Source organism: Henckelia pumila, chromosome 2 (assembly GCF_033568475.1).
Source record: "Henckelia pumila isolate YLH828 chromosome 2, ASM3356847v2, whole genome shotgun sequence".
NCBI lineage: Eukaryota > Viridiplantae > Streptophyta > Magnoliopsida > Lamiales > Gesneriaceae > Henckelia > Henckelia pumila.
The window spans coordinates 14,725,015-14,797,103 of NC_133121.1; the positions used below are offsets into that span (position 1 = coordinate 14,725,015).

At 34.6% G+C, this 72,089-nt stretch overlaps 4 protein-coding genes across 10 annotated transcripts; 2 read left to right on the plus strand and 2 right to left on the minus strand.

Moving 5' to 3' along the window:
• The first annotated feature begins 17,799 nt into the window (after nucleotides 1–17,799).
• Nucleotides 17,800–19,614, plus strand: LOC140883082 (high affinity nitrate transporter 2.4-like). Its single transcript, XM_073289387.1, has one exon. It carries the CDS (start codon nucleotides 17,865–17,867, stop codon nucleotides 19,452–19,454), a length of 1,590 nt encoding a protein of 529 aa, XP_073145488.1. The 5' UTR covers nucleotides 17,800–17,864; the 3' UTR covers nucleotides 19,455–19,614.
• Nucleotides 19,615–20,740: 1,126 nt separating this feature from the next.
• LOC140883378 (OVARIAN TUMOR DOMAIN-containing deubiquitinating enzyme 12-like) lies at nucleotides 20,741–26,157 on the minus strand. 3 transcript variants are annotated; one of them, XM_073289820.1, is made up of 12 exons: nucleotides 25,898–26,157; nucleotides 24,620–24,990; nucleotides 24,323–24,450; nucleotides 23,524–23,597; nucleotides 22,981–23,035; nucleotides 22,813–22,887; nucleotides 22,640–22,713; nucleotides 22,511–22,559; nucleotides 21,610–21,694; nucleotides 21,423–21,479; nucleotides 21,093–21,188; nucleotides 20,741–20,979 (listed from the first exon to the last, which is right to left on the minus strand). In XM_073289820.1, exons 2-11 carry the CDS (start codon nucleotides 24,954–24,956, stop codon nucleotides 21,100–21,102), a joined length of 1,023 nt encoding a protein of 340 aa, XP_073145921.1. In that variant the 5' UTR covers nucleotides 24,957–24,990; nucleotides 25,898–26,157; the 3' UTR covers nucleotides 20,741–20,979; nucleotides 21,093–21,099. The 3 variants fall into 3 exon arrangements, with proteins under 3 accessions (XP_073145921.1, XP_073145919.1, XP_073145918.1); XM_073289818.1 differs by having other exon boundaries at nucleotides 24,323–24,495; XM_073289817.1 differs by having other exon boundaries at nucleotides 24,323–24,498.
• Nucleotides 26,158–46,453: 20,296 nt separating this feature from the next.
• LOC140882059 (uncharacterized) lies at nucleotides 46,454–59,693 on the plus strand. Of its 4 annotated transcripts, none has more exons than XR_012150127.1 (3): nucleotides 46,454–46,673; nucleotides 46,955–47,025; nucleotides 47,111–48,299. XR_012150127.1 is itself a non-coding variant. In XM_073287804.1 (3 exons), exons 2-3 carry the CDS (start codon nucleotides 47,010–47,012, stop codon nucleotides 59,598–59,600), a joined length of 1,044 nt encoding a protein of 347 aa, XP_073143905.1. In that variant the 5' UTR covers nucleotides 46,454–46,673; nucleotides 46,955–47,009; the 3' UTR covers nucleotides 59,601–59,693. The 4 variants fall into 4 exon arrangements, 3 of the variants coding, with proteins under 3 accessions (XP_073143905.1, XP_073143907.1, XP_073143904.1); XM_073287804.1 differs by lacking the exon at nucleotides 47,111–48,299 and adding an exon at nucleotides 58,573–59,693; XM_073287806.1 differs by lacking the exons at nucleotides 46,454–46,673; nucleotides 46,955–47,025; nucleotides 47,111–48,299 and adding exons at nucleotides 54,747–54,861; nucleotides 58,573–58,910; nucleotides 59,040–59,693.
• LOC140882060 (uncharacterized) lies at nucleotides 48,295–55,036 on the minus strand. 2 transcript variants are annotated; one of them, XM_073287807.1, is made up of 3 exons: nucleotides 54,582–55,036; nucleotides 52,207–52,318; nucleotides 48,295–52,132 (listed from the first exon to the last, which is right to left on the minus strand). In XM_073287807.1, the coding sequence occupies exons 1-3, from the start codon at nucleotides 54,762–54,764 to the stop codon at nucleotides 52,080–52,082; spliced, it is 348 nt and encodes a 115-aa protein (XP_073143908.1). In that variant the 5' UTR covers nucleotides 54,765–55,036; the 3' UTR covers nucleotides 48,295–52,079. The 2 variants fall into 2 exon arrangements, 1 of the variants encoding a protein (XP_073143908.1); XR_012150128.1 differs by lacking the exons at nucleotides 48,295–52,132; nucleotides 52,207–52,318 and adding an exon at nucleotides 52,993–54,510.
• Nucleotides 59,694–72,089: the final 12,396 nt, after the last annotated feature.

Here is a 72,089-nt window from a genome sequence, read left to right on the forward strand (position 1 = left end):
TATAGAATTAGAAAATAAGGTATCCCTTGAAGATGTCAAAAAGAGGCTCAAAGAAAGTTACAACGAGCATCCTTTGGCATGGTGGGATAGAAATCAACTCAAAGCCAGTCTTACTCTAAAAGAAGGCAAAAAGTATGAATTCGTCAGATATAAGCCTATTCCGATGAACATAACAGATCAAAGGGATATGAGAATGATTATCAAGGAACATTTGGACCTTGGTCTAATCAAAGAAGGAGTTTCACCATATAGCAACCCAGGATTTCTGGTCAGAAATCATGGTGAAATAAAAAGAGAAAAACCCAGGTTAGTTATTAATTACCAAGGTATTAATAAAATCCTGGAGTTTGATGGGTACTTCATACCTAGTAGAGAACATCTAATTAGCTGTGTACGAAATGATAGAGTGTTCTCAAAATTTGATTGTAAGTCTGGATTCTATCAGATAAGAATGAAAGAAGACAGTAAGAAATTCACAGCCTTCTCTACTCCACAAGGACACTATATTTGAGAAGTTATGCCTATGGGACTGGCTAATGCACCCCAGATATTTCAAAGAAAGATGGATAACATTTTTAAAGATTATTTTAACTTTATGTTTGTTTATATTGATGATATTCTTATAGCATCAAAAAACATAGACGAACACGTTAAACATTTAGAGATTTTCTCTAAAATTTGTAAACAAGAAGGACTGGTTTTATCTGAAAAGAAAGCAGTCATAGCAACAAGGAAAATTGAATTCCTTGGTATTGAGATTGATGAAACTGGAATAATTCTGCAACCCCATATTGTGGAAAAGGTAAAGAATTTTTCAGATAAATTCAAAGATGTAAAACAACTCCAGAGTTTTCTTGGAGTAGTTAATTTTGCAGGGATGTTCATTAACAACTTAGCAATGTACAGAAAGGTGTTCAGTCCTTTGTTAAAAAAGGATGCTAGGTTTATATGGACCGATGACCATACTAAAGGGGTAAACCAATTAAAAGAGATATGTAAGAATCTCCCAAAAATGGCTATACCCGTAGATGAAGATGATTTGATGTTATTCATGGATGCCAGTGACGAATGGTGGGCAGCAGTCCTTACCAAGATCATCCCAGATGGAGAAATACCATGCAGATACTGTAGCGATCTTTTTTCAGAATCAGAGGCCATCAGATGGAATATCAAAGAGAAGGAATTTTATGCAGTTAAAAGGGCTTTTGAAAAATGACCATTATTTTTACTTGCTAAAAAATTCACGCTCAAGGTTGATAACACCCAGGTAAAAGCTTTCCTAAGAAATAAGATTGAATCTAAACCCGAGAAAGCTAGGTTATTAAGATGGCAAGCATTATGTCAAAATTATATTTTTGATATTGTTATTATTAAATCTCATGAAAATATTTTTGCAGATTTATTACCAAGATATGGAAGGCAGTGAAGTGGATTTCATCATGAAAATGCAGAGGCATCTCAGGGAACACCTTGGGTTGCTTTAAAGCGAGTTCAACCAGTTAGCCATTAATGCTGAAATGGCCGGCAGGTTACAACAAGCTGATCGGATCAAAGTATCCAATCGAATTACAAGATGTATGCAGGCTCAAACACAACTTTGGGCTGCTATTCAAGGGCCAATTGTGAAGGCTATAGAGAAATCATTGGTTTCTCATAAACAAGATATGCTAAAACCACTGGTTTTACAAAAACAAGAAATACAACCACCAGTTGTAAAACAAGATGTTGAGGAATCTAAAACTCAAGAAACAAGTGCGAATCTATCATCAGCCTTTGATGATTTGGATGAAGCAACAATTGATGAGGATAACTCATCAAGTCAACCCTCCGCCTCTGGGGTAAAAGAGGAAGAGATCAATCTTAGGCCCAACACAGACAAGAGCAAATCTAAGATCGATACTAACCCAGCTATTATTTCTCCATTTCAGGTTTATCAACAAAGGTGGGAGAAATTAAGTATAAGAAGTAAAATTAACCCTAACACTTGCAGAGTTGATGTAGCAGGGATATATCCAAGGGTCTGGCTAAAAAACAATGTCAATCCTAAGGATGTAAAGCTCTGGTATGAATTTGGGGCTTTGGCCTCAGTTTATACAACATCACCAAGCTTCCCAGAGATATCACAGTTACCAAAATGGATTCATGAAGCAGTCCAAGAAACATGGGCAAATAACGATCATTTGTCCAGAGGAGATGTGCTTGAATTATATTTCTTTAGTGCAGCTCCAGAACCAACCGGGAAAGGATCACACGAGTCCTTTCATTTCATCAAGCTGAGGAGACCTGACATGAATAATCAAAAATTCATTAAGGATCCCCTATCTGAAGAAATACCATTAGTGTCTACTTTTGGAGAAGATGAAATTTCAACCAGAAGGGCATGTGGTATTTGGGTTTGTCTCACCGAGATGGACAAGGTCAAGTTTTCGTTCAAATTTTATCAAAATTCAGTGAACGGATCATTCCTGTTAAACACAATGACAGGAAAAACTACAGCTTTTGCGGAAGAACTCTTCGAAAAGAAGAGAAACTTTTTGTGGAACAACAAGCTTCCGGGGAGTAAAGAGACTCACCGAAAATTTTGTAACATGGCTCATATCGGAAGATGGTCAGAAAACATCTGCCCAGAGTATCCAAACCAGAAGGAGCCAGAATTCGAAAAAACCTTCAGACCCCGAACGGATCGAAAAGAATTTTTCGAGACAAGCAAAGGTGGACAGGGACCACCAAAGATGCATTTTTTCAGGGGCCCACTGCAAAAGCAGAAGATGCCTCGACAACAATAAAGAAGGCATGTGAGGAGGATAGAGCCAAAAGAAAAAGGACATCATGTGACTCCTCCACCAAAAGATGCCATCAATAATGGCATAACAGGACAAGGTGGATAACGGGTGACTCATCCACTAGCTAAAGATGCCATTAATAATGGCATAGAAGGACAAAACAAAATAGATGTAAGATTCCCAGAAGTTTCTCGGTGAAACGAGTGGAACCTCAGCTATAAATACGGGCGTTCAAGAAAGCTGAAGACATCGATCATTCCCTTCAGTTTTCTTACAAATAAATTGTTGTAATATTTCTCTTTCTATTGATATAAGTTTTCGTTTATGTATTTCAAGAACAAGGCTACTATGAGTAGCTAAACAAGTTGTCTTCTCCTCTTCAAAGGAGTTGATTTATGTAATAATATTATGTCTGAATAATTTTTCTAAAGTCTCTTGTTCTTTCATGCTCATATTTTATAATTAAATTTATATACCATATGCCTTAAGGTAGAAAACGAATTAAGGCTGTGTTGGGTGCCGTTGAAGGAGCTTGTGCATAAACCATCTGTTGCGACTACGTGGTTGGAGTGTGAGGAGCACTTTGTAAAACTTGGCAGGTATGACCCGACGACACTATGGTCAAAGAGGTTTTGAATTTGATTCATCTTACGGAAGCATGTTGGACCCTAATCCAGAGTATATCGGCTGGAAACGTTGTGTAACCGATATTTCGGCTTAGCCTGAACTGGTTCGATAGGTAAAACAATGTCATGTACAAAGGATTAAATGCTAAACACTTTATTAAGACAAATTTGGGGACCACTAGGGAGTTGAAACAAAGAAATTAGAGTGTAGGGAGTTAAGAGAAAGAAATGTTTGGGTTTTGGGATTTTAAATAATTTGCCCATAATATAATTCAATGGATATATATATATATATATATATTTAGTAAATATTATATAAATTTACATAAAATCATGATTACGTCACTCTTAATAATTAGTATACATGATATTGGTGTGACAAGTTGTAATTAAGTCAATGGATTAGGGTAAATGAGTTGGCTTGGAGTCGGCATTGGCCCTTCTCCTCTCCTATGGGAGATATGATTGCAACTAAAAAATACTCCAAATTGTAAGGTCAAATGTTTAAAAAGTCGGCTGTGTGTACGACTTTGTGGTACAATGATAGTGACAAATGAGCATAAATCAAATGCTTCTATTAACCTTTCATAACCTTTGAGAGCCTTGCTGTTTGTTCTCATCATTTATGTTTTGTGTAAGAATATATATATTGGATTTTATTTATTTTTTTGAAAGATATATTGGATTTTATTTATTTTTTTGAAAGATATATTGGATTTTATTAAAGTTACTTCAATTCTTAATTTATTTCCTGATGTGGGAATTGGGGGAGTGTATTGTGTATACTTCAATTCTTAATTTTATTTCCTGCAAGAATAACATTCGATGAAAAGTCGTAGATCGATTTTAATATCTTACTTTATATAAGAGCTCCTCGACATGATAAGTATTGATGATGAGATAATTAGCTGGATGAAGATAATTAAGAGATGATTCAATATTCTCTGGGAGGGAATATTCAAGATTGCATTGTTGGTTTCATTATATTATATCATAATTTCTGTGCACAAATTAATTTTTCACGTAATTACATTTGTTTTTTTTGTATCTTTAAGTTTTTTTTTAAAGAAAATCTTTAAGATATTGATTATATATAATTAACAAATCATTTAGTTATTTTTTTTTTGACGTGGGAACCCGCATCCGCTACCTTTCGGCGCGCTCTGGGTAAACCCCCGGACTAAGGCAATAGTCTGCAAACTACGTCATTCAGGCAAAACACACTAGACAAGCGACAAGCTAGTCCAAGAAGGTGTTGACAGGAGGAATCGAACTCCTGACTTATGGCCAAGATTTCACCTACTTCACCAACTTGAACACCCCATGGGGGCATAGTTATTTTTAAATTTACTAAAATAGGTTTGTTGTAACAATTTTTAATGAATTAAATAAATGCTATTTTTGTTTATCCATTAAACCACCAAGGTAGTTAATTTAAGGAGTTGGTGCATTCTTATATGTTATATATATATATATATATATCACAAAAACTAATGTGAAACTTTCTCACAGCCTGAATTATGAAAAAAAAATATATATTTTTATGTCAAAAATATTTTTCACTAAAAAAAATGAATAGGGTTGACTTATCTAGCTCACAACTCACAAGAAACATATTACACTTTGTGTGTGTAATTAGGTGCATAGCAAACATAATGTATAAACAAACAAATTAAAGTAAATAGGTTTGGTCGATCAATTTTTATCGTCTTTATTGTACATATATTTAGGTTAGTCCAATACCAACAATGAAAAATAAGATGAGAAAACTTTTTTCTGTAAAAAAATAATTTGTAAGTAAATTAAAAATAACATGGAGAAAAGTCAAATATAAACCCGAACTGCTACAATTTAGATTATTTTGAAAAAAGATTAAAAAAATTCTATTGATTGGACATCAAATACACAACAAATTAAAGCTTTACTGAGTTATTACTTAATGTGTAATATATATTATTGTAGAAATTAGCCAGATATTTTCAAAAATTAGATCGGTGACATAATAAAAGAGAGAAGAAAATTTAGATTGTAGCGACCCATCCCGGATCCACTACCTAAATAGAGTTAAGAGCATAATTAAGCATGCATTAAATAAATCGTTGCGAAAGTCTTAAATACAAATAGACCGGTGGAATACAACCAGCTAAACAAACTCGATTATACAACCCAATCGAATTAAATAAAAACCTACAGCTAATCCTGCTGTCTTCAAGGTCACGGGCTACTCCAGGCTCCTGGTGCTCAATCCTGCACCTACACATGCCCCGTCGAATAGGGTGTCCAGATATACAGAAAAGACTGGACGTGAGCTCTAAGCTCAATACGAAAGCACGGATAAACATACAAATATGATGCATGCAAATGACAGGATATCCATATCTGGGATAACTGAATACAAACTGCTCAGACTGGCGCCTGAGATATGAGCTCGTCACATCGGGGTAGCTAACCACTGTGTGCGACCACTCATTCCCGAATAACGGACGCGGACCACGGAATCCTCTAGATATCAGTACCTAAGGGTACTCGAATATCAAAACGTCCAACAGGGCTGAGTAACCCTAACTGGCTCATCTCAAAAGATATACAGATGTACATGCACAAGATGATATTCACATGCCGCATAACAATAATAACATGCAAACACATAAATGCAAACATATAAGCATGCATATCCGCTGGCAATCTCAGTCAGTACTTACGTACCTTTCTAAGGCAGTCTTAGTAGTCCCACTCTAGGTTCCAAGCCTATCATCAAGTCTACAATGCAAATACCCATGCATCATTCAATAAGCTCTAAAAGCCTTAACTAAACTATTGCATACTCCTAAATAATTTAAGGAGCTCATAGCTATACCTGCGTCAGTCGTTAGCCCGCTGATGATAATCGCCTCAAAACTAGGCCACAGCTCCGCTACAATTCCTGGATCGCTATGCCACTTCCGGAATCCCGATATGACGCCTAGAACGCCCTAGATCTGAGCTAGAAGGCTAAGAAATCGAGAGATAAGAGAGGAATTGGTGCATTCAAATGTGAGCTCGGCACCCCAATTTATAGACGAAGTTCGGGCCCTCCGAACTGGCTTCTGAGCCTCCGAACACGTTCGGATCGTCCGAACTGGAATTCGGACCGTCCGAACCCAAGAATACGTCATTGCTTACGTCAGCATGATGACGTCATCCATGACGGCTGTCGGCAGCATGATCGGAGCGTCCGAACTACTCTTCGGATCGTCCGAACTCGACGATCGGACCGTCCGAACTCTGGCTTCGGAGCCTCCGAACTTGTTGACCCTCAAACCATTTTCAAGTGTCCTGAATCCAATTCCGGACTCCAATAATCCATTAAGAGTTCCCTTAATCACGTTTACTCTTAATTAATAGGATAAATGAATTGATTAACACCTAATCATTGATTTCGGGTACGGGGTACTACATTCTCCCCCACTTAAGATATTTCGTCCTCGAAAACAGATCTTAAGTACCGAATGTAATACAAAATACAGAAACATTCTTTAATCAAACGTTTACGGAGTTACAACTGAATACAATCAGAAGCTAAAATCAAAATAACTCAGGATGTTCTGAACGCATCCTGCTCTCAAGCTCCCAAGTAGCTTCTTCATTACTTTGATGTTGTCACTGAACTAAAATCAGAGGAATAACTTTATTACGCAAGACCTTATCCTTATGATCCAGGATACGAAGAGGTCTCTCCACGCAAGTCAAATCAGTATTCTCTTAAACCTCAGACGGCTGCAGAATATGAGATTGATCCATCACGTACCGTCGCAACAAAGATACGTGGAGTACGTCATGAATGCTGGGCAGACACAGTGGCAAAGCTAGTTGATAAGCCAAATCGCCCCTGCTCTCCGGATTTCAAACGGACCGATAAATCTGGGAGACAACTTGTCCCTAAGGCAAAATCTGAAAACCCTACGAAAAGTGTGAAACTCTCAAAAACGTTTTCTCCCCAACATCAAACTGCAAAGGCCTACGCTTCGTGTTAACATAGCTGGCATGTCGATCCTGTGCAATCTTAATCCATTTCTTGATCAGATCAACAACATCTGCTGTCTGCTGGATTAACTCCAGTCCTTCAGCCCATCTCTCCCCCACTTCTTCACTAGAAGTGTGGAGTATGACAACGTCGTCCGTACAACGCCTCAAATGGTGTCATCTCAAGTTTACTATGATAGTTGTCGTTGTACGCGAACTCAATAAATGGCAACTGATCCTGCCAGGTTGAACCAAAATCTATAACGCACGCTCGCAGCATATCATCCATAGTAAGGATTTTGCGCTCTGACTGACCATCTATCTTCGGATGATAGGCAGTACTCAAACTGAGAGTAGTACCCATCACACGCTGAACCCTCCCCCAGAATCTAGAAGTAAACCTGGGGTCTCGATAGATGATAAAGCTCACAGGTACTCCATGAAGTCGAACGATCTCCTAAATGTATAACCGAGCCATACGATCCACCTTGTACTCTCGACTATAGGAAATGAAATGAGCTGACTTGGTGAGTCGGTCCACCACAACCCAGATAGCATCACAATTCCTCGAGGATACCGGCAAATGGGTCACAAAGTCCATCATGATAACTCCCATTTCCACTCAGGAATAGGCAGAATGTGAAGCAACCTCCAGGTCGTCGGTGTACTGCTTGACCTGCTGACACACCAAACATCTTGAAACAAACTGATAAACATGACGTTTCATTCCATTTCATCCGAATCGAGTACGTAGATCCTTATACATCATATTGCTCCCCCGGATAATTACTTATCTTAGCGCGATGCGCCTCCAAAGAACAAATCTCAAGAAATCCACTGGAAGCACCCAACTAATCATTCCGATTAACAGTCTTCAAAATTTGTCTACTAAAAATCCTTGGACAATCACTGAATCCTATTTCCGCAAACTGGATAAATCATTGCTAAAACCAAGCAATATTCAAATCAAAATCCGTCAATTGTAATCAAAGTAACATTACCAATAAACTATGATAACAAGAGTCAATTAATGATCACTTTTGTGATCCGCAGAATCCAAAAGTCTCGATTCCCGCATCCCTGGAGATCCCTTAGCGACTAAAGAATTTCTCAAATGCACTTGAATCATTATATCATAGCATACCATATTTATGTACTATTCTCAGCACTTTTTGATTCGCTATATCCCAATCAGTACCGATTGGAATATTTTGATCAATCAAGTTGATCTACTGTAGCTCTCGCTATGCCTGACGATACCAATTCTAATCAGACAATCACAGATCAATGAAACTCCCATGGCCGATCACTATCAATGATCTCATTGCCACACGTCCGCAGTCCCAAATACTTGGAATCAAAAGAATCACGGCTGATTTAATCCCTCATCCTTGACCGAGTCAGACAACAGTTACATGTAGTCACTAGTGCTAAACCTGCACCAGTCTATACATACTATCCACTGTCTATCTTCATCCAAGATGATCATAAGGACTTGTTCAACCCAAGCCGCAATATAAGTACGAAAAATTTCAACTATCGTTGAACATACTCCTGATACTATATCTTTTGCTAAGACTGCAACAAATCGAGACTGAGGTTACTTGCCGCGGTGTCCCACCTAAACCACCACCAAGTGTACACTGACATAAATCACGCTATCCCCACGGCTCAAATAGTCATGTACAATCCTTAGCATCGGATATAATCTCTCATTGAAGAAAACCATCAGCGTTCTTCTTGTATCCGAATCATGCTTTTGAACATGAAGTTTCCCGCATGCCTAACAAAAGCATCTATGCAAGCATACCGGCAAAACCATGTTCTGCATGAGTTTACAGACCTTACGCTAGGAACCTGCCATGCCTTAGGCACTCGAAGCATTCCCTGGTAAAGGTCTATCTGACAATCTCTCCAACTACGAGTAGAGAATCTTCGAGGACTGGAACCACATGGATTATTAAACACCATTCGTTCCAAAAAGCTCTAAGAGGTATCTGACGCGATATACTCGATCTTCTCTTCCAGTCTTCCTTGGCTGGAATCCATATAATCTTCGATCAACATCCCAATGCATCGAATGATGAACCGTCCACAGCAGTCAGTCTATCTATCGATATGCTACTACTGGTGTTCTCATCACTGCTGCATTCCTTATAGTAAAGACTTATGCCGCAAACCTCGGCAATGAAGAACCAAATCTTCTTTCGCTAGACCTCAATCAATCCTACAAGGATAATCAAGAAGTCTTAATATCAATTTTCTAAGTCCCTTGCATGCAGTGCTCTGATACCATAAATGTAGCGACCCATCCCGGATCCACTACCTAAACAGAGTTAAGAGCATAATTAAGCATGCATTAAATAAATCGCCGTGAAAGTCTTAAATACAAATAGACCGGCGGAATACAACCGGCTAAACAAACTCGATTATACAACCCAATCGAATTAAATAAAAACCTACAGCTAATCCTACTGTCTTCAAGGTCACGGGCTACTCCAGGCTCCTGGTGCTCAATCCTACACCTACACCTGCCCCGTCGAATAGGGTGTCCAGATATACAGAAAAGACTGGACGTGAGCTCTAAGCTCAATACAAAAGCACGGATAAAAATACAAATATGATGCATGCAAATGACAGGGTATCCATATCTGGGATAACTGTATACAAACTGCTCAGACTGGCGCCTGAGATATGAGCTCATCACATCGGGGTAGCTAACCACTGTGTGCGACCACTCATTCCCGAATAACGGACGCGGACCACGGAGTCCTCTAGATATCAGTACCTAAGGGTACTCGAATATCAAAACGTCCAACAGGACTGAGTAACCCTAACTGGCTCATCTCAAAAGATATACAGATGTATATGCACAAGATGATATGCACATGCCGCATAACAATAATAACATGCAAACACATAAATGCAAACATATAAGCATGCATATCCGCTGGCAATCTCAGTCAGTACTTACGTACCTTTCTAAGGCAGTCCTAGTAGTCCCACTCTAGGTTCCAAGCCTATCATCAAGTCTACAATGCAAATACTCATGCATCATTCAATAAGCTCTAAAAGCCTTAACTAAGCTATTGCATACTCCTAAATAATTTAAGAAGCTCATAGCTATACCTGCGTCCGTCGTTAGCCCGCTGATGACAATCGCCTCAAAAATAGGCCACAGCTCCGCTACGATGCCTGGATCGCTATGCCACTTTCAGAATCCCGATATGACGCCTAGAACGCCCTAGATCTGAGCTAGAAGGCTAAGGAATCGAGAGAGAAGAGAGGAATTGGTGCATTCAAATGTGAGCTCGGCACCCCCTATTTATAGACGGAGTTCGGGCCCTCCGAACTGGCTTCGGAGCCTCCGAACACGTTCGGATCGTCCGAACTGGACTTCGGACCGTCCGAACCCAAGAATACGTCATTGCTTACGTCAGCATGATGACATCATCCATGACGGCTATCGGCAGCATGATCGGAGCGTCCGAACTACTCTTCGGATCGTCCGAACTCGATGATCGGACCGTCCGAACTCTGGCTTCGGAGCCTCCGAACTTGTTGACTCTCAAACTATTTTCAAGTGTCCTGAATCCAATTCCGGACTCCAATAATCCATTAAAAGTTCTCTTAATCACGTTTATTCTTAATTAATAGGATAAATGAATTGATTAACACCTAATCACTGATTTCGGGTACGGGTACTACATAGATATTGATTGTTTTCCTTGATACATAAAATTAGTGTCTATGCACACGTCTACAGCTCTATCGATCATGTAAACGATCATTATAAACTATATTTTTGTGAGTTAAAGAAAAGCTAAGAATAATTAACTATATATATATATATATATATTATAAAATCCATCCTAAATAATGAAGGTACAGAAACATTGGAAATATACTTCTTTCGTAAAAATAATGCTGAAACTTATCCCTAACGGCCAGATGTCCATAATGTGATCGGTATCATATAATTAAATCCCCCCTTTGACTAATTTTAAAGCAAAATTATTTTGAAATATCATAACTTTTCGAGCATTGACTTTTGGTATGCCAAACAATAACTGTCGTTAGACATTTACGGGTAGATTTCAATCTAACATATGAGTAATACCATAATGATAGATCTAATATTTCATGATTTGTCACGTCAACAATATATAATTAATTACGCGTATGTGTAAAAATACGAATCGTTGGATGCATGTTTTGGGTATTACTCATATGCTAGGATCTCATCTACCGCATTTACGTACGTATATTTAAATTTTATTCTTTTTCTAAAAAAATTTAAATTAAATTTATTCTTAGAATTGGTGGAAATTAATCCAACAAATTACTTATATATTCCATTTAATAACTTTGACATATTAAATAAATGTAAAAACTAATCATAAACATGTTATTCAGATGTATCCGTTTTCTCAACTTCATTATTGGGTCATCTTCAACTCATATACTCTATTTTTCATCATCTATTCTCTAAAATAGAGATTCGCGATCTCTATTTTCAAAAAACTTCTCCAACTCATATCCTCTAAATATTACCAAATACTCCATTTTTTTTTCTTTTACAACTCACATATATATAATTAAATAATTGCATAATATATTTTTCAACTAAATTAATTCGATAAAATTCAAATAAAAATCGTGTAATATATTAATAATTATGTATTATATTATTAAACATATAAAAAAATTAAAATTTATTCGACTCGTTTTTTTTAAAAAAACAATACATTTATTTGGTCATTAAATTGCAAACACATCAAAACAATTACATTGCAAACAAGACAAAACTTAATATAAAGACTGAAAATAATAAAAAATAATTTGAAACAAGGATAAAAAAATAAGTTTATATTTTAAAAAGTCTAATTAATAATTTTGGAGAATGACATTTTCGTAAATAAGTCATCCTCCAAAATCATCCTCTATTGCTACAGTGATCCTTCATATATATATTTGAAGGACCACTTTAACATCCTCCAAAATGGAGGATGAAAATGGAGACACGTTGGAACTCAAACCATCCTCTATTTTGGAGAAATTCTTCAAAATAGAGGATGGTTGGAGATGCCCTTAGACAATACTTCATATGTTAAAGAAGCTTACTAACTAGAAGAGGTATATTGAGAGGAAATATGACTTCGGCTATGTATATATATATATTATTGAAACCAATAACAAATTATATATCTATATATTATTAAAAATATTTTTTGACTTGAAAAAATTACTTCTAAGATACTGTTTAGTGTGATTGATCAGATAAGTATGAATTGTTCAGCCAACACTCAACTGGCATATCAAACATAAAATAATAAGTAATTATACCACAAAAATTTCTTATATCATTAATTGATTGTTAATTTTTATAATTACTCATATTAACCATAATTATATCCTCTTAGCTTGTATCAGAAAATAAGTAAAGTGAGTAATCAAGAGATTATGACTTATTGTTTCTACTACAAGTTTTTTGGCATGCATGACAATAAATCAAAGATATTATGGCTTTCTCTCAAGTACAATAGTTGGAAACTGGAGACATGAATTCTATATAAACTCACTGAGATATAAAGGTGAATAAACTTTTAACAACATATAATTTCGTATATGGTAAATATTTATATTGATATAATTTGGAGTAAAAATTTTCACATATAATTTTATTAGCATCAAACACTAGTCGGTGACATTGCAACAAAAATATTTTGAATAGTACATCAGTCTAAGCATCACGTTTCGATTGTTCTTAATGAAATTTTTTTTGTTCTAGCTCCAATATCATATTTGAGTCTCATTTTTATATTTAGTTCGGGAAAAGTAAGAGCAGTGTGAGAAATTAGGTTTTTGAGAAAATAAAATTGGTATGTTTCTAGTCAAGAGACCAAAGTTATATAGTTACGATCTGTATCACTTAACGAGTAAAATTAAAAGAGATAAAATCAGTACTACATCCCACACATAAAGATGAATTTAGTCCCGATTTCAGTTAGTGTATTTTCAATTTTTCCTCATAGAAAGATCTTGTTCGAATAGAAAATAAATTGAAATGTGACATTTGAATTAATTGCGTACGGTGTAAAATATTGAATTATATTGTTATCATCATTTATAATTTCAGATAAAACGACAAATATACAATCATATAGATTGCTTAATATTAACTCCGAAATTTCATAAAATGTGTTAATTGCCCCTTTCATGCATGTTTTCTTCCCATTATCTACCAAACATAAAAAAAAAAACCTACATATTTTAACCCCCTACATTGTACGTATAAAAATGGGAATCATGTTTATTACCAGATAAAGATACATACGTACTCAGAATCAGATCAAGACAAGCGAATCCAAAAAACTATATTTTTTAATGAAATCATCATTTTTTTCATAATAAATTATCATGGCCGTCATATTACACTGTTTCTAAGTTTAAATAATTACAATTTAAGTTGACATTTTTTCCACTCATTCCTCGCATGTATTTTTTTTCATATGTGAAATGAAGTCAAACTATATATAATTGTAACCCTTTATCTCGAAAATGATGTACGTTGATAATAATGTAAATATATACAATTTCCTTAATTAAATTAAGAACTCTAAGAGCTCTTGAAAGGTTATGCGATTACGTATCAAAATTCTGTTAATTATAATTAGTTGACCAAGTGATTATTAATCATTCATATTAATTAATCTTTACTCCGAGTTTAGTACTAGTGTTGCATACGTAAATGGTTTGAACGACGTACCGTTGTTTTTTCCTCAAATGATAAAGAAAAAAAATTACATTAAAATTATAAAAATATTAATTTTGCTCTCGAGTTGTTTGCAATTTTTTCGCCACCTTCATTTAAATTTTTTTATAATACTATTCATTAAAGTAACATATGCATATGTCGCGTGTATCATTTTTTATTTTACGAACATTGTGTGCTCAAGTGCTAGTTATATTATAAATTATGGAGGATATTGTGTTAATTTTGTGGGGACTGAAATTAACGTTTTAAAAATTTAAGAAACCTAATTGAACTTTTAGTAATTCCAATCAAAGTTATGAAAAACACGAAACGGTGTAAAGCCTCAAGGCTAAGCATCAAGTATATTCATGCTTAAGTACGTAATCAATTGATACTTAAGCGTAAAAACTATATAATTTTTTTTAAAAAAAACGTACACAAGTTCTAATGTGCCAAGTCAAATATATATTAATAGATAAATTAATCTACAAATTAACACTAAGTTATAAATAAAATTTATTCTATTTTCTATTTATTAATTCTTCACGCTAATTATATTGAAACTTAACCCTAGCTAAAAATAAATAAATACCCTAATAGCAGTATGAAACCTAGCTAGCTTGCTGTATTTTATATTTCATAAAATTGAATTATCTTATGCTTCTTTTTTTTGAAAAAAAAAACCCTCAATGGCAGTATGAAACCTTGATGTATTTTATATTTCATAAAATTTAAGACGTGATGTTTGAACAATTGTTATACAATTTAAAAAATTTTAGTTGCATCGTTTTCATTAACTATAATTTTTTTGATACAATATGATTTCGTTAATTATATTGAAACTTAACCCTAGCTAAATATGATTTCGTTATTTGTGTAATTGCATGCAACACAAATATCCATTTACTATATTTTGTATAGCTATTCATGCCCCGTACGTAAGTGATAATTAAGTTAATGCCAGCAAGTATTGTGGTTGCACAAATAAATTTGACCGCAGCTGCAAAAATGTTGCCCAATAATTTAACCAAATTAAATAAAATAATTTCAAGGTTATTTTTTTTATATATAAGTATACGTAAGCACAGTAAGTGCCTCTCTGTATTTTTTATTTTCAGAAAAATTGCAAATTTAGTCATGTATATTTGTCACTTTGCGATTTTGATCCTCTATGTTTTCACATTTCAGTTTTAGTCCGCTATATTTATTTCTTTGGCAATTTTAGTCCTTTTTCCGACGTGGCGCTGACGTGACACCAATTCAGTGCTGATGTGAAGCTGACGTGTACAGTTTCACGTAAGCATTTTTGAAAAAAGACCGAAATTGTCAAAAATCAGAACATGCAGAATTAAAACTGAAATGTAAAAACATAGATGACCAAAATCGCAAAATGACAAACATACAAGACTAAATTTGCAATTTTCCCTTTATTTTCACACACGGCTAGAGACACCAGTCCAGGGATAAATTAATTAATATAGACGCGATCGAATTAAGCAGCTATCAACAACTTGTTGAAAATAAGTCTCCACCAAATGATCGATTAAGAAAAAACCCCTTCGATACATCAAACCGTTAGAAATTTTATATATTATATTTCAATTTTATTGAAAGAGCAAATTAAATTTAAACATCAGTTTTGGAAAATTATGTTTTGTGACGAAATCCTTTATTATAATTGCGTGTATGTGAACACAAATTATTCAAAATTTATATATAGCTCCACGTTAATTCCACCAAAATCAGCTCATAACCAAACTTACACAAACAGTATTTGAGAATAATTCTATGGAATGAGAATAATAAGCATATATATATCGTAAGATAAATATGGTGAGAATATATATATACAATATTTTATTTCTTTAGAAAATAATGAAAGAGATAATTTTCTTTTGAAGTTATAAATACTTATGATGGATCTTGAAACCTAGACCTCGTCCGAAATTTGATATCTTGATTCCATTCTATTTATTCATTTTTATTTAATTAAAATAATTGGTGGGTTGATATTTTGATGAAATGGGCGTGTGATTAATTTTCAATAATTTTATACTCATTAAATTGAGATTTGAGAGCAGATTGTAGTAGGGGTGGGTTTTTCGGCATACCGTATCAAAAATATTGGTATGAAAAAAATTCATACATATACCGATATCGAAATTTCGATATTTTGGTATGAAAAAAATCCATATTAATACCGTATAAATACCCAAAAAAAATTCGATATACCAAAAAAATGTCTATATCGAAACAATTTCGGTACGGTATCCCAAAAAATCGATATTTTGATTCGGTACTATCCCAGCCCTAGATTATAACACACCAAATATTATCCAAGTGTAATGGAATCAAGTGTAACCATAGGTAAACGCATAAAACGTTGTTTATAATATAATGACGACATAAGGTCATTATTAAAAAAATCCTTTTATAATTCAAAAAACATATATATATTTAGGGTTCACAAAAATGAAAGATGAAGCGATGATATATGGGCTACTTGAGATTCAGTCCCTAAGTTCAATAATAACTTAAAATTCAGTTCCTATGTTATAAATTTTTGTTTTGACTCCATGGTCCCACATTTCTTTTCATATATAATAATTGGTATAAAAAGTTAAATATATGGTACTAATATATGATGTTTGAGTACTATCACTTTTAGATCTGGTACAAAAATTAAGATTTTGAGTATAACATTCGAACAAAAATTTTTTAACATCAAAAACATATTGCACATACATGTGTTTATGTACAAAATATTTCTATTAAAGCATTTGTTCATTATTATTCAGTACATACATTAGTATTTCAAGAATCATGAAAATCAACAATTTTATGTGTACTAATTTAAAATATTTGAGTACAAACATATTTAATTTGAGTATGGATCTATATATTTATGGCATCAACTGTCTCAAATTGAGTATCAAATCATGATTTATATTTTTGATTTTAGAGAGATGAAACATAACACAAAAAACTTTATACCAAGAACACTTGTTTTTATATTTGATTTGAAATAGTTGGTACTTAAATTTCATATATTTGTACCAGATTTTTAAATTTTTATACCTATTTTTTCACTTCGAAAATGCTTTGTGGGCCCAGTGAGTTAAGACAAACTTTTTGTTGAATTAGGGAGTGTAGAAAAATAAAATTTCTGACAAAGACTGAATGATAATGAAACATATGAAATGAGTATTGAATCCTAATTAACCCATGATATATTGTATTAGAGAAATTAAATTATATAACAAGACCTTGGTATCCGGTTGATTCCCTTTCAACAAAGAGATTCAATGTTCTGAAAATAAAAGTTACATTTCAATATTAATTTTTTTAAAAAAATTTGCATTAAAATCAATTTGATGAAGTCACTTTCACATATATAAATATATTTTGACATTTTTTTTTCTCATTCAAAAAATACCAAAGTTGAATATGATCCTTTGGGATATACGATAAGGTTAATTAATCAGATGCGGAGAATTGGATTAATCTAATTTGTAATTAAACAAACTCTTATAACCATTGGGATCCTCCACTAGCTGATCTTTCAAATGTCAACTCCTCACATGCACTATATATATAAACACTCCACCTAGATTAATTCCTCTATCTTCCATATATTCACATTATAATAATTTAGTAGCAAATATTTCTTGATCATCAAGAAATTAATTAAAATCAATGGCGGATATGGAAGGGTCTCCTGGAAGCTCCATGCATGGAGTTACCGGCAGGGAGGCGGTGCTGGCATTCTCGGTGGCATCGCCGATGGTGCCGACTGACACGACGGCGAAGTTCGACTTGCCGGTGGACTCGGAGCACAAGGCGAAGAAGTTCAAGCTATTTTCCTTTGCCAACCCTCACATGAGGACTTTTCACCTGTCTTGGATTTCTTTCTTCACCTGTTTTGTGTCCACTTTCGCAGCTGCTCCACTGGTTCCCATTATCCGGGACAACCTGAGCCTCACCAGAGGAGACATCGGAAATGCTGGGGTCGCCTCGGTTTCCGGGAGTATCTTCTCTAGGCTTGTCATGGGTGCGGTCTGCGATCTTCTGGGACCACGTTACGGCTGCGCTTTTCTGATCATGCTCTCTGCCCCGACGGTGTTTTGCATGTCTTTCGTGTCGTCGGCTGGCGGGTATGTGGCTGTTCGTTTCATGATCGGCTTCTCCCTGGCCACCTTCGTCTCGTGCCAGTACTGGATGAGTACTATGTTCAATACCAAGATTATCGGGACGGTGAACGGGACAGCGGCAGGATGGGGGAATATGGGAGGAGGTGCGACACAGCTGCTGATGCCTTTGCTGTATGAGATCATCAGGAAGGCGGGATCCACTCCATTTACAGCCTGGAGGATCGCATTCTTCGTTCCGGGTTGGCTTCATGTGATTATGGGTATTTTGGTGATGACTCTGGGCCAAGATTTGCCTGATGGCAACTTAAGTGCTTTGCAGAAGAAGGGGGAAGTTGCCAAAGATCAATTCTGGAAGGTGTTTCGCTATGCTGTCACCAATTACAGGACCTGGATCTTCGTACTCCTCTACGGATACTCCATGGGAGTTGAGTTGTCTACCGACAATGTCATCGCCGAGTACTTCTACGACAGATTCGACCTCAAACTCCGTACTGCCGGAACCATAGCAGCCACCTTCGGCATGGCTAATCTGGTTGCTCGCCCATTCGGCGGATACGCGTCCGATGTTGCAGCCCGAAAATTCGGGATGAGAGGCAGACTCTGGACCCTATGGACCCTACAAACTATGGGAGGAGCCTTCTGTTTACTTCTAGGGGAGGCCAATTCCCTTCCTGTGGCCGTTACCCATATGATCATATTCTCTATCGGCGCCCAGGCAGCCTGTGGAGCAACTTTCGGCATAGTCCCTTTCATTTCAAGAAGATCCTTGGGCATAATATCTGGCATGACTGGAGCTGGAGGAAACTTCGGTTCTGGCTTAACACAACTGCTCTTTTTCACCAGTGCCACGCACGACACAGCCGTCGGCCTCAGGAACATGGGGATCATGATAATGGCCTGCACTCTTCCCGTCACATTGGTTCACTTCCCACAATGGGGTAGCATGTTTCTTCCACCTTCCAAGGACGTCAAGTTCACCGAAGAAAACTATTACTCCGCCGACTACACCGAGGATGAGAAGCAGCAAGGGATGCATCAAAATACCTTGAAATTCGCTGAAAACAGTCGATCTGAAAGGGGGACACGTGTGGCCTCGGCACCAACACCGCCAAACGCCACACCAAACTATGTCTGATATATGTGTTTTCAAGTATAAACAATAATACATTAGCCACTAAATGTGTATCTTTCGTTACACTCCTTGAGTACTCCTCCTACTTCTTACCAAGTAAAATGGGGCCGTAGTGTAAAGAGTCAATGTATGATCAGATTTTCAATGAAGTTTTCTTAAGGGAAAACACACGCTTTGAAGTTCAAATGAATATGAGACAGATGCAGAGTCTCACCTCCAAATTAAAAAAATAAGCAAATGACAATGGCGGAACAAGAATAAAGATTTCGATTCAATATAACAGTAACAATTTTTTTGCGAAACGAATGATTAAATCCCCTCACTAGGAAACATCCCCAAGAGCAAGAAAGGTATCAGAACATAACAGATGCATATCTCTCTCACTCTGTCCCTATAGATCGATTTCTCTTACCTCCCTATTACTTTTAGCAACAATACTCAACAAAATAGCTCCTACTTTTGCTTTATCACCTGTCTTCTAAAGACCTGTTCTAAAACATATGATTGCTCTAGTTCCATCCCGAGCTCTTCGAGCAACTTCACCTCCAGTTCTTTCACTCTTTCGATCGCTTAAGTAGTAATGCATGAAGCAAATATCGACCATTCTGTCATTAACTCATAAGCAATCACCTCAATTTTTATATGATGTATAAAGGCCCAAAGTACCTTAGCAAACAATTTCTGATTAGTCCTCTTAGCCATTGACGGTTGTTTGTGTGCAAATATATAATAGCTTCACATGCTGGCAATGTGTATTAGCTAGCATATTACATTATTTGTTTTCGAGCTCGATTTACATTAAACTTAGTTTGAGAGATAACCTCATCCCTCTGTCAACTTTCGGGAGACAGCTTCCACCAATGCATCATCCCTTAGCCACAATCTCAGCTGCTAGCTCCCTAGTATCTCTTTAGCATAATTGTCTTTGAATATATCCAACTTGGAGGCCAATATTGAAATAAATTTTGCAGCTTAACAAATTTGAGTTGCTAGATTCAGTATTGTCTCATTTCAATTTTTTTAAAAAAGTGGTTGTCAATCGTTATATGGCTCATTCTATTTTATTTTAAACATTTTTTTAAACTTTTGTTTTGGGCAAAAGTCCATCAGACCTGCTTTGTTCCAGATGGAAACAGAACCCATAAATATCATCAACAAATTTAATTCCATCTGAGAAATATATGTTCTCTATGTACCCCTCTTGCTACTAGCAAAATATATTTTAACAAACGTCCTTAATTTCAATTGTATATCATTTATATTTTATGGGTTAACCATATCATCTGAATTATTGTCCCCCTTTTTTGTGCATCAAAAGAATGTGAATTCGGTACAGACAAAACGTTCTAAAGAAAGATCCAATGCAAAATATTGGTTTGATGTACAAGCAGAAAAGATGGAGGAAATTTCCATGTTCCAAGAATTAATTTATTCAGAAAGAATAAGGTTAAGTTTGCTACTCCAGATTCCAGACAGGACAGAAACAGATTCTAGATCAACAGGTCATCAATGGCTTGGGATCTGTGTCCTGTTCAATGCAACAGATTAGACTTATATTACAGAAACCAAGAACTAGAGCAATATCTGAATGACAAATTAATGAAAGATGATTGAAATGTATGTAGTGTGGCCAGAAATTACCATTCGATCAGTTACTGTAATCATCTGATAACTCAAAATGTTCATGTTGATCTGACTGCCATTTCTTCTTCTTTTTTGTCCGAAATGTCGGGAAATCTGGAAGGAATTTTTTTTTTATCAAATAAAAAATATTTTCAAATAGAATGCAAAAAAAAAAAAAAATTCTTTCAAAGTATGTTAAACCATCTTTAACTAAACTTCTAGGCTTGTTGTTGCACGAGATGTCCGTTTTGACATTTATAATCAATTGATAACAGTTCTGAACTTGGTGTTGATATAAAAATGGTTGTCCAGATTGGGTTCCATGAATGATAGGAAGTTGGAATTTACCTCCTTCCGGATATATGGAATTGTAGTGAACCTCTGCCCAAAAACTCAAGAAGATAACTGCAGAAGAATTGGAACCCAGAATGAGAAAGAAGCAATGGCAGGATTCATACGGCAATACACTGAAGATATATTCAATTATACTTGTCACATGTAGGAATGTCATGCTCACTAATAAGACTAACGTTACCTCTTTCAGACTTTTGGATGCTAGGAAGGATCTCAATGTAGCATGTCTCCTTGAATGATGTTATCACAAATATTTTTACACCATACTGCAGCAAAACAATAAAGTGAATCACTAAAACGAGAGAAACGGTGGCATCCAACCTTTAGCTCATGTATGATATTGCAGATCCTCAGGCAAAATGTATTTTGTCCCCTCTGTTATTGTAAAAACATACTTATTCTTCAATTATTATCTAACTTTTTTGCGTAAATTTAAAAATACAGGGAGATTTATGCCTTTTTTTCAAATGAAGTTTTCCGTGTTTTCTGAAAACACAGGGAGCAGTCCTCTCTAAAAGTATGGATCTACCACAACAAAAAGGAAGCCTTTACCTGTAAGTCTCAACTATCAAACTTAAATTACTATGTTGGGATGTATTTACCTAAATTGTAGTTTCCACTATCATCCATGGTCCATGTGCATATTGTCAAATATAAATCAGAAACACTAAAACGTGATAGTAAATTAGTAAAATAGGCAACAAAAGAACAGCATTTTCAGTATTTCCTATTTTACACTTCTAAACAGTTTATATGTGCTAGAATAAGAATATCCAATAAATCTTAAAACAAAATCTGGGATAAAATCTAATCTTGCTATCATAACAATCTTTTTTTTTCTTTTGGGCATATTTTTCTAGCTTATTAGTATCCCATGGCAAGGTTCTTCGAAACTAAAACACACATATAAATTTACAATAGTTGAGTGCAAAGAAATTTGTCATCTGTGAAGGTGATCAACAAGATAGAAAAAAGCAAATTTCCTGTAAACTGTTTTGCAGATTCGAATTTTTTATTGTATCATGTGAAGAATTAAAGCATCACGACAATATGACGCAAGGAAAGAAGACAAGAAATCTTACTGAATCCGCAGCAGCTTGCAAAGTGACGTGATCACCCCACTCTCCACTCCTAATATCATGAGCATAATGTCAGGGGTCAGTTAAATAGGAACAGAAAATAGTTATCTAATATCAAGTACAGAGATATACTTGGACATCTTTTTCAGATAGGGTTCATAAGCCATGGATACATATCCCTCGTATATCTCTGGGCAAGACCTTAGCTGGAAGTCCAATTGTTGCAACAAATGAAATATGACTTCAAACAAAACCACACTACAGTTTCAAGAAGAATGTGAAGAGAATAGTCAAACAGCATTAACCTGATTTACAACTTGCTGTCTGACGAATTTGTGATGCTCTGGAGTACGATAAAATTGGTCTGACAGAGCTCGAAACTGGGGAGAAATGCTCATTCAGTTATTCATGTCGGTCATCTTAATGCCACTTTGTAAAAGTAGCTGAACATATTGACTAATGAAGAAACTGACCTGGCAGTTACCATCGCCTTGAACCTTGAACTCCACCAGCTCATACACCTGTAATCTACAGGAGATAACATTGCATCTAAGTATTTGCAAAAAGAACTGAATAACATTAATCTTTACCTAAAAATATCATCCCGATTTGTTCTTTTCTTTGACAAACAGATAAGAAACAAACAATTGCCAAGACACTCAACCAGACGCGTGTTATCAAGAACAATCATAGTGATCTCCTACCAAAGGTAAGAGGAATGTCCCAATTATATTATTTAAAATTTATAAACATCCCATTTCTAATTTAGTCTCCACCGATTATTAATGTCTTTGGACAAAATAGAAACGACAAAACAGATGAGCATTTCAAAGACACTGCCTACACAAAAGCTGTTGTTGTGGACATTTCTTTTGCCAAGTTTGGTAGTGATGCAGTCAAATGAAAGAGAAAAATCTAACACCATTCAAATTGGGCACATATCCATCCAGCGTTAACTGCATTAGAGTACTTTTTTTATACACGAAAGCCTCATGTTAACTGATAAATCTCAATACCTGTCCAGAAGCCTCTGATGATCTAAAGTTGCTTCATCAATGGATGGTATTTCACCATTAATTCTAGGAATATGCTGCACAGATGAGACCATGCACAGAGACATATCAGTCTCCAGTTCTTTATATTTGCAATCAAGTAAGCATAGCATGAGCAAGCATATCAGACTTAGAGTGATCCATAAATGAAATCCTGGCACAAAACTAATGAAAAATTAATGACCAAGATCAGATTTTTATAAATGATACCTTGATTAGAAGCAATGCGTTATTAATGAACCAATATGAACATCCATTCAAGTAAAGGCTTTGTTTTTTTATTTAGACTATCATATAATTATGATCTGCCTTTATATGCATAGTACACCAATAGAAATTTAAAATACCTCACCCACCAATAGAGAATAAACATGAAAATGGAAAAGCTCAATGCAAATTAGTTGTATGTATTAACACTTGAATGCTGAAGAAAAGTGCACAAGAATGTGAAGAACTTGTAATGACTGACAAAGTTCAAAAGTGAGTAGTCAAGATGTAAGTAAAATGATGATGCAGATGTCGAAAACTGGGGTAGGAACAAAAACCAAGCATGCCTAATAGGTATACCACATATTAAATATTGCTGGTTTAATTCGTCACACCAATATAATATAAAATGTATCCAGTCGTTTAATCATGTCAAACAGATTGCTAAGTCGCATGAATTTCAAGATCTGTCATTAAACTAAAACGAACATCCATTAACTCAAAAGTAATATGAATTCCCACATGACAAAGTATACTTCAACAGAGCTACACTTACTGGTATAGGAACCATCTGGTTGAGTCTTTTTCCCACTTCACCATCCAAAGAGTACCCATCCATTAGTTCTAATGAGTATAACCGCTCCTCCCCGCAATATGTTTCTTCTCCAGGGCTTGAACATGAAGCTGAAATCCCCAAATCAGTTTCTACTTCGTGGAGATTGTCATTTCCTACTAGTCATAAAGAAATTAGTGCAACTATATATGGTGACAGGAAATCTTCTTTTACAAGTCATGTGGTGCTTAGGGCAACTGCATTAACAAAGAAAGTAGTCAGTTTGAAAGCCTCTTGTACCTTCAATTTCGAAATTGTAGCTTCCCAGCGATTGAGGAAACCAATCCTGAGAACAGTAGGATGTTTGTGGATGTTGCACCCCTTCCTGGAAAGGCTTGACTGGTTCAGTTACTGAAAGTTGAGATAATTCTTCATGAAGACAGTTCACAGTAAGCTCCTGATTTCCTGTATTACTGCAGTCAGCATCGTCGTGATATCCTTTTGAGTAATACCCTGGATAATAGTATGCATCATGTTGCATGAGGGAACCACAATATCCACAATTAGAATATGGATCACCATCGAAAAGCTGAAGACCCCAACGGACAACATCAGGATCTTGTTCATAGGTAATCATTTTGAATACTAAAATATTTGTATTGAGAATGAGCCTGCATCAAACAACCTTGATTTAATCAGGAAAATACACCATACATTTCCCCAAAGTGAAAACTGATAATTTGTGCTTTGGGTATTAAAAGACGTTTTTACTGAAACTCTGAACTAGACAAAATACACCACTGTCCTTTGTTGACTTCCTAAGCAGATATAAATGCAAATCAAAGATGGAAATGTCACGTTGCAAATAAGCATAATAGTTACCATGAAATGATCACTGACTAGATCTATTATTCCTCTGATACAAAATCCTCGGCCCAAATGTTACATTAAACATTGGTACGCTTAGGCCCTAAAATTCATAAATAAAGGAAGCACATGAGCATTTAAACCATATTGTTAAGAGTTGCAGAGTAACCCATTTTGCAATGTTTCTTTTGCTCTATTTCAGCGGATTACCATAAATTAGCAGTAGCACTCGGAAGCCCGTCTAATCAAATACTCCATTGCTCAGAATCATTTAATAATATCCAAACAGCATGAACTCGAAAATTAAATGAATTTTCATTATATGTAAAATCGTGTCCATCAAGATACGGGTGAAGTACAAAAAAGCTCAACATTTCGATCCGAACTAAATCTCACAACTCCTCCTCCTTTTATCATGTTTAATTTAGCAACTTACCTGACTCGAAGCAAAATCTCAATAGGAAAAAAAAAAAAAAAAGGATCAATTTTGAAATTTATAAGCGCATTTGATCTATATATACTCGGAACAAACAGCAACGTACGGACGTGGAATCAACTATTTCATCCGATCACTGATATATAAAGCATCGAATCAATCAACGCAAATCAAATCAAATAAAGATACGAGAACAAGATCAGCATGCATTGCAGAAAAATACAAAAAAAAAAAAAAAAAAAAATTTAAACCCAAAAAAAAAAAAAAAAACCGACCTTGAGTTCTCAAAATTCTAGACCATATCTGAAATTGCCATCTTCGCTCACCACACTTGCTGTACGTAGATACACTCGTTATATACACATGAATTATACAGTTTCGGGGCGCCACAGAATGAGAAGATGGGAATCGAAATGGAGATCAATGGATGATAATAATAATAATAATAATTGGTATTTTATTTATGGAGAATGATTCGAGTGATGGCGTGAAAGTTTCCATGTGAATGTATCTGTTTGGGAGTGTGATAAAAACAGGGAACACTCATTAGTGCATGAAGGAATATGCAAAAAACAAATTTTTTTATTTTTTATTTTTGAAAATAATAATAAATAACTAGACTCTCATTTTCTAAGTCTAAACTGGCTCAAGAATAACGAAACAAGAGGATTTTACAAAAACTACTTTATATTCATTTTTGTTTTATAAAAATAGTTTATTATATAAATTATAACATTGTGTTACTCGCGGTTAATCCATTTGCTAGACAAGAGGCTCTCACAAAAACTACTTTATATTCATTCTTGTTTTATACTAAAGATTATCATATAAATTATAACATTGTGTTAGATGTAGTTATTATATCAGACTGAAATCTCTTTGCTAAAACAGATCAATTAGATGACTAAAATATGAATTGTCAAAACGTAGCTCCACATATGGTTCGAACTTCGAATTATCGTTGTTTTTATGGTAAAGTTACGAGAAGAAGTTGAAGAAATAATCTTATATGACAGAGTAACACTCTTGTGAGACGGGTCAATTTTACCCATATTTATAATAATAATAATAAGTAATACTTTTGACATAAATTGTAATATTTTTTAATGGATAACTCATATAAAAGATCTGTCTCATAAATATGACCATTGACCGTTTCATAGAAGTTTTTGTCTATATGATAATGGATGAAGTGAACATGAAATCAAAAGGGAATTAATTATAGAAGGTATAATTTAAATATTTGATTCTGTAAAACATAATATATTGTCATGATAAGAATGATACATAAGACCTATATTATTATTAATGTGGTCAAATCGAATAACTGTTGGAATGAAACAATAAATTTACACAGAATAAAATCCGATTTTGGTGGCGCCTACATTTGAAATTCCAAAAACCAAATCACATTTATGTCCGAGCAATATAGAGAATCAAATTCAGATGAATTTAATTATTAAAAACTTCCAGAACTCGATGGAAAACAACAAAATAATATTTTTATATTAAAAAAAGAAAGTAAAATTGACTTAGAATGGGGGGAGTATATATCGGGAGGCGAGTAATGAAAAAAGAAAACGAAAGAAAGCGGACAATGGAATTGGAATCTAAAATTTGGTCTCATTTTTCAGAAGCTGTTGTTTTCAAACTGACACCGATTCCCCTTTCTTTGTCCTTTTACTCTCTCTCACTTGTCTCATTTTCCTTTCTTTCTTTCTTTTCTTTTTTTATTTTTTCATTTCTTTCATTTTTTAAAATTTTTTAATTAAATAAATCATTTATTCAAAAATTTAAATTTGAAAGTAATAATAGTGTACACCAAAATTAAAGTACTCGCTAGAAGAAGTATTTTCTAATAATTTCATAATTTAACAATTATTAATTTTTTTGAAAATAATTATTAATTATTTGACCTCGAGTATAACATTGAAATAGGGAGGGGGGGTCCTTTTTTAAAAAACAAAAAAAAAATCGTTAAATAAAAGCTATTGTACGGGGGATCTCACGTATATCTAGAATTTTCTGACTTGGGTGATGCTACATGTACATAAAGGGTTACACGTTGAGTTACACGTTGCACTTGAAATTACATAAATATCCTTAATGAATTTTGGAAAGATTTTTTTCAAATCAATTGGAAAGATAATTTTGTAATTTCATATGTATTGTGTAACTCAATGTGTAGTCTTCTATGTACTAGCATTATCCTTATTTTAAATGTAAAATAAATAGTACAATGCGAAAAGGAATCTAAGATGGGGCCTACATAAATATAGTGCCAAGTGGAGGGGTCACAGTTTTGTCGGCGTTGGGAAACGCTGGATGAGCTGGATGCGATTGTATCAAACTGACCATTTTTCCAAACCAAGTCTGCATTTTCATTCATCAATTTTTTCATCTTTACTTGTGATTCCACGAGTTTCAAATTTAAGGTGAGATTTCATATCCGAAATTTATTTTTTAAAAAAAACTTTTCAACTCAAAAATAATTAACTATTTGATACATTCAACTGATCGACGAATGATACTCACTTAGTTTTTTTTTTTTTTTGAATTAATGAATGAAAGGTTTTTTTTTTTATTAAAGGAATCAAGGTATGGAAGTGAAATACCATATTTTAACACCATTTATTTTATGTATCAATACATGAGCATAATGTACATAATGAGCCTTGATTCTTGTTAGATGTTGATAATCAATCATGTAAAATGCATTTAGCTCTACGGTCAATACGAAGATACAAAACATAATATTATCATAGTAAAAACGTAAAGATGTTCTGTCTATAGCATATGAAGAAGGAAACTTATACTCAGAAAAGAACCTTGTCAAGTACAATAAAATAGTTTGGCACCGCAATACATCAGTTCTTGACATAGTTGACTAACCGGTGTATCCAACACCGTAAATTTATGGGACGATGGGAAGTCATTCATGTCTCAGACTCGAACTCAGATAAACTAAACCATAAATAAAAAAAATAAAAAAATACTACCATTTGATTATTTGAATGTTCTTTTCGGTTCTTGCCAGATCAAGGGTTAGTTACCGCTTTTCTTAAATATTCAAAGTAAGATGGACTAACAATAGTTCACATTTTACCAATGCATTACCGTGTGTGTGCATGAAACTCGAGCATCCAAGATTGCAAAATATAGTTTCAAGCCTCTCGTGGTCTGTTAAGAGAGGCCTCCAATATTGGTTCTTAATTTTTCCCTATCCTATTGTTTGCACATAAAAATTGGCGAATTTTGTGTGTTGCACAGGTGTGCCAGACACGTGAGTGCCGAAATAAAATAAAAATGAAAAAATAAAATCTAACTTCTAAAATCAAGCGAATGTGAGTCCTTATTTCATCGTCGGTCTCAATTCTACCTGTTAAACGCCAAAGAACATAAGGAATAATGAAGAAGAATCATTAATAGCCATTGAAACATCAACATTACTACTAAAAATTTGAAAATGACAAGTGTTTGTCATAAAACAAAATAAAAGATGTTGCTGGAAAGCTTGAGAAACTACAAAATATGACTGAAAATATAGAAAAATACAAGACAATGATGAAATTTCAAAAATGTGCAGAAATATGCTGAAGAATTCGAACTTTTGGAGCTTGAAATTGTTGGATTGTTGGTTGTTCTCTTGTGTTCTGCATGAATGCACCTTTTATATGTTGGTTCCTGAGTTAGTTCCTCAACTGCTCACTTCTACTAGCCCCACTACTTGCAGCACTAAAAGCCCCATTAACAGCCCCCACTAACTCTTAACTGCTTTGACTTGGTCTTCCTCTCATTCTTTCTCAGCTTGGTTCCCCAAGTGCCGAAGGTTCCCCGAGTGCCCAACTTCATCATTACACTACTTATAACTGTTTTGACTTGGTCTTCTTCTCTTTCTCTGCTTGGTTTCTCGAGAGTCAATCCGGTTCCTCGAGTGCAATAGTGAGTCTTGGAAGTTGTTGAATAATTCTTTGCAGTTCCTGTAGCTTTATTGAGCTTTAATTCACCGAGATCTATCATTAAATTTCTTATTTGATTAAATGCTAAATTAATTGCACAAATTAATTTATGGGTCAAACCGGGCAAGCTTTTGGCCCAACGGGCCAATATGCTTGGATATAATACCACGCATTGAGCTGAGTTTCCCGCAAGATTTTGGCCCAACCGGCCAATATGCTGGAGAAAACACGTTCCTTGATTGTGAAATATTGTTCATTTGCTGGTAAGTATCGCTTTGTGGCCCTCGAGCCATGGTTCTTACTCTTATATATGAGCAGTTCTTTGATGTCACATTTCCACAATGATATAAAATGTTATTTGGCCCGTGGGCCATGGTTCCTCTAGTATGCGAGTAGTTCCTCGACCTTAGGATTTTGGCTCCTCCAGGACGTAATGGGTTCCTCGGTCCTTGAGTGGTTCTTTGATACAATTTGTACTTACTTTTGTACCTGTACAAAAAGTGTGTGATAATCAAAGGTTGAGGGAGATATGGTGCCCCCCGAGCATTCATAAAATTATGTTCTCGATTGATGGTTCCCTGTAACCCTGCAGAACACTTTTGGTTAATGACAAAAAATTGTTGAAAAACTGAAATCTTACTGTTATACTTCAGATTTTGAGGAGTTCTTTTCCACACATCTTCCTCTCCTTTGTGAAGTGGAGTGCATCGATCAACATCATTCTCTTGATGGAGATTTACCAAGCGACGGGTATCGCCTGCTGGGGAACTCCCACTTGATTTTCTACCTTCATTGGGGTTACGACTTTCCTCAGCAGTTTTATTAGGGTTCACCGTCTGTTCTTGAGAGATGGTGATTTTAGGAACATATTCTCCACCAGATTTGATTTTGCTCATCTCACCTCGCATAAAGCCCATGGCCGAAATAACAAGCCTATGTGCCTCCTCCATACGTTCCATGGTGTTCAACATTATTTCCATCATCTCCATTTCCTTAGTGTTGATGGAATCAAGATGAACTGAACAGATCCTCGCATTTTTTGATCCATAATATTTTGGTGGTTCCTCGGACTCTTCTTCCTGTGCAGAAAAATCGTCACCTCCTTCGTTAATGTTTCTTCGGTCTTCGACATCATTGGTCCCACCGGGCGTGCCAAAATTATGTTTGCACATAAAAATTGGCGAATTTTGTGTGTTGCGCAGGCGTGTCAGGCACATGAGTGCCGAAATAAAATAAAAATGAAAAAATAAAATCTAACTTCTAAAATCAAGAGAATGTGAGTCCCGGTTTCATCGTCGGTCTCAATTCTACCGGTTAAATGCCAAAGAACATAAGGAATAATGAATAAAAATCATTAATAGCCATTGAAACATCAACATTACTACTAAAATTTTTAAAATGACAAGTGTTTGCCATAAAACAAAATAAAATTGCTGAAAAGCTCGAGGAACTACAAAATATGACTGAAAATATAGAAATATACAAGACAATGGTGAAATTTTGAAAATGTGCAGAAATATGCTGAAGAATTCGAGCTTTTGGAGCTTGGAATTGTTGGATTGTTGGTTGTTCTCTTGTGTTCTGCATGAATGCACCTTTTATATGCTGGTTCCCGAGTCAGTTCCTCAATTGCTCACCTCCACTAGTCCCACTACTTGCAGCACTAACAGCCCCATTAACAACCCCACTAACTCTTAACTGCTTTGACTTGGTCTTCCTCTCATTCTTTCTCAGCTTGGTTCCCCAAGTGCCCAACTTCACCATCACACTATTTGTAACTATTTTGACTTGATCTTATCCTCTTTCTCTGCTTGGTTCCTTGAGATTCAATCCGGTTCCCCGAGTGCAGTAGTGGGTGTTGTTGACCAATTCTTTGCAGTTCATGTAGCTTTATTGGGCTTTAATTCACCGAGATCTATCATTAAATTTCTTAATTGATTAAATGCTAAATTAATGTCACAAATTAATTTATGAGTCAAACACCTATTTAACAAGAAAATCTGTCAGACATGATCAGTAGTTTTAGAACAAATATGAAGTATTTAGAGGCATCCCAAAGTTGACTAGAGTAACAAAGTAACCTTTTGAATGCAAGGTTCATCTTCAAACCATATCGCCCATAAACTTGAGAGCTGGGATGCCCCTTATTTATACATCCATCAAGTGTGACCGGATTAGTGCCAGCTTTGCCAACTCGGGTGTTGGAACACGTTCTCGGATCTGTCAGATCTGATACCCAAGGCAGCGGAAAGTTTTAAAATTTTATTTTTAGATCTGGAACGATTCCAGATCATGGGTGTCAGATCCTTATGATTAAAACAAGTTGCGTAAAATAAAACAAAATTTCATTTTACCTCTCAAGTTTTAACTTGAGGTTATGGACTTCAACAGATAAATCTGCTCTTCTTGTATATCCCAGGAACCGATGCCTCGATCAACTCCTGAATCAGGTCCACGAACAGAATTTTAATTCCTCTGACAGACTGCATTAGAAAGTCTATCAGAAGTTTCTACGAAGAGAGATTAACAAATCTGATCTGTCAAACCAGACTGTAATTTTCTAAAATTGCAGACTGGATTTTCGAACAGGAGAGAGGGAGGTGTTCGGCCACCCTAAGGAGAGTGGCTCTCTAGGTTTCGAAAATTATGAGCTTCTGTATGTAATTTCTGTACTAGAATAAATTATTTATAACATGGGCTGCTAACAGCTTAGGGCCCGTTAGTCATAAGTTCAAGTCTGACAAGCAAAGCCCGTATGTTCATAAATTAATATAAAATTCATCGTGACACTAATTGATAAACCAATTTTACCAATGTGTACAGAAACCTTTTCTGCATATTTTAAAGTCAAGATAAATTTTCTAAATCCGAATTCAGTGGTTTCCAAAAATGGCATCCCCATGTCATTTTAGGAAATCTCACTCCCTCTATTCATCAATAAGAAGTCCTACTTCTCGTTCGCTAAATTTAACTCATTAAATTTAACTCTCTCAACGGGGATTAGAAATCCATTACTTGTGTGACCCTTAATGGTTCAGGGACACAGCTAGCCATGGACTCACAACTCCTTGTGACTCGGAACAACAATTTTTGACTTGCCCATCGAATCGTGGTAAGAGCTCCTAACAACATCGCTCCATGATTCCCTAGGTATCACTGATAGTGCCTGCAAGAATCAGTGAGTTTTGGTTAGCGTACAGTACGGTCCCTTCAACCATATATCCCGATCGAATCAACAACCATTGGTATATCGAGAGTCGTTCAAGATTTGATAACTGTGCAATACATCTTGAAGATCAAACAGTGAGATGATATCTTGTATGTGAATAACCGAATAGTTGTTCCCAATATTACAGACTTGAGACATAATATTCTACAAGAAGTCCATTGTAGTCACTTCAGTATTCACCCTGGAGGCAGAAAGATGTACAACGACTTGAAGAATCAGTACTGGTGGAAACAAATGAAGTCTGACGTGACTGAATTTGTCTCCAAATGTTTGAATTGCCAACAGGTGAAGGCTGAAAGAAAGAAACCAGGTGGCTTATTGCAGAGTTTATCGATTCTTGAATGGAAATGGGACCACATTTCCATGGACTTTGTAACGAAGTTGCCATGATCATCTCGAGGATGCGATGCTGTTTGGGTGATCATCGACAGATTGACGAAATCTGCGTGCTTTATTCCTTATCAAATGACTTATCGTCATGATCAAATGACAGATCTCTATATTCGAGAAGTGGTAAGACTACACGGTGTGACAAAGTCGATTGTATCTGACCGAGATCCGAGGTTTACTTCGCACTTTTGGCATAGCCTACAGGAAGCTCTAGGTACGCGTTTACATTTGAGTACTGCCTATCATCCTCAAACTGACGGTCAATCTGAATGAACTATTCAGACACTTGAGGATATGTTGACAGCTATAGTACTTGATTTCGGTATTACATGGCAAAATTCTATACCACTCGTGGAATTTTCTTATAACAATAGTTATCAGACGAGTATAGAGATGGCTCCATTTGAAGCGTTATATGGGAAGAAATGTCGATCGCCTTTGTATTGGGATGATGTTTCTGAGGTACCTGAGTTAGGGCCAGATATGATCAGACAAATAACTGAAAAGGTGAAGTTGATACAGCAGAGAATGAGAACAGCGCAACACAGACAGACCAGATATGCGAATGTACGACGACGGCCGTTATCTTTTGAACAGGGAGATAGAGTGTTTTTGAAGATTTCACCGTTCAGGGGCACAGTTCGATTTGGCAAACGAGGAAAGTTATCTCCACGATTTATTGGGCCATACGAGATTCTCGAGAAGATAGGCAATCTAGCTTATCGACTCGCTCTTCCTATATCTTTATTTGGAATACATGATGTCTTTCATGTATCGATGCTGAGGAAGTATATATCTGATGCATCTCATGTGATTTGATCTGATGAAGCTGAGTTGGATGATACTCTTAGCTACTTCGAGCAACCTATTTAGATTCTCGATAGAAAAACGAAACAACTCCGAACGAAGGTCATTCCATTGGTGAAGATTCAATGGAGTCGGCACGGAGTTGAAGAAGCGACGTGGGAAATTGAAGAAGACATGAGACAGAGATTTCCTTATCTATTCCATTGATGTGAGTTCTTATTCAGTTTTCAGTTATTCTTTATTCTTATGAGCATGCAGTTTGCCTATTTATACGGTTTATGAATTCGAGGACGAACTCATGTCTTAGTGGGGTAGAAGTAAGACCCGAGATTAATTAAATTAATATGAACTTAATTTGATTTTAATTCGAGTATATTTAATTTGGGAGTATTTAGAGTTTTGATTCAAATTCTAATATTCTTAAATTAATTAGGATTGAAATTGAATTAAATTAAAGGCCGAGGACCAAATTGCAATTATGGAAGACTTGAGGGGTTAAATTGCAATATTGGTTGAAATTTATCATATTATTATGCAAGACTCAGCATGTCTACGTGTGAGAATTCAACAATTTGAGAGAATTTTCAGAACAGAGCAAAGCCGAGAGACCATCTTCTTCATTTTCCTTTGAAATTGTGATCTTCAAATCCTCGTAACTTTTGCTCCGGTTATCCGAATTCGATTCCGTAAATTGTTCTGGAATCCTTACGACGAGGGCTTCGATCTCGTGTAAGTTTTATGTTGTGTTATATGGATTTCGAAATCAGTGTGTGGCAGAGATCAGATTTTGAGTTTGTAATCATGTTTATCCATGTATATGCGATTTTATCTCGACACCGGATTGCTGAGTTGGTATTAAACGTGTCCAAGCATGATTTCCAGCTTATGATTGTTGTTTATAGCTGATATTGTGAAGGGTTTGATGATTTATGATTTGATATATGTTGTACGAATGATTGAAATGAAGTTAGAAATGGTTTCGGGATTCCGTCGGTTATCAATTTTGAATCGCTACGCCGTTTAATCGAGTTTTTGGACTGTTTTGATATTCGATAACTAATCTGAAACACTTATCTTGATGATGTGAATGTTATAGAATTTTTATTCTTCAGTTTTAGTTGAGTTTGGAAGGCTAACGACACGAGACAACGACGTCAAACCGAAGAAAGTTGATGGAGGTTTGAAATGCGATTGATTGACGATCTTATGATGTTTTCAACTCGATTTTGATACAATAAATTGGAATGAAGTTTGATATATGCATTTTGATGGTATCTTTCATATTTTCAATAGTCAGAATCGAGATATACGAAGGTATAATGACGACATCGCGAAGTTGGGACTTTGAAACTCAAGAACGATTATTCTTGAGTTGGCCCGTAAAAACCACATACTTGTTTATGTTTTTGATTTGATTGTGATGTTTTCGATCCATCTCAGGTAGTGGATCTTTACATTTGAATTGATATGAGGCTATATTGAATTGATTCTATGCCAAGGTTGCGGTTAACCTTATTTTCGAATTCCGGAATGATTTCGATAGATGGATATCCATGTCAAGATCGGTTACAAATCTTGATGGCAATGATGTTTTATGAATCAATTCTTAATCGATATATGCGTTAGTTACTCTATTGTTGAGTCGATTATGAATAGAGTCGATATGATTTATTTAATGCTTTACATATGTCGATTATACTGAGATTGTTTCTCACCGGAGTTTATCCGGTTGTTGTCTTATTTTGTATGTGTACATGATAATAGAGAGGGCAGGAGCTGATCATCGACGTCATTGATAGCTGGGAGAGAGTCTAGCATGTGAGGACTCGGGTTGTAGATGAAGTCGTATGAGTTTAGAAGCATCAAACTTTAGAACTTGTTGGTTTTGGAATGCATGTATAAAACTTGAGATAGTGTATGTCGTTTATCAATCTTTAGCGACTTGTTTGATGTAATAAATGCATGTATGAATGCTTGAGACCTCGTTTATATGTATATGCAAGTTCCAGATCTTTTAAATCATGTCTTGTATTGATTTTGGTGAATAGAACTGATGGTGCACGGTTTTGACAGCGAAAACTTTGTTCTGCACATATGGAAATGGAGCCCGCTCGATCGGGTGAACTTCACCGATCGAGCGAGGCCTTTAAAGTGCAAAACAGAGTAGCAGAGTTTTTGGCTCGCTCGATCGGTAGGATTTGACCGATTGAGCGAGGCCAAAAATTGGTTACACCCGAGAGCAGAGTTATGAAGCCCGCTCGATCGGGTGATTTTTCCCAATCAAGCGAGGCAATGTTTTTTTAAAAAATTTTTTTTACTTTGCTGTTGGTTTATTTAATTGATGTTTAATGAATGTTAATTGATCATTAATTACCCTAAGTTTGTTATTAGCAACCCGAGGTCCCCACATGGCCATTCGAGAACAGGGACTTGGTGATCTCTATAAGAAATCTGCTCAGCGTATTGAGAAGTATATGCGGCTGCTGGAGGTCTCTAATCCGGCTTATGTCCTCAGTGATGAGGGCATAAAGCTGCTCCTCAAGAAGGAGCAGAAGTTTGTGTCATTCCTGGCCGCCTATGAAGAAGTTTAGGAAACTGGGCTGGCAAAGCACATGGCGTGCTGGGAATTGGCACTTGAATTCGAAATTGCTATTGTAAACCTTGAGTTTGATTAATAAAAATTTATTTTGTTTAGCTCTTGTTCTTGCATTTCTTTTATCTTTGCTTCGTAGTAAATCTGCATAACAAGAAGATAAACAAAAGAATAATTAAATAAATTCCCCCTTAAAAGATGCGTCTAAATAAAAGGAAATTAAAACAATAATTCCAGTTTCAGTTTAGTCACAAAAAGATACTAAACTGATCTTTCATAAATCAGTTTCGGGTTAGGGCAAAAACACTCAATATTTATCGAAAATTCAAACTGAAATAAGAATATCAGGATAATTCAATAACTCCTAAGATATTTCTAAAGTAAGAAAACTTAGTCTCTGGAAGTGGTTTAGTAAAGATGTCCGCTGCTTGTTGTTCGGTTGAGATGTGTTCCAAGCGAATGCTCTTTTTGAGCGCATGATCTCGGATGAAATGATGTCTGACTTCGATATGCTTAGTTCTTGAGTGAAGAATAGGATTATAGGTAATTGCAATGGTGCTAGTATTGTCACAGAAGATAGGTGACTCTTTAGCATCAATTCCATAATCCCTCAACTGTTGTTGCATCCAAAGCAGTTGAGCACAACAATTCCCTGCAGCTAAGTATTCTGCCTCTGTAGTAGAAGTAGCTATGAATGTCTGCTTTTTGCTGCACCAGGAAATCAGTCTATCTCCAAGAAATTGACATGCTCCACTGGTGTTTTTTCTATCCAGTTTACATCCAGCATAATCTGCATCTGAGTATCCTATTAGGTTGAATGAGTTATTCTTGGCATACCACAGACCAACAACATGTGTTCCTTTAAGATACTTCAGAATTCTCTTGGCTGTTATATAGTGTGACTGCTTTGGATCGGATTGGAATCTTGCACAAAGGCAAACTGAAAATACAATGTCAGGTCTACTGGCAGTTAGGTAGAGTAGAGATCCTATTAGTCCTCTGTACATAGATGCTTCTACTGATATCCCCTTTTCATCTTTATCCAGTTTAACTGATGAACTCATGGGGGTGGTTGCAACTGTGCAGTTTTTCATGCCAAACTTCTTAATAAGTTCCTTGGTGTATTTGGTTTGGCTTATGAAAATTTCATTCTCCATTTGTCGAACTTGCAATCCAAGAAAGAAATTCAGTTCACCCATCATGCTCATCTCGAACTTTTCCTGCATTAACTTAGAAAATTTCTTGCACAATTTGGGGTTAGTTGACCCAAAAATAATATCATCAAAATAAATTTGAACAAGCAGTGTGTGATCGTCTTTTGTAAACTTAAATAAGGTTTTGTCAACTGTGCCTATAGTGAAATCGTGTTCAAGAAAAAATTATGTTAAAGTGTCATACCAAGCTCTAGGAGCCTGTTTCAGTCCATATAGAGCTTTATTGAGATAGAAGACATGATCTGGAAATTGATGGTTTAAGAATCAATCATGGTGGTTGCTCAACAAAAACTTCTTCTTGAAGTTTTCCATTCAGGAATGCATTCTTGACATCCATTTGATAAAATTTGAAGTCCTTGAAGGAAGCATAGGCAAGGAATATTCTTATTGCTTCCAGTCTAGCTACTGGTGCATAAGTTTCATCATAGTAAATTCCTTCCTCTTGCCTATATCCTTGAGCAACTAATCTTGCTTTGTTTCTAATGACCGTCCCATCTTCATTTAGTTTGTTCCTGAAGACCCATCGAGTTCCTATTACAGATTGATGAGTTGGTCTTGGAACAAGATCCCATACTGAGTTTCTTGTAAACTGATTTAGCTCTTCTTGCATAGCCTCTATCCAACAGCTATCAGCTAATGCATCTTCAATCTTCTTGGGTTCAATCTGTGATATGAAGGCTGGATGAAGAAACTCTTTAATCATTTGTCCTCTTGTCCTCAAGGGTGCTATGGGATTTCCTATCACCAGGTTTGGTGGATGCTTCTTTGTCCACTTTAGATTGGATTCAAGCTGATTTTCAGGATGTGCAGGTTCTCTTGAGTTTGAGTGTCTACAAATTCTTGTCCAATCTCTGTATTTTCATCATGTAAGTCAGTTTCTTGAGTTTGGTGTTGAGGTCCTTCATTTTCCTTGACTGGATGAGTTTTTTGGGTATCAACTGGTTGTTCATTTTCACTGTCATCTTCCACCTGAATTTCCTGAAACAGATCTGAAACTTGATTTACATTAATATCAGTTTCGTTTGATACAACTTCATCAAATACTACATGAATGGATTCTTCAACACTTAGAGTTCTTTTATTAAAGACTCTATAAGGTTTGCTCATGGAAGAGTATCCAAGGAAGATTCCCTCATCTGAATTTGAACCAAATGCAGTCAGATGATCTTTACCGTTGTTGTGAATGTAGCATTTGCAGCCGAAGATCTTGAATTATGACACATTAGGCTGTTTACCATTCCAGATCTCATATGGAGTTTTCAGAAAATTCTTACATATCATCGATCTATTCTGAGTATAGCAAGCGGTGTTCACAGCTTCTGCCCAAAATTTTTGAGAAACTGTGGAATCAAATAACATGGTTCTAGCAGCTTCTTTGAGAGTACGGTTTCTCCTTTCTGCAACACCATTTTGTTGTGGCATTCTAGCTGCTGAGAGTTCATGTTTGATTCCATAGTGTTCTAATAAAGAAGACAAAGTGTGAATGACAAACTCAGTTTCCTTGTCACTCCTGATTCTGTCAATCTTACTGGATTTTTCATTAAAAAGTCTTTTGAAAATCTTGATCAGTTGAGGAGCAGTTTGGTCTTTTGATTTTAAAAATATGACCCAGGTGAACCTAGAGTAGTCATCAATGATGACAAAAATATATCTCATTTCCCCTAAACTGGTTACTTGTATAGGACCAAATAGATCCATATGAAGCAGTTCCAAGCATCGGGTAGATGAGTTGTAACCCTTTTTTTAAATGATGACCTAACCTGCTTCCCAAACTGACAAGCTGAACAAACTTTGTCTTTAGAGAAATTGATTTTTGGCAGTCCTGCTACTAGCTCAAGCTTACTAAGACTGGCCATAGCCTTGAAATTTAGATGGTTAAGTCTCTTGTGCCATAACCAGTTGCATTTAGGATTTGAAGTTACGAGGCAAACTGGTTTGCTATACTGATCATTCCATCATACTTTGTATGTGTTCCCACACCTGTTTTTTGTTAAGATAATATCACCAGAAACATTTTTCACCAGGCATAAGTGTTTTTGGAATTCAACCATATGCTCAAAGTCACAAAGATGACTGATACTTATAAGATTGTATTTCAAATTTTCAACTAGCAGGACATCCTTGATGATTATGTTACCGTGGATAATCTTACCCTTACCCACGGTCTTACTCTGAGAGTTACCATCAAATGTGATGATTGGACCATTACTTTTAATCAGTTCAGACATCAGTTTAGGATTTCCAGTCATGTGTCTTGAACATCCACTGTCTAGGTACCATGATTCTTCTGAATTCTTTTCAGTACCTGTTTCCTGCATTCACAGAGTGGAAATAATTTTGGTGCCCACATCTAGTTGGGTCCATGAGGGATTAATCATTTAGGAACCCAAATCTGGATCACTTTGACCAGTTTACCAGTTTTAGTGTTCCTATAGGTGTGTGCAACATTTTGTGTTCTAGGACGTGGAGAATGATGTGCTTGAGATACCATATGAGGTTTTCTCTTTGAATCATCTTTGGGTTGTCGATAGCGCTTTTGAACAGGTCATTGGTTCCAATATCGAGTTTTGTTTCCTGTCATATGATTAGGTTGATATGCCTTAGCCCGTTCTGGGCTTTTAACAGTTTCAACCTTGGTTTCCTCAGGAGTGAAACCGATACCAAACCTTTTCTTGTTCGGTTACTCTATTGACTTCTGAATCATAGGAGGGGATTCATCATGTTCATTTTTCATGACTTCTCGCACAAAGTGTATGAAATTTCCTTTGCACATATCCAGTTTTGGCAGAGTACTGGATTCCCCGATGTCATCAGTTTTACCAAACCCTAGACCAGTTTTGTCATTCATGGGTTTTTGCAAACTGTGCATCTCTGTTAGCATACTTGATGATCTGTTCCCAGAACTCACTAGATCATTCAATCTTTGATTTTCCTTTGTAAGCTTCAGGGAATCAGTCTTAATTTGCTCATTCTCAATCTTAAGCTTTGCAATCTCTGTATCAAGATTATGTTTCTCAACTGATTGTTCCCAAGAGAACTCAGTTGAGGTATCTTGCAGATCATTTTGCTTTGCTTTGACTTCATCGAATGCCATGAATAGTTGTTGATACTCATTGGCCATTTCTTGAAGAGTTGTGATCAGTTCTTCTTTGGAGAAATCTTCAGAGTTAAATCGAGTACATGTTCACTGCTGGAAGCTTGCTCATGATCATTTGCCATTAAGCACTTCACTTCCTCATCATCTTCACTGGAGCTAGAAGAGTAGCTTGATTTTTCTGACTCACTGTCAGTTTCTGCCCATTTGGCTTTGCTATCTTCTGTCACCAGTGCCTCATGCTTCTTCCTTGAAGTATGTTTGGAATCTTTTGAACTTTTTTTCTTTCAAACTTTTTTTCCCTTTATCAGAAGATCTTTCATCTTTCTTCGATTTTGTGTAGTCTGCTATGAAGTGTCCTGTCTTTCCACAGTTGAAGCAGGCTCTTGGTTCTTCGTTAGCATCCTTCTTTTGAAAGTTTCTTATGTAGGATCCTTCCTGATTTCTTCTGATAAATTTCCTAAAATTCTTCACGAACAGTGACATTGCATCACTGCTCAGCTGTTCTGCAGATCTTTCAGTTTGGGTTGGAGTTTCAATCTTGACTGCTGATAGAGCCTTCATCAGTTGAGAAGTGGACTGATCTTCTTCTCGAGTTTTCAGCTCAAACTCATAAGCTTTTAGATCGGCAAAAAAGTCATGAAGCTCTATCTTGTTCAGGTCTTTTGATTCTCTCATTGTCATTGTTTTAACATCCCATTCTTTGGGAAAACCTCGGATGACTTTCATGATGACTTCTCTGTTGGAATATGACTTCCCCAAATCATCGAGTTCAATCATAATCCGACTGACTCTTTCATCGAATTCTGCCATAGACTCTCCAGTCTTCATCTTGATGTTATCAAATTTCTGGGTAGCCACAGAAAGTTTGTTTTCTTTTGTGTGCTCTTTCCTTCACACAACTGAGTCAGTTTTTCCCATATTTTATTTCCGGTTTTGCACAACTTGATTTTACTGAAAGTATTTTTATCAAGTGTTTTGTACAAAATATCTTTGGCAACATTATCAAGATTTGCCTTATTTTGTCTTCAGTGGTCCACTCTATTCTTGGCTTTTCAACATATTGCGGTCCTCCACTGGACATAGCTATAGCAATGTTCACCTTAGTAATGGTAATAGGTCCATCTGTAATGACATACCACATGTCATCATCCAAAACTGATAAGTGAGCTTGCATAAGAATCTTCCAGTCATCAAAGTCCTCAAAGAAGAACATGGGAATCTTGCTGAATGATGTCATTTTGATAAGCTGTTCAGAGACATCGCTCTGATACCACTTGTTATGATCGGTTTAGAGAGTAGCGGGGGGGGGGGGGTGAATACACTCCAAAACTGCTCGACTTGGTTGCGGTAGAAATCAATCGGTTTAGTGATGGATTTCTGGTTTTATATTGAAGTCTGATGTATATTGGCAAACAAAGTATGTGCGAAAATATGTCAATCTACAGATTTGAACATTTATGCAATATCGGTTTGGTCAAGATAGTAATGACGAGATAAACTGGTAAATGACACAATGAAATATTTATGGATGTTCGGATATTTCAATCACTCCTACGTCACCCCTTCTTCCACCTTAGAAGGATAGCACTAGAAAACTTTGAGAATTACAAACAGTTTGCAAAACCCCGATCCAGTTTAGGACTTGTACACTGCCTAAACAAGAACTCCTAGACTTACACTTCAGTTTCAGTCTAAACTAATGATTACAATGATGATTACAACTCGAACGACTTTAACAAAAATTGATCCCAAATGATGAGAATAACACTTTAAGTGTTTGTGCTTCCAGCTTGTGCTTGTATATATATTTCTTTTGATCGATTTCACAGTAAGAACGTTGATCGCGTATATGCAGAGTTTCCGTGTGTTCTTCAATAGATCTTGATCTCTATTTATAGACTTTGATTCCAACGGTAACATTTTCAAAATGATCTTTAGATAGAGTTTCAAAATTGTTCCCGTTGCTTTTGTCACTCTCAGGGACAATTTTTGTAGCCGACATCCATGGTTGAGGCACGGCACTAACTTCTGCAAGTGTGTCAGAGTACGGAGAATAGTACAATGGTAAGCTGGTGAAGAAGCAGTTTATGCAAGCTAAACTGGTGGCCTCAGTTTGGGCGGCTTGTCCTTGTTCAGTTTGAAGAAACAGTTTAGCTCTGTAAACTGTTATTCCCGATTTAAAAACCATTCGGTTGAGGCATATTCAAACTGTTCGGTTGACTGGACTTTGACCACGTAGTCAGTTTATACTTCGAATCCGGTTGATGTGCCACGTAGTCAGTTTATACTTCGAATCCAGTTTCACGACTTTGTAAACACCGAAACTTAATTTCCCAACAAATTTGCTCGGATGTTATCACTATTTTAAATTTCTGTTAAAATTTAAAATTTGATAGCATTAACATTAAAAATAATTATAATGTATCTATTTTCAATTCAAAAGTTGAAATTTAATTGTATATCAATATTTTATAAATTTAAGTAATTTTATATCATCATACATATGTGAAAATATTCATAAATGATAGATATGCTAATGTATCAAATTATGGATCAAAATATAGATGATTTTTTGGGTTCACGCATATGTGAATATTTTCATAAATGTTGTACAAAATAATGTATTAAATTTCGGTTCAAAATTTGAAATTTGCTCGGATGTTATCTCTAATTTTTATTTTTAGTTAATATTTGTGTGTCCATATGTGTGAACATTCCATAAATTTTATATATGATAATTTACCAATTTTCGGTTCAAATTTTGAAATTCTTTTAGATGTTATCACTATTTTTTAAAAAAATTATTTTTTGTGTGAATATGTGAAATTGTCTTAAATGATATATATGATAATATACTAATTTTTATTCAAATTTAAAATTTGGTGGGATGTTATCACCAATATTTATTTGAGTTAATTTTTGTTGTCATATATGTGAATGTTATATGATAATGTACTAATTTCCGTTTCAAAATTTGAAAATTGATAGGATGTTAATTATCATTATTTTATTTTTATTTTTTTGTGTCCATAAATATTTGAAAATTTTCATAACCGATATGTGATAATGTACAAATTTTTTGTTCAAAATTTTAAGTTTGGTCCGATGTTATTATTACTATTTATGTTTAGTTAATTTTTATGCATATATAAATGAAAATTTCATAAATTCATATTTGATAATATATCAATTCTTTGGTTCAAAATTTAAAATTTGATTGGAGGTTAAGGAGTACCAAATCACGAGTTAAGCTTGGAAATTTGAAACTATTGTTATGTTGATACGGAACATGGATAATTCTCTTGGATATGCAGTGACACTAGATTGATCGTGATGAAGCTCGAAAACCATATTTTAGAAGAAAAAATCAAAGAGAAAAACAATTATGGTCATAAAGTACTTATTCCGAGAAAGACATCGACTTCTTCTAATCCAATACTTTCTTTTAAATTCCAACAACGACAATATTATTTTATTGTACCATACACAATGAGAAATCAACAAAATTCACGGTCAATCATATCCCACTTAGAACATCTTTCGAAGAACCTCATTTTAGTCGGATCTAAAAATTTTATATGTGATAATGATAGCAACCATAAAAATTCGAACACAAACGTTGTATTTAAGAAAATTTTCAAATTTTGGATTATAATTTTTATTATTTTCTAATTGTACGATCAATAATTCATTTAGTTTATTTATGCTTTAGTTATTTATTAAAATTTTTATACTTAGTAATTAATATTTTTAATAATTAATTATATAAAATACTACTCTGCGCATCGCACGGGAGAAATACTAATTATTATAAGACCTGAGTTTTGCTGCCAGGTTGTGGTGGATAATTCATTTTTCTTAATCATGCATGATGACACACATCCTTATTCTCTCACCATCTAATTCCTAATTTTGCATCTAAATAAATTAGATTGCACTTGGAACTTTTTCACACTTTCTGTTACTTTGTTAATAGTTGGGTAGGTCGATTATTCAATTTCATTATTTACATGATGATTAGATGAGAACATTTAATGGCAACATATGTGAGGAGAGATGATTAAATTAACTTTACTAGATGTAAACATGTAATTACACTTTGCGTCAAAATAACAAATTTTGAAGTATGAGAAAAGCATTAAGACAATTCACTATTTTAAAATTTTGCTATTTATTTAATTTTATCCATCTTCAGTTTGGTTTGTGCTCCAAGCAGTACCCAACTCCCTACTTTTCAAAAGTGTGTGGGTTGATTGATTCAAAGTTATTTGTGATATTTGATTATTGAACTCTTACATATGCACATAAATATTTTTTTCTCATTTGTACGATAAAATATCATTCCATTTTAAATGATATTGACTTTTTGTAAGTTGAGGCTTAATTACGCAAAGTTGGCATTATTTATTGTTTGCATCCTTTTGTAGTATCTTGGTTCCAAGTTTTCGTATACGGCTGATAACTACCTATCTATTCTTGGTAGCCCAAAATTTAACGTTCATATTCTTTTTCATTGTTTGAAAATTACTTTTCATGTATTTTTTTTGTTTGCACTTTTTATAATGATGTGTTAGCATGTTAATGATTTAATCTATTATTTTACTTCAAATTATAATATAATAACATCAAAATTTATGCTGCAACGTAAATTCGCTTCTTAGAGATATTATAGGCGCACAATGAAGAAATCCATGTGGCTGTGAAATATGATTAAGTTTAATGATCAAAATACAGGGAGATCATTGAGTTTCAACAAAACATAAAAAAAAAATCCATATGGCTGTGAAATATGATTAAGTTCAATGGTTGAAATACAGGGAGATCATTGAGTTTCAACAAAACATAACTTAATTTTTAACATGTGTATACTAGGATTGTTATTTTTTGACTTCATTTATTTGTAAGGTTTTTTTGAACTGTACATGGTGTGTAAAATAAAAATTTTAAAGTATTTAGCTATGTTTTGTAGGTTTGATTTATTTTGGGAACAATGTCGTTACAACGTACACACACATGACACGATTGTGATCACATCGTGACCGCAACACCTATTACACGTCTTATACTTAAATATCTAGGTTTATCAATTTTAAAAATCATAGACTGGATTGTATTTATTTCTTATCATTTACACAATTGAATTATCCAGTGAACTTTACAAACAAACATTATAAAATTCATGCATTGTTTTACACACAAACAAGTTTATTATATTTTTGTCTCACATGCAACGTATGTGTCACGGTTGTTGGTAATATATTATTTTTAAATATTACTCATGGTTAATATTTTAACCTAAAATAATTTTACTTTTTTTCTATAAATTTATTATGTTTTTTTTTCAAAAAATTAATTTTAATAAAAAAACAATTTTTTCATACGTTATGTATAACGTATGTTTGCAAATACGTTACTTGTTATAATAAAGCACAAAACGAAGATCTCTAGATTGATGGATACGATGGGATGTGAATTGTTTTGGGCTTAGATTTAGTTTAAGTAATTTAAGATTGGATGGATGGATGGATGGGATGTGATGTTTAGTAAGTTAAATTTAGATAACCGATGAAAATTGTGTTGGGCTGTATATTTCGGCCTGTTCTCTTTCCTCGCCTCTCTGTTCTCATCGCCTATGTATCTTCGCCTCTCTCTGTTCTCATCGCCTATGTTCTCTTCTCAATTTGCATCCGAGAAAATAATTCTCGGCCCTTCTTCGTTTAATTTGATTTCCAGATCCGCCATGGATTGGAATTCTATTGTTGGTAAGTATATATTTTGTATGTACCTCCAGATCTGAAGCCTTGCTTGATTTTTTTTTTATTTTATTTTTTGGCATTGACTCGGTATAAAAAAAAATTAGATCTAGTATATTCAATTGCAATTACAATTGTTTGTGTATTGATCTTTGGTTCTCAACATCATTCCACAAACATCCGAATTTAATTCAACTCTTAAACATAACCTTTGTGACTTTCTTTCTTCACGAAAGTAGTTTCGTTGGTTTCAAATTGTTTTTAATTTTTAATTTCCTCTTCATTTACAGAAAACAGATGTTCACGACGATTCCGAATTAGCCATGGTTTGGCAAGCACGAAGAGATGGACAACTTGCTAGGTTTGTGTCAACTAATTAATCTTATCGATTTTTTTTTGAATACATATTGAATTTATTGTAACACAAATTTTGCATATACAAATAGGGCTGCAATCGAGCCGAACCAAGTAACACACTACTCGAGCTCGACTCATATGTGACTACTCGAGCTCGAGCTCAATGGAGTAGTAAATGTATATGAGCTCGACTCATATGTGACTATATATATGTATATGTATATTATATTATATATATTTTTGTGATCGAGTAGATCGCGAGCTACTCGATCACATACATACCGAGGTCGAGCTCGATGGTTGCTCGAGTTACTCGAGCTCGAGCTCGTTGACCTAGCTGCTCACGAGTAGCTCGACTCGTTTGCAGCCCTATATACAAGTGTGGTTCTAAAACAATATGATTAATTAGTTATTTTCATATAGAATTTTATGAAATTTTTGAAATTTTTTAGCTCGACTCGTTTGCAGCCTTATATACAAGTGTGATTCTAAAACAATATGATTAATTAGTTATTTTCATATAGAATTGTATGAAATTTTTTATTTTATTTCGGATGGTTCTAATAAATTGAAATAGAATACAAATAATTTTAAAATTAAAAATCAAATATGACATGATCTGGGTGATTAATTTTTTGTGTTTATGTGCATTTTCCACCAGCAACTCATTCTCACATTTTTTTCCGCCTTCTAACTTTTAACCACATTATGTTTTAAAAAAAAATTATAATATGTGCACATATTTTATCTTTTGTATCAAATGGTACCATATTTTCAATATATTAATTTGATCTGTTTTTTACTGGTATAAAAACATGTGATGCCACTAAGTACAAAATATTTGTGTGTAGATCATAAACTTAAAACATAATGAACTTCAAATTATATTTGAGTTTTAGATGTAAAGCAAATTTTCCCTTCAATAAATTGGTTCAATAAACATATACATTGGTATACATAAAAAGTAAAAATTAGTTCTTTAACTGGGCTTGCACAAAAAATTGGTTCAAAATATTGGGCCCGCACGTTTTAAGAAGAGTAAATTGGCAATCACTACCTAAATCAATTTACAACTCACATTTCACTCCCTAAATCAATTTTATTATAATCTATGAACTTACTAATTTTTTCCCTATTTATTCCATACACACTAATTAAATTAAATTTCTAAGTTTCAAATACATTGACTTGAATACTAACATAATCCCAATATATACTCGTATTCTAATTTGATTGTTATTATTATTATTAATATTCTTATTAAATTGAAAATTTTGCTTTATCACACACTAAATAAATTTATTGAATTAAATCAAATTAAATTACTATTTCACTCTAATAATTTATTTAATGCACTAAATAAATTACTCATTTCTAATTTACTAATTTAATAATTTTAATATTGCTCCTATTTATTCCACAAACTAACTAAATTTACCCCTATTTATTCTCACACAAACCAAAGTACTAATTCTAATCTATTAAATTATTTGCCTTTATTTATTCCACAAACTAATTAAATTACTAAATTTACCCATATTTATTCCACATAGTAACTAACATCCCAAGAATTTAAAGGATAATAAATAATTTATTGGCTCTTTTATATAATAATAATAATAATAATAATAAAAATAATAATAGATAGATAGATAGATAGATAATAGAGAGATGATGGTATGAGACTGTATAATGATAGTCACTGATAAATTTACATCTCGATTTCAAAGATTGTTTCTCTACTGGAATCAAATATTATATATATTAAGAAAATTCACCTCAAGTAACGTTGAATGTAATATAGTAGCATCATGGCCGATTTAGTGATCACTTGAACTAAAATAAATAATAATTTTAATGTACACCACGTAAGATGATTTGTATTCCATATCCATTTATTCCAAGCCAATATTCATTATTCCAAGTCAATTTTTAAAATATTTTCACGTTCATTGGATCATTGATTATTTCGCTAAAATTAAATCAATTACTCCTATAAAAATTAAAAATAAAATACGAAAACATAAAATTTTACAACAGTTTACACAAACTATATAATATGAACGATGATCTAACGATCCGAACGCTTCGTTGGCTAAACCGTAAAAATAAAAATACGAAAGCACAAACTTTTACAATAGTTTACATAAATTATATAATATGAACTATGATCTTACGATCCGAACGCCTCGTAGGCTAAACAGTAGGCAAAAACAGTACCCTAATACACCCCACAAATTTTTTTTTGCTTTGACCCGGGGAAGATATCTCATCCTCATTTTATTAGAGGACTGGGGTCTATGTCATGCAGAATAAATTAATCCCTTTCACGACATTGAATCTCAAAATGCATGCCTCTCACAACGAGGATTCCATCCACGATCAAAAAAATAAGCTGAGCCATATCGCGATTTAATAGATTTATGCCAAAGATTACCACCGCTTAAACCTTGTAAACACAAAGCATCCATCGACGCTGTTATATAGACGTAAACCAACGATAACATTAAATGATGAGCATTGATGACTGCTAATGAATGATAATATAACACGAAATATATTAAAGTAATTAACAATTCCAATCCACTTTATTTAATCCTTTCACGACATTGAATCTCAAAATGCATGCATCTTACCACGAGGATTCCATCCACGATCAAAAAACATGTAAGCTGAGCCATATCGCGATTTAATAGATTTATGCCAAAGATTACCACCGCTCAAACCTTGTAAACACAAAGCATCCATCGACGCTTTTATATAGACGTAAACCAACGATAACATTAAATGATGAGCATTGATGACTGCTAATGAATGATAATATAACACGGAATATATTAAAGTAATTAACAATTCCAATCCACTTTATTTAATCCTTTCACGACATTGAATCTCAAAATGCATGCAGATTACCACGAGGATTCCATCCACGATCAAAAAACATGTAAGCTGAGCCATATCGCGATTTAATAGATTTATGCCAAAGATTACCACCGCTCAAACCTTGTAAACACAAAGCATCCATCGACACTGTTATATAGACGTAAACCAACGATAAAATTAAATGATGAGCATTGATGACTGCTAATGAATGATAATATAACACGGAATATATTAAAGTAATTAACAATTTCAATCCACTTTATTTAATCCTTTCACGACATTGAATCTCAAAATGCATGCATCTTACCACGAGGATTCCATCCACGATCAAAAAACATGTAAGCTGAGCCATATCGCGATTTAATAGATTTATGCCAAAGATTACCACCGCTCGAACTTTGTAAACACAAAGCATCCATCGACGCTGTTATATAGACGTAAACCAACGATAACATTAAATGATGAGCATTGATAACTGCTAATGAATGATAATATAACACGGAATATATTAAAGTAATTAACAATTTCAATCCACTTTATTTAATCCTTTCACGACATTGAATCTCAAAATGCATGCATCTTACAACGGGGATTCCATCCACGATCAAAAAACATGTAAGCTAAGTCATATCGCGAGTTAATAGATTTATGCCAAAGATTACCACCGCTCAAACCTTGTAAACACAAAGCATCCATCGACGCTGTTATATAGACGTAAACCAACGATAACATTAAATGATGAGCATTGATGACTGCTAATGAATGATAATATAACACAAAATATATTAAAGTAATTAACAATTTCAATCCACTTTATTTAATGAGAACACAATTACCAAAAAAAATTATATTGATAGAGATTGACCATGTGTTTGACCGTATGTAGCCAACTATACAGGTAAGCCCAAAAGTTCAATATAATCTAATAGTCCAAGAATACACGTTAGTTTGAAGATAATAGATAGATAGATAGATATATATATTGTGTATTATTAATAAAATAATAAATGACAAAAAATATAGAATAAAAAGATTTTAAAACTATAGAAATTATTTTTAAGAATAAATAAGGGACAAAAAATTTTTTGGTTTGGTGAATCAAACAAAAAATATATGGTTCCGTTCCGTTTCAGAACCCGCAGTTATAAATAATGTTATTTTCACTTACATGTATCTAACGAACAATACTTGAATGTAAATGAAAAAATAGTCGTACGTGATAAAACTCAAAATTTGATTTATTCTACATTATTACAACTTCAATAGATTTTTGAAAACTCATAATGACATTTTTTCCCTTTTAAGGGTAATAAAAAATTAAAAGAAATATAATTATATTTAAGAATATTTTATAATTTATCATAGAAATACTAGCTAACAACAGAACGTTAACAGTAATAAATATAATATCAACAGTATTCTCATGTCTAATAAAATGTTGAGCAATGCTACATGTACAACTAAATTTGTACAACAATTTTTACACCACAAAAAATTCAATACAAAATTTTAATTTATCAAATCTCACGATATATTGAAGGCAAAATCTCACGATATGATATCAAAATCTCACGAGATAATAGCAAAATATTTGTTGTAAATATCATTGTACGATATATTGGTTGTACCTCTAGCATTATTATAAAATGTTTCACAATCTCGAGTGTATGACACACTAAGATTCTCCAGTGAGTGGTGGCCAATACTATCACCATCTTGTCATTTTCCAGTTTTTGCCTCCACTCCTCGTCTAGCCAAAATGATCAAAATTCATAGTAACCTTCAAATTATAGCCCAAAATGATAAAAAATTCATAGTAATCTAACTGATACAATAACCCAGAAGTGGTTCTTCTGAGGTGCAGACTTGTTTGAATCTCAAAAAGTTTAAAGAAGTGGTCCCAATGATGCAGCATCAAAGAAAATAAAACGCCCTTAAAAGAACCCAAGCCCATTCATAACTGAGTCTGAATTTGTTCCAAAATATAACATGACACAACTCCTAAGACAATGGGATAGAAATCCCAAATGCCCAACTTAGACTTTGTTCCAAAAAGCCAAACATTTCAAGGAAAGCATACATAACATACACCACACTAGGCCAATCCAATCCATCTAGATGTTACGTGAAGAAGCCTGCAATTCTTGTTTCTGTTGCATTCTTTTAGTAAGCGCGCTACTTGCGAACCAGCCAATAAAGGGGCAAGACATGACGAACAGGGTAAGACCCTGCAACAATATCATCATCTCACTTACATAAGAAAACCAATTAGTACAACTTAGATCAGAAAATAAATACTCACCCCGAAAAAAACAATGAAACCAACTTTGTTCCCCCCGACAGATGCTTCTTCTCTCACAGAATTTTTGGCACGTTCGTGCCTCAAAGCTGCTTTTATAGCCATCTTCAATCGGCTGAAACTCGTCATCAACAATTGGCTGGTTAGGGTTTGGTTTGGTTGAACGACAACAATGAGGGATGATAACATTTTTAATACATTTAAAAATAAAAAACTGATTTAGGCCCAATTAAGAACTGATTTTTTTACTAATAAAAAATGGTCGTTGCTTTAACGGTCTCGTAATGATCTTAGTGGAACGATATCTTAGGACGGTCTCTCAATGGTCTTCTCTAAAGTCGCAAGGTTTTTTAGCACGGTCTCTTAATAGTTTTTTTGTAAAATAGCATGGTTTCTATACATCCAATATGGTCGCTTCTTTATGAGTCTATATATTTATGATTATTTGAGTGATAATGGGTTATTATATTTAGTCAAGTAATTATTAAACATAATACTTACATATATATATTTATGTATTTATGATATATTGTGATACCCAACACATCATATGTTGTACATGTAATACATATAAATAAATCATTTACATGCATGAAATATGATATGATATATAGAGATATAGATACAGATATATTATGATATATTGTGTTATAATGTAACATATTGTAGCTATATGTCATAAACATGTGATATTTTGTTTGACTAAATATTTTGTATGTATAATATCTATATATATATATATATATATATATATATATTGAGATGTGTCATAAATATATATATCATAATTTGTATAGGTATACTATGACATATTGTAATGTATTACAAATCATAACATACAAATTATAAATCTATATATCTTATAAATCTATATATCATAACTTACATATTTATATTTATGTATATTATGACATATTGTGATGTGCAACACATCATAATATGCTAGCTAATTAGAGTATATGTCATTGGGTTCATAATGGTCCTGAACCAAACCCGTTTTCCCTTACCCAATCCATCCCTAATTAAATTAATCGTACTGACACGGTATTTCATATTTATATACATGATATTGGTGGATCTGACCTATATTTATATTTAAAATAACACTTTTCAAATAAAATAATAATATTTTTTTATTAGTAGGGTCAAATAAGAGATCCGTGTGACCCGCGTGAGACTATGGAGTTTTTGTTTTAAATTAAAACACTAATCTCATTCACCAAAAATACTGCATCGATTGGCAAACGGACTCAATTAAAATACCATGGGCGAAGAAGGTGTGATCGGTTAAGAAAAAATATATATTTTATGGGAAAAAAAAAGATATTTTATCTAGAAATTCAGCATTGTAGAGACAATGGCTCGATATTTAGCTTGGGTAGACGAGCGAGAAAGAGAGCGAAAGAGAGCGTGAACCACAATATCCATAGTTTTCTCACGTATTATATGTGAAAGTCTAATAAAATGTCTTATATGAACCCATAAAATCTCCAGATTGTAAGACAATCTAAGATTCTCTAGTAAGTGTGCCCTACACCAACACGATTCTTGTCATTTTCTAGTTTTTGCCTCTACTCCTCGTCTGCAAATTATAATTATAGCGCAAAAAGATCGAAACTCATAGTAACCTAACTGATAAAATCGAAATTCATAGTAACCTAACTGATACATTAACCCAGAAGTAGTTGTTCTTCAGAGATGCAGTAGTTCTTCAATGTTGCTGATAGTTGAATCGATTCTACTAATTTGTTTCCCACCACCAAGGGACAAACTAATTAAAATTCAATACAGCCTCATTTATCCAGAGTTCAGATATATGTAGTGATCCTTTTAAACTGAGTTCTCAAGGGGAAAAACCATCAGGATCTAAGCAATTATAAATGCTAAGAAAACTGGATAAGTCACATTTCAAGGTGAGATTACCCTACCCTCAGCAAGCTTAATTCAATTTTTTTAATAGATAGGAAAGTTGGTCCCAATGATGCAGCATCAAAGAAAATAAAACGCCCTTAAAAGAACCCAAGCCTATTCATAACTGAGTCTGAATTTGTTCCAAAATATAACATGACAGAACTCCTAAGACAGTGGGATAGAAATCCCAAATGCCCAACTTAGACTTTGTTCCAAAAAGCCAAACATTTCAAGGAAAGCATACATAACATACACCACACTAGGCCAATCTATCTAGATGTTATGTGAAGCCTGCAATTTTTTTTCCTGTTCATGGCGTCTCTCCCCTATTTTCTCAAGCGCGCCATGTCCGAACCAGCCAATAAAGGGGCAAGACATCAAGAACAAGGTAAGACCCTGCAACAATATCATCTCACTTACATAAGAGAACCAATTAGTAGAACTTAGATCAGAAAATAAATACTCACCGCGTAAACAACGCCTTCCACGAAACCAACTTTGTTCCCCCGGACAGATGCTTCTTCTCTCACAGAATTTTTGGCACCAAATCCGTTCCCCCGGACAGATGCTGCTGCTCTCACAGAATTTTTGGCACGTTCGTGCCTCATAACTGCTTTCATAGCCATCTTCAATCGGCTGGAACTCGTCATCAACAATCTTCAATCGTCTGGTTAGGGTTTGGTTGAACAACAACTATTGAGGGATGAGAAATCAGAATGGATGGCCTTTTAAAAGTAAGTGGAAAAGGTACGGGCCCAATATATCTACGAATAAAAATGTATTTTTATGTTTATTGAACCAATTTTTTGTGAGGCCCAATTAATTTTTTACTTTTTATTTTATTTTATGGCACCGTTTGGTTTGATTGATAGGATAAGTAATTCATAGATAAGTAATATTATGTAAATTAAAAAAAAATAGTTAATACATTATTTGATTTAGTGGATAGATTATAATTTATTTGATTTAATTGATGTAAAATTATTAATTAATAAATAGATAAATAATATGACGAAAATAAGACGAAATTAATTGGGATAAGTTATACATAGATTAATAATACATATATGTATTATTAGTAGGTACAAGTAGTCACCTCAATTTTTTGAGGTATTTACACTCAGGTTTGTGGTGCAATATATGATTATTTATATTTTTTTAATAAATTAAACATGCATTTATATTTGTATATGGAGTAAAATGGAAGATTTAGAAATATGACCTTCACCTTATTCCACTTTTAAAAAATAACCTTCATTTTTTATATTACCAAAATATTCCTACTAAATAAATTATTAAATTATCTTTATTCACAAATCCAACCACTAAAATTTAAAACCAGATTTCACTTCTTTTGTAAACTCTTTGTTTTGTCTCGCTCGTAAACTCTTCTTCCTTATAGTCTCCAGAAATCATATTTTTTTCATATCACCATCTTCCTCTATTCTTAATTATATATCTCTAAAAAATATATCCACACTCTAGTGGCCATCTTCTTCCTCCCACAATCATATTTTTCAAGAGTCCATCTTCTTCACCACACACGATTGCTACTTACGATGTTGAATGAAAGAGTTCTTGTAAGTTTATTTACCTATTTTGCAAAAATATTGTGAAATTTGTTAGCAATAGTTTCTGGGTTTTGATGTTTTGTATGATTTGAAGACATATATGATTTTTGAGGTGTTTACACTCATGTTTGTGGCACAACATATGATTATTTTATTTATTTATATCTATTTAATAAATTAAACATGCATTTATATTTGTATATGTCTTATTTTATACTTTAATTTTTTTTATGTATAACAAATAATTAAGTATAAACTAAAATAAAACAAATATTGATTCTTTCTTAATTAATAGATATAGCTAGCTAACACTACATTCTTTGAGATTTTCAAGTATTAGCCAAGATTAATGCATTTAAGAACAAACATTAAAGAAATGAAAATATAATTTGTTAAGAAATGTTAAAACGTTATACTTCAAAATTTTAATAAATTTTAAATTCATACAATGATAACATTAAATAAAAACATTTATTATAAAAATATAATTTTTTCATATAATTATTGATTAGTATCTTAAATTTGATATAAAATATTCTGTTATATTTTTAAAAATTCATAAGTTTGTTAAAAAAATAATGATATTATAAAGGCATGTTACTAAGCATATAGTAGAACGAACGTACGACAAACAAAGAAATTTGTAAGAAACATTAGGTTTGTCTGCTGATCCTGCGTGGAAAAAATAGAAATGATCATACATATCGTGCTTAACTTTACTTTTTTCTCACCGTGAAGCTAGACGTATCAAGAAAATTATATAATTTTATTTCAAATATTTCATCCTTCATATTTTTTAGACATAAAATAATAAAAGTAACACAAAAATTTTGAAGATATTACTGAATAAAAAAAAATCTCTCTGTGTACATATTCTCGATTTTATTTAAGTTTTTAAAATTTTAACATTTTTTAAATTAATTATATTGTCTAAATTAAAATGATTATTACAAAATAAAAATTATAAATAAAAGTAGTAAATTAAATTTAGGGAATAAATGTGTGATTAGATAATAGGCGACCTTCAAAATTTTTGTTCTTCGGTTATGATGAGAGTAAACATTTAAAAAGTATTAGATTTAAAATTTTTGATTTGATAGTAGATGTAGTTTAAAAATAAAAAAAATCCTTTTATTTGCAATATCATTAGTAAGATAGTAACTTAATTAGATTGAAGTAAAACATTATTACTAATTTTTTGAGTTTTTTTTTTTAAATAGATAGTTGAAATTATATTGTCCACAACTAATATGTATAAGGATTGTTTTCATTGTATTAATTTGAAATTTATTTAAAATTTTTAAGTATAATATCATTTCTTAATAAGTTATATTTTCATTTCTTTAATTTAACCATTGTGCTCAATTGTTAATTGATTAATACTTGAAAATCTCAGAATAAGTACTGTTAGCTATATCAATTAATTATGAAAGAATCAATAGTAGATTTATTTTTCGTATTTACTTAATTATATATGTTTTTTAATTTCTTAGAAAAATAGAAACGATCCTAGGTTGCACGGTAAACTAAGGGAAATTACGATGTTAAGAACAAATAATTCCACCCAAGCTTGCTTTTCATTACATGCATATTGTTAGTCCACAACCCAAAAAGATAGAAATACATTATTTCTACAAGGCTAGAGTGAAAATCCAATTGATCAAAGGTTTTTTGGTCGCGGCATTTTCAAGAAAGGAATCAGATCTTGTGTCTGATGTTCTTCTCTACTGCGATTGCGAGTAATCTTGAAACCCCTTGAGTCCACATATTGTATTCTCTTCGATTCCTACACTCGAACTCGACTACCCCTAGTGCAACTGTTTTCAACGTGAAATATCTTCCACTGAGATCTCACACTACTTTCTCAGAACCCGATATAGGAAAAATCCACACATCCTAAGATCATGAGCTCATTATCACTAAAAAGACAAAAGCAACATATAAAATAAATTTGTAGAAAACAAATAAAATGTTATATATAGATGTAATATAGATGATTGATTTGATTGTAATTTTTTTTTCTATACTAATCCCTCTACCCTATAAATAGAGGTGTTTAGTCCATATATTATTGACTCATCTTTTCTATTATATTCTCTCTTGTCTTTTATTCTCTCATCTTTCTTCACTAAATTTATAACACGTTATCAGCACGAGTGCTCTAGCTTCAAGGTAGAACTCATAAATAATTTTCATTTGTAATCTTTGTGTGGATGCTCTCGACAAAGCACACTATGCAACTTTCATATTGATGCTCTCGAAATAGCACAAATATTATTATTATTATTATTTTTTACAATAGCTTCAATGATCCGGTAGTAGCACAATATTAAAAGTTAATATTGATGATCTCAAAGTATCTCATATTTTATGTTCATATTATGCTCCTGAAGAAGCATTAATTTTAATTTTATGTTGATGTTCTTGAAGTAACACAACATATTTTTATTAGCAATCTCGATAAATCTATGGATACAATATAAATATATAAGATTTTCAATATTCCTGAAGAATATTATCCAAAATCTTAAGTTTATCAATATTCCCGAAGAATATTGACATTTATACAATTTTATGTTTGTGTCTTATATTGGGATGTTATATATTTTTTATGCATTTATTTTTACTCAACACTAATTGATATTTGTTTATGTTCTTAGGAAAGTTAATAAATATGATTCCATTAGTATGATTAGATGCTTGTTAACATAATTATATATATATATATATATATATATATTGCACGTATATATATTTATTTGTTAACTAATTTTATAACATTGTTTAATAAATTAGTTAATAACATAATTATTTATTTTGTATATTTTTCTACACGTATATATAATTTATTATTATCCTTAAATTCATTTGTTTTTCTTTTTAACAGTCGCAATGGCAAACATTACAAAACTTGAATTTGAAGCTCTTGACATCAGTGGAAAAAACTATGTGTCATGGATTTTGGATGCTGAGGTTCATCTTGTTTCTAAGGATCTTGGAAACACAATAAAAGAAGAATATAATGAATCCCCGCAGGATCTTGGAAAATCACTTATTTTCCTTCGCCACCATCTCGATGATGGATTGAAAGCTGAGTATCTCACTGTGAAGAACCCACAAGAACTTTGGAAAAACCTTAAAGAAATGTTTGACCATCAGAGGGGTGTAGTTCTCCCAAGAGCCCGTTATGAGTGGATCCATCTTCATCTACAAGATTTCAAATCTGTAAGCGATTATAACACCGCATTATTTAAGATTTGTTCAAAGCTCAAACTTTGTGGAGAAAATATTTCTAATCAAGATCTTCTTGAAAAAACTTTCTCCACCTTCCATGCTTCAAATGTGATCCTGCAGCAGCAATATCGTGAGCGTGGATTTAAAAAGTACTCTGAGCTTATTTCTTGTCTACTAGTTGCTGAACAGAACAATGAATTACTATTGAAAAATCATCAATTACGCCCAACTGGCTCTACACCATTTCCTGAAGCAAATGAAATATCATTCCCTGAAGTGAATGCCAACTCAACTCAAAACCCCCATATTAGAAGAGGACATGGGCGTGACCATGGTCAAAACAAAAATTACCAGCAACATGATGGAAAGAGACAGAAAACAAACCACCAGCAGTGGAAACCGAATAATGAAGAAGAAAAAAGGAGAAACATGAAAGAGTATGAAGATAAGTGTTTCAAATGCGGAACTGAAGGACATTGGTCTTGTACTTGTCGTACTCCAAAGCATCTTGTGGATCTCTACCAAAATTCGATCAAAGGAAAGGGAAAAATAGAGAAAAATTTTGCTGATGATGATGGCCCTATTGATATAACTCACTTGGATGTCTCTGATTTCTTTGCACAACCAGACGGGAATATTGATCATTTGATTGGGGGTGGTGTGCTAGAAAAAATAGAGTGATCAAGTTCTGCCTTTAATGCTTTTGTGTCCTTAAGATTAATGCTTTTGGTTATCTATGTTGTTTTTCTATAATAGTCACATTTGACTTTTTGGTTTTGGTCTTATTCAGTATAATTTTATTTTCAGTTGTAATAGTGGTTAATGATTTGATAACTTTATTTAATATAATTTTCTCCTTATGAATATTGAAGTTGTAACTTAATCTATTATGCATCTCTGTTAGATTAATGGGAGAATACCAAGACATATGCCTAGCCGATAGTTGCATGAGTTTTTTTAATTGTTTTTAAACAGTTTAATTGTGAATACATGGTCAATTTTGCTTTCTTTTGCGTACTTTTTCATGAACAAAAACAAAAACAGGAATAGATACACTCTTTTTACACTACTGTTGTAGTGACCCAACCCGAAATAACTAATTACTTAGAGTTAAGCATGCAATTAAATCTTATCAGCGGAAATAACAATAATTCAACTAAACAGTTAAATTCAAATACAACCATACACTGGCAGAACAACAGAGCCAAAATAATATTATACAACCCCAACGAATAAATAGTACTAAAGAGTTCTCCCTAAACACTTGCCAGGAAGACTCGACACCAAAGGCAAAGGAGCACTTTCTTCGTCCTTTGCTGCCCCATTTGATCGACACAGATTTTGGAATGCCACAACAGAGGAGTATTGCTTTGATTTAATGGAGAGAGGGATGCACAAAGAAAAGGGAATGAGCTTGAGAGAGTGTGATGCTCCGGCGTTACTTGAAGCTGAGAGAAGAGGTTGGGAGACATTTTTCAGGAGTCCGCCGGATGCTGTTATATCGTTGATTCATGAGTTCTATGCAAATTTGATGGTCAAAGATATTAATCTGAAAGTTCGAGTTCGAGAAAAATTGGTGGCTTTTGATAGGAGTACGATTAATAGTCTGTATGGCATGCCGGACTTGGACATTGAAGATGATGAGTATCAGATATTCAAGAATGAGCCATTTTCATATAATCTTGTACTTCAAACTTTGTGTCAGGATGGGGCGGAATGAAAGAGGAATGCGAAGGATGAAGCTGTTACATTTTCATCCATCTTTCTTAGAAGAGAAGAAAATAATTGGCATGAGTTTGTGGCTGCCAGGATGTTGCCATCTGGGCATACATCCGATGTGACTAAGGTTAGAGATGGTTTTGTGTACTGCATTGTGACTGGAAAATTTGTTGATGCTGGGAGGGTGATTCAGGAATCTATTATTGCTGCAGTTAGGGGTTCTTTGACTATCAGTTTACCCCACTCGTCCTTGATTACTCAACTTTGCAAGTTAGCCGATGTTGTGTGGGATGATACGGAGCAGATTCTTCCAATTCGAGGTCCTATAAGAATTACTGGTGCACTGAGACGGGACAAGAAGAAGAAAGCGGCCAGTACTTCTGAACAGGCAGTTGAACCACCGCAGCCCTCTGAGCCAATACCACACTTTGAGCCAGCACCTTCTCATTTGGAAGGACCTATGTCACTACCGACGCATCTGGCCACTGAGTATTCTACTCGTGATGATTCTACGGCCGTGCTTGCTCAGATGAAGAAGCAGTGGAAGATGATGCGAGCACATATGACATACATGCATGACTTCACTGCCGCTCTCGCCCAGAATTATCCTCCCACTGTTCTGCCTTATCAACCTCCTCCGCAGTGGTCTCCTGATGATACTGCTGATGCTGCACCTTCTTTCCATGGAGATGATGATGATGACGCCGAGTCCTGATGCTCGGTGTCGAAGGTATGAGTCCCTTATTCTTTTATTGTTTTTAATCATTAGGGACAATGATTATATTAAGTTTGGGGGGATGAATCATTTTGTTTGATTTAGTTGTTTGGTTGATAGTTGAGTAGTTGAATTTTATTGTGTGCTTCATATATATAAATTTTTGTTGAGTTTAGTTGTTGTTTTTGTTGTTTTGAGTATTAAATGAAGTCGAGAAAGAAATGGATGCATGGCTGATGAAATTTTTTTTTGTTGTGCTATAACTGAAATCCATGATTGTCTACCTATCTAACAAATATTTTTGAGTAAATGAAACCAAGTGAATGAACAATTTCCTATATACTCTGTGATAAATGCTTGAATCTGATTTTTGAGACATACAGACATAGATATGATTGAGGCATTCTTTGAAATTTTGGGCCTGAATTTTCATTGAAAAATTTTATCCTTAGTTGTCTATTTGAGCCTACACGTATATGAGTACTATGAGGTATAAAAATCTGAAATTTGTTGTGAAAATCATCGTTTACTGTTGATGATTATTCCTTTCTGCACTGATTGATATTTGTATGAATTAATTGTGGATTGAGACTTGTCTAGAACTAGTTTGGACACTCTTCGAGGTGCAATACAGAAGTCTTTTTAAGTTTGGTAAAGAATCTATTTTAAATAGATTCACTTGTTTATGGGATTTCATAGATGAAACCCTGATGGTTCAAACTCTCGTTTGAATCCATTGTGTGTTGAAAATATCTTAACAAAAAAAAGTATGATTCAATGAATAATATAAAATCTGAATAAAATAACCTAGGCTCTGATACCATTTTGCGCCAGATCCCCAACTCAGAGCCATGGTTATCAAGGATGATATTATGTTTTACAGGGTGATGCCACAAGTGATACCTATCAGCTAGCTAACCAGACCACCAGCTGGGTTAAGGCCCATGGTGGTGATCGTTCCGTACGGAGAGCCGTGTTTCGCATCAGGTCACACGATAGAGGATCCGGAAACTTTATAAGCTCTGATACCATTTTGTAGAGCCATGGGAAAAATTAATACAAAATATCAAAATAATGGTAGTATCGGAAATTTTTAGTTTGGAGGACATATCAGGGAAACTTTTTATTAAAAGAGGGATGTAATTGAGAACGAAAAAAGTGTTTATATTTTTGGAAAAGTAAGAAAATTTTAGGGACGTATTCATTAATTATTCCTTTTGGTTTGAGTTGATTTGAGTCATTTTCAATCAAGTTTGAATGTCGATAGTGATATCGGGCCTTATTACTTCTTTTGCAGATTCGTTTGAAAGTCGTTGAGTTGCGAGGTTTCAGGAGTTGAATCGTTTTGAATATTGAAGCCGGTATAGTGTCAACTTTCTTACTATCAATATAGGATATAAGAATGAATCTTGATTGAGGAATCATTGTTGTTTCCAAGTTTTGGAGCATCGAAGTTTCGAGAAGAGGTATAAGACGAATTCTACTTGAATGTAACGATTAACTCGAATCCGACTTGATTTGAGTGTTCCGAATAAATCACATACTTGATGTTAAATGAATTGCTTGATTATAGTTGAATGAGTATGTTTTGTATTGCATTCATATTGAGCCAGATGATTTATTTCATTTTAAATTAAACGTTCTGAAAATTATAGCAGAGGGCATTGGCAGGCAAATTACTGCAATGACCGACTTAAACCTCTATAGTTGCTTCAGAGTTTAGAGGATTGAAGTACACATATTCCACCTCGAAAGGGGAGTTCTGTGTGATTTTTTGTGGTATTTTATCCTCGGGTTTCCAACAAAAGAAGAGAATAACCAAAGTACCTTTTGATTATCAAGACTTGATAATCCCGAACTTTAAAGACATGCATTTTGACCGCAAAAATCGGTATGATATAAATCAACTGGCAAGCGTACCAGGTCAAGTTATAGATAGTGAATAAAATTCGAATGTCGAACTCACATGAACTATATAATTATGACTACCAGAATATATTTATTTCTAATTAATCTAGACTAATAAAAAATAGTGATTTCAGATTTTAAACTAATAATTAAAATTGCAAATAAAATTAAATTAACTAAAACGCAGCAAGAAAATTTGGATTTAATTCAACTTTGGGAAAAGCTCGATCAAGAACTCATGTAGGTACCAGACAATTCATGTAACAAACATTCAATTTAAGACATCAGACTTAATCTTAATTCACAGGAATTCTCCTAATTTGTTCAAAGGACTATTTCTAGAACAATCAAACCTATTCAAATATTGAAGGATTAATATTTCGTAATTCTAATCAAATTTGAATGCATGAATAACTGTGAGAATTCAGTAAACACCTAAACCGCACATTGAAACCAAATTCTATTTCTAGTTGGTTTTACAATATGTTGATTATCAAAGTGATCAAAATCGAAACTTCCTTTGTTGAATTGGAATCAATTAACATGCAAGTAAATAATTGGCCAGGAAATTCACAAGACTAATATCAATTCAATAATCAATGAAATAAATTCAAGTCTAAAAATCTCAAATAAAAAATCAAGTTTTATACATAAATTATCTGGCTCAATCACGTGGCCTTGATCGAAAAAAGAAAACTACTCAAAGTTCAACATAATTCAAGAAGTATAGCGCACATGTCTCCATTCTCTAGACTTTGGTGCGATTATAAGGAGTGTGCTGACACTAGGCGAACTTCTACAACCCAGACCACTCGCAGTATAGCCCCCAAAACTTCTAAACAAAAAGGGTCGTACAACCCGCTGAAATCAAAGATTTGGCTCAAGATGAATGCATATAGAAACACAATCATTAATCCATAAATCAACTAATAACAAGAATAAATCAACAAAGTATAAGTTTCACATTCTAGAAAAAGTATTGATGCAAGTATGTGATTCAATGGAAACTCAAGAACCATCTGTCTTGAGTGTTCCATCCCGCTAAAATGATGTCTGCTTGTACCTTTCAATTCAAATAGTTCCAACTCCGGATATGCTACAAAAAGAGGTTATATCAAAAACCATACAACCACTATAACAAACGCTCAAGGTAAAACTCTTCACCGCTCTTCGTACAACCCTTCGACGATCGATTACGGCTAAGTTTGGGCTCAAAAAATTTCAAACAAATCTGTACGAAGGCAAAATAAGATAAAAAACGACAATCAAACTCAACTGCCAATGGTTCGAAAATTCAAACGAATCAAAATCCCAAAACTCAAACCGGCGGCATAACGACAATAATCTGATCAAACCGGAAACACAGACAGCAGTATAACACCAAAATCAACTCAATACAATGCTAAAACATCAATAATAATTCCAATCCAACAAATCTCAAAATCCAATTTTTTGAAATAGGCTTCCAAAAATCATAACAATTCCGAATGACGCTCTTTTTCAAAATCAACTGAGAATAAACGATAAAAACTAGCTCAAGAACATCATAACAGAAACTAAATCGATTGTAAGAACATTTAAAAATAGAAGTATAACTGATCGGAAAAAACTGACTATAGAACAAAGCTCTCGCTGCCGGGATTACGAATCTGCCTTCGAAAATAAATTATAACGGACGGATCGACCGAAAAAGTAAATAACAAAGCTTGAAGAGAGCTTTGGGCGTCTTCAATGGAGGGAGGCGATATGGAGGAGGAGATGGAGTGCAAGAAAAGTCAAAACATGCTATAAATATCTAACAAGCTCTAATTTTGCATTTTAGTTCCTGAAAAATCCAAAAATTTCAAAATTTACCCTAATCAAAATCAACTCAGCTCTTGAATTCTATAATCTCTGATTATCTCAAATAAACTCAATTAAGATAAATTTGTGGCGTTAAATTCTTTCCCTCTAAGAAGAGATTTCGTCCTCGAAATCAATAAGAATCAATCACATAAGATAGAATAAAGAACCTAAGACAGTAAGAAGAACTCACGTCATCTGAATAACTCTTGAAACCGCTGTATCATGTCAGATTCTGTCTCCCAAGTTGCTTCCTCGACTCTGTGATGGCTCCACTGAACTTTCACCAAAGGAATCGACTTGGTTCTAAGTTACTTCTCCTTTCGGTCAAGGATCTGAATCGGTAGCTCAAAATAGCTCAGAGTCTCGTCAAACTCGGCCTCGTCAAGATGAAGAACATGAGAAGGATCTGGATGATACTTCCGCAACATAGAGGCATGACAAACGTCGTGAATACCGGATAAAGATGGAGAAAGTGCAAGTCTGTAGGCAAGATCGCATAACTTCTCGAGAATCTCGGAGATAACTTCTCTCTCTTTTCAAATCTGACAGTTCCTCTAAAAGGATAAATATTCAAGAATATTCGGTCTCCATAATCGAAACTCAGAGGTTTACGTCTGATATTTGCATACTTTGTCTGTCAATCCTGAGCTGACTTCATTCTCGACTGAATGATCTTTACTTGCTCTGTCATAACTCGAAGCATATCCGGTCCCAAATTAGGTTATTCGGACACATCGTCCCAAAACAAAGGAGATCGACACTTCTTACCATACAAATCCTCAAAAGGTGCCATACCGATACTCACTTGATAAATGTTGTTGTAAGAAAACTCGACAAGAGACAAAGAATCCTGCCAACTAGTGCCAAAGTCTAGCACTACTTCTCGTACCATATCCTCTAAAGTCTGGATAGTCCGATCTGACTGTCCGTCGGTCTGAGAATGATATGTTGTAATCAGATGCAATTGAGTACCAAGTGCCTCTTGAAGACTGTGCCAAAAGTGCGAAGTGAATCATGGGTCTTGGTCTGAAAATATCGACTTCGGCACACCATGCAATCTCACAATGATGCGAACATATAACGCAGTCATCTGATCGTGGCAATACGTCATCCTGTACGGAATAAAGAAAGCAGACTTCGTCAATTTGTCGATCACTACCCAAATAGCATCGCATCCTCGAATAGATCGTGGTATCTTCGTGATGAAATCCATCGAAATGTGATCCCACTTCCATTCAGGAACATCTAAACTGTGCAATAGAATACCCGATTGCTTCTTCTCTTCTTTCACCTGCTGACAGTTCAAACATCGAGATACAAATCTCGAGACATCTCTCTTCATATTCTTCAAACAGAATTGATTCTTCAGATTGTTGTACATATTCCGACCTCCAGGATGAATACTGAACCGACTGCAATGTGTCTCACGAAGAATAAGCTGCGTCAAATCCAAAACACATGGCACAACAATAAATTATTCATAAATAAAACATCATCTCTAACCTGGAATTCAGACTGATTCACATATCTGACTTTCTCTACTAAAATCTGAGTGCTCGGATCATACTTCTGTGCTTCCTTGATCATAATAAATAACTCTGGCTCGGCTTGACTAGCAAACACTCTGATAGTACTCCAATCTATTTCTAACTCCAAACCATAAGTGCAACAATCATCGATCAACTTAAAAACACCGATAGTAGAAAGATCTCGAAAGACTCAACATAAAGATAGTGACGCCAAATATTCAAAACAAATACGATCGTAGCGAGTTCAAGATCATTAATTGGATAACGAGTCTCATGCAACTTCAGCTGCATTGATGCATACGCTATCATGTGCTTATGCTGCATAAGAAAACAACCCAAGCCTCGATGAGAAGCATCGCAATAAATGGTAAAACCTTCAGTACCTGATGGAATAGATGAATCAGAGCACTGACCAGTCTCTTCTTCAGATATAAAAAACTAGCCTCACAATTTGCAGTCTAGATAAAAGGCACATTTTTCTGAGTCAGCTAGGTAATCGGCTTTGCAATAGATGAGGATCCCTTGATGAATCGACAATAATAACCAGATAAACTCATAAAGCTTTGGATCTCAGGCACTGATTTCGGTCTAGGCCAATTCATAACCGCTTAGATCTTGTTGATATCAACAGAAATCCCATCTCCAGAAATAATATGACCAAGGAAGACAACTCGGTCCAACCAGAGCTCACACTTAGACATTTTGGAAAACAACTGTTTAGCCCGCAAAATCTGCAAGACGATCTTCAAATGCTTTGCATGGTCAATACAAATCTGCGAGTAGATAAGAATATCAGCGATGAACATAATAAAAAACTCATCCAAATAATGCTGAAAGATACGGTTCATCATACCCATAAAAACCACTGTAGTGTTAGTCAATGTAGTGACCCTGCATTGAATCACCTACTAACTGACAACTAATAGCATGCATTAAACTTAATAAAACAATAATACTTAACAGAGTAAAACGTGCGGAAACATAAACCATAATTTACATATCAGCTTAGTAAAATAAATCTAGGCTTAATGCTATAATGATACAACCATATCGAAATACTTAAAAGTAAACATTATACAGCTACAACAAATATGGCTGTATAAAAACTCCTCAAGGCTCCTGCTTCCTAATCCTGTCTTGAACCACCAGCTCCGTCCATCCTGCGACCTGCCCCGTGGAATAGGATGTCCAAGATAATAGCTAGGACGTGATCGCTAATGCCTAGTACATAAACATGAGTACACATATGTATATAATGCATGCAACATGATGACTGGTAAAGGGTCATCTGAAAAATCATGCTCAGTACCGGCGCCACATGAGTGCTGCCACCGCACGGATCAACATCTGGGTGCAACCACACTCATCTAGTACACCAGAGTAGTCAGTAATACATGCCCCCGTCGTCGCGTTACTCTTAGTGATAGACTATCAAATATAGAGCTGAACGGCTCTATAATTAGGTATAACAAGGTATAGACTCAACGTGCATGTGTACATGACATTTGAATATAGAAAGCGGTAAAACATACATCATGCCACATAATAATGCCAAATAAATGCAACATATAAACATGTATACTCGCTGACAATCTCAGTCAATATGTACGTACCTCTAGGCTAGTTCAAGTCTAGTAGGATCCTAGGTTCCAAGCCTATATTCAAAAGTTCACCGTATCACTACACAAGTTCTATAAGCCTTAACTAAGCTAATAAGTACTCCCAAAACTTAAAGATATTCCTGGACCATACCTTCGTCAGTCGATAGCCCTTTGAAGTTGCTAGTCCCGGATGACTATAACCACACCTTGGTTATTCCAGAACCTCTATTATAAACGATAGGGCCCTCAAGTGTATATCTCGCACTATATAACTGAAGAAGGAAACTCGGAATTCGTAATTCAAAATGAACTACTAAGAACCCTATTTATAGGCAAAAGTCCCGGACACGATCGGAACTTCCGATCCGGGATCGAAGCTTCCAATTCGTGCATGCGTGACACATGGCGATCGGAACTTCCGATCCGATGATCGAAGATTCCGATCTGCTCTATGCCCGACACTTGTCAAAACTCGTGGCTGAGTCATCGAACATTGCTGGCAACAGGAGATCGGGGCTTCCGTTCCTGGATCGGAGCTTCCAATCTTTGTGCTTCCGATGAGCTTCCAAAGTGGCTGGGATCAGAGCTTCCGATCTGGGTTTGGAGCTTCCGATCCGGCCAAAGATCAACATGTTCAATTCTTGATTTTGAAGTCCGATTAAATCCTAGAATTGGTTAATCACTAACTCTTAATCATGTTTAACATATTATTATCTTAAAATGAAATTTGGGTTACTACAGTCAAACCGAACGGCATGACTATAAACTCGAAATGAACATACCTCATTCTAAATGCGGTCTTAGGGATATCTTCCTCTCGCACTCTCAGATGATGATATCCCGACCTCAGATCAATCTTCGAATAGACAGAAAAACCCTTCATTTGATCAAAAAGGTCATTTATTTGGGGTAAAGGATACCTGTTCTTTACTGTCGCTTGATTCATTTGAAGGTAATCAATACAGAGCCGTATAGAACCATCCTTATTTTGCACAAAGAGAACAGGAGAACCCCAAGGTGATAAGAAGCTTTGGAAATTGGTTGATTACATGACAATAAATCAATGTTGAATTTGATCTCTCAAATAGGCAGCAATCCAGGAATCTCGTCCGGAAAGACGTCAGCAAATTCTCTAACCACTGGTATATCAACCAATTTTGGGCTAGATTTCAAGACATCCACTACATAGATCAAGAATTCCCCTGCTCCTTTCTGTAACAAACGAGACATCGATAAAACAGATATTAAAGGAATTCTGGATCGAGAACCCTTACCGAAAAATTTCCACTCCTCTGCCATCTCCGGTCTAAAATGGACTACTTTCTGAAAATAGTCAACGATAGCCCTGTACTTGTTCAAAGCATCTATACCAATAATACAATCAAAATCTGACAACCCAAACACAATACAATAAAAAATAATCACGTTATCTTTGAAATGAAGTTCATAGTTCCGAACCAATCTTACGGACACAATTCCCTCACCCAAATGTGAAGTAATATCTACTACAGCAGGAAAAGTCTCACAAGGCAAGGCATGCATTAAAACAAATTTCTCAGATATAAAAGAGTGAGACGCACCCGTATCTATCAATACATGAGCAGAATAACCAAAAATTGATCAGTTACCTGCTATTACATTGTCAGGTGTTGCCTGATCCTGATCCTCCATCAGAGCAAAGACTCGTGCCTGCTATCTCGAAGGCTGGTTCGCACTCGGGTTACCTCCCTGTCTGTTCTGTTGCTGAGGCTGAAAGGAGGGAACCGCATAAGTTTACCTCTCAGGCTGAGCTGTAGGTCTAGAAGAACTCCCACTCTGAGCTCGATGTTGACCTCGCCGAGGACACACCTTAGCAAAGTGTCCTGGATGCTGACATATATTGCAGTTCCCAAAAACTCCTACACACTGCTCTTGGGAGTGTCTACCTCCACACTTGTTGCAAAACAAAGATGAAAATCCAGAACTTTGTCCTGAACCGAACTGCTTGGAGCCACTGGAGGTAGAAGAACTGTTCCCCAGCTTCTTGAACTGTTTCCTTTTTGCTCTGAAATGATCCTTTCTGTTACCCCACTGCTTCCTCCTTCAAACCTCTGTGGTTGGTTCTGATACTGCGATGACTGATTCTGATACTAAGATGGTTGGTTTTGAGAATGTCTCGATTGCTGAGGCACAAACGGAGCTCTTCTCTGTCTCAGCAAACCTGCTTCAGCTCCCTTTGCATGATTCATGGCATCCGCAAAATTATCAGGTCTAGCAGTGTTTACCAACATGAAGATATCGGGGTTCAAACCATTAACGAACTAGTCGGCTTTTTCTTCCACGTTGTCGGAAATGTGCGGTGCAAATCTCAGCAAACTATCAAACTTGGCTACATACTCCTCGATATTCAAGTTCTCTTGCCTCAGAGTGGCAAACTCGGATCCCTTATCATTTCGGTATGAAATTGAGAAAAACCGCTTATAAAACTCATATTTTAAAATATTCCAGTTAATAGTTGTACCTTGATTTTCAATGGCTCTATTCGACGTAATCCACCAGTTCTTAACAACACCCCATAGCTGATGAATGGCTAACCTGGTTCGGCGGTCATCTAAATAATCAAGGGAATCAAACAACTGATCAATATCGTACAACCAGCTCTCACTATCAACAGGATTCTCTGTACCCTGCAAGATTGACGGGTTAAACGACTGAAACCTCTTCAGTAAGGTTTCCATATACGTTGATGTGGCATCCATCTGATCAGTTTTGGTACTATCCTGCTTGTTTGCAGGAGTAACTGGCAGTGAGTTTCTGTTAATTACTCGACGAGGACCCATCTGATAATCAAAGGTTAGGACACAAGATATCTCAATCGCTACAATTTAGTGTCGTTCAACCTCTCAAAATTTTGGATACAAGTCGATAAACAAAAACAGTTATATCTCAAGTAGTTCATACTTTATAATTTAAATCACATAATCATGTAATTCAATTAATTCTCAAATTTTGGATACAAGTCAATAAACAAAAACAGTTATATCTGAAGTAGTTCATACTTTATAATTTAAATCACATAATCATGTAATTCAATTAATTCTCAAATAATAAAGCATGCTCGCACGGAACTTAAATAATCAAATAAATAACTCAAACACATGCGAGGAGCCAATTCAAGCGGACTCGATCTACCCCGCTCACTTCTAGTTCAACCAAAAACTTATCGCTTTGATACCACTTAATGTGAGAACTCGGTTCCAAACATCTAATATCGGGTTAAACAATAACTAAGCATACAAGATCAAATATTAAAAGACAAAAAAATTAAAATTTTATGATGAACAGTGTCTCGCTCGATCGGTAAAACTCAACCGATCGAGCAAGAAAGTTCTGCCCTGCTGTTGTCCGCCTCAAGGACCAGCTTCTCTCAATCGGTAAAACTCAACCGATCGAGAGGGCAATTTTTTTTTCCAAAAACATAGAAGAGGCTACAACTCTCTCGCTACCGATCGAGCGATGACAGCTCTGAACAAAATTCCAGAAATGAATTTACCAACTTCAACTACAAAATTCATTCAATACATAATGTGGTACAAAATACTTGCAACAACAGCATACAAACCTCAATACTCTCATAATAAATACAAAAAAACAACGAAGTTCGAGTTCTAAACATGTTCCAATATATAACTAGATTGACATGTTGTTCGACTTCTAAATCGAGTCTCACTTCTATCTCTCGATCTTGATGTTAACCAAGTCTCAGCTGACTCGATCATGCCTCACCTGTTGCCAAGTAAACATACAAAACAAAGCAATAGCCGGATAACTCCGGTGAGAAAGATATTCCCAGTAAAAACAACATAACATGCAA

Excerpts from the sequence above, each read along its gene's own strand:
- LOC140883082 (XM_073289387.1), top strand. The coding sequence starts at position 17,865 with ATGGCGGATATGGAAGGGTCTCCTGGAAGCTCCATGCATGGAGTTACC.
- LOC140883378 (XM_073289817.1), bottom strand. The coding sequence starts at position 24,956 with ATGATTACCTATGAACAAGATCCTGATGTTGTCCGTTGGGGTCTTCAG. Across the intron at positions 24,499-24,619 it reads CTACAATTTCGAAATTGAAG|TAGGAAATGACAATCTCCAC; the intron begins GTACAAGAGGCT and ends CTTTATGACTAG. Across the intron at positions 21,695-22,510 it reads TGCAAGCTGCTGCGGATTCA|TATGGTGTAAAAATATTTGT; the intron begins GTAAGATTTCTT and ends GTTTTGCTGCAG.
- LOC140882060 (XM_073287807.1), bottom strand. The coding sequence starts at position 54,764 with ATGACGAGTTCCAGCCGATTGAAGATGGCTATGAAAGCAGTTATGAGG. Across the intron at positions 52,319-54,581 it reads TGGAAGGCGTTGTTTACGCG|CCGATTGAAGATGGCTATAA; the intron begins GTGAGTATTTAT and ends GACGAGTTTCAG. Across the intron at positions 52,133-52,206 it reads GTTTCATTGTTTTTTTCGGG|GGTCTTACCCTGTTCGTCAT; the intron begins GTGAGTATTTAT and ends ATATTGTTGCAG.
- LOC140882059 (XM_073287803.1), top strand. The coding sequence starts at position 54,831 with ATGGATGGCCTTTTAAAAGTAAGTGGAAAAG. Across the intron at positions 54,862-58,572 it reads TTTAAAAGTAAGTGGAAAAG|TCGCAATGGCAAACATTACA; the intron begins GTACGGGCCCAA and ends TCTTTTTAACAG.